This window comes from Anomaloglossus baeobatrachus, chromosome 1 (genome assembly GCF_048569485.1).
Source record: "Anomaloglossus baeobatrachus isolate aAnoBae1 chromosome 1, aAnoBae1.hap1, whole genome shotgun sequence".
Taxonomy (NCBI): Eukaryota; Metazoa; Chordata; class Amphibia; order Anura; family Aromobatidae; genus Anomaloglossus; species Anomaloglossus baeobatrachus.
In genome coordinates this window covers 260,960,096-261,032,184 of record NC_134353.1, presented here as the reverse complement: position 1 = coordinate 261,032,184, position 72,089 = coordinate 260,960,096, and the positions used below count along the sequence as shown (strand labels likewise).

Below are 72,089 nucleotides of genomic sequence, written 5' to 3'. Positions count from 1 at the left end.
CCATGTGCAGAATTATTAGGCAAGTTGTATTTTAGAGAATATTTTTTTACTATTGATCAACAACTGTGTTCTCATTCAACCCAAAAGAATCATAAATATCAAAGCTTAATATCTTTTGAAGTTGAAGTGTTTTTTTTTAGATTTTGGCTATCTTAGGAGGACATCTGTTTGTACAGGTAAATATTACTGTGCAGTTTTATTAGGCAACTTAATAAAAAACAAATATATTCCCATCTCACTTGTTTATTTTCATCAGGTAAACCAATATAACTGCACAAAATTTAGAAATAAACATTTGTGGCATGCAAAAACAAAACCCCAAAAAATTAGTGACCAATATAGCCACCTTTTTTTATGAAGACACTCAACAGCCTACCATCCATAGATTCTGTCAGTTGCTTGATCAGTTTACGATCAACATTGCGTGCAGCAGCCACCACAGCCTCCCAGACACTGTGTACTGTTTTCCCTCCCTGTAAATCTCACATTTTATGAGGGACCACAGGTTCACTATGGGGTCCAGATCAGGTGAACAAGGGAGCCATGTCATTATTTTGTAATCATTTAGACCTTTACTGGCCAGCCACGCTGTGGAGTAGTTGGATGCATGTGATGGAGCATTGTTCTGCATGAAAATCATGTTTCTCTTGAACAATACCGACTTCTTTCTGTACCACTGCTTGAAGAAGTTGTTTTCCAGAAACTGGCAGTAGGTCTGGGAGTTGAGCTTCACTCCATCTTCAACCCGAAAAGTTCCCACAAGTTCATCTTTGATGATACCAGCCCATGCCAGTACCCAACCTTCACCTTGCTGGCGTCTGAGTCGGAGTGGAGCTCTGTGCCCTTTACTGATCCAGCCTCCAGAACATCCATCTGGCATTTGGCAGCTTCACGCTTGATTTTTCTCAATTTATGGACAGTTATTTTGCGCCTTTTTTGCCCAACACACTTCTTGTGACACTGTTGGCTATTTGCCATGAAATGCTTGATTGTTCGGTGATCATGCTTCAAACGTTTGGCAATTTCAAGACTGTTGCATCCCGCTGCAAAAAGAAATCATAGGTTAGGTAGAAAAGTCGGGTTTGATGCTGCGCTAAAAACACGATTCCAAGGAATGTAATGAATTATTTTCTTTATTTTCACAGGTCAACGCGTTTCAAAGGCATCTCCGCCTTCTTCATCAGGACAAAGAACCGAAAAGAATAGCATAACACATGCTGCTACCAGAGGATACATATATACCACTGAAGAAAGAAGCCATGTATACAGGGATGATGTCAGCTGCCCGGTGACTAAGCGTCACGTGGAGCAGACAGGAAGAAGTGAAAAAAGAGAGAAAAAAGAAAAAAAGGGGAAAAAAAGGGAAGAAAAAGTCGAAAAAAGTGTAGTGCACTGGGTTAATATTATTAAAACCCTGGAGAAAAAAACCGTTTAAAAATAAAGGAATGACTATACTCAGTGTGTCGACTATTTAATTAAATTAATGATTGTGAGTGAATGGTATTAAATAATAATAATGATAAAAAAGGGCAGTGCTCTCAGTCCTCTTATTTTTATCTAGAGTTGTGTTCATACAGTGGGAACATAGACGTGTAAATTTATATATATATAAATATATATATATTCATATTTTTCAGTGGGGGTCATTGTTTGACCTCATTGTGTGTGATATTTTATTAATTTATCCATTGTTTTAATCCAACGCGTTTCTTTTAATCCATATGTTTGTATTTATTTTTTTATATATTATTAAGTATAATTGTTGTGATATATGAGTTATCAAGCATTTGCACCCTTGCTTGATCATATGTACGAATGTATGAGAATTCTTTCTCCTACACCACTATAACTTTCTCCTTATGATTTTTCCTCATCCTTTCTAATTTATTCATTTTATACCTGTTGATTTAGAGTTCTCCTCTCATTCTTTTTGCATTTTTCCACCCTCGATAATTTCTCCTTTTCTGATACCATTCAACTTGATTCACTCCGCTCCTGGTGGCTTTATTCTTTGTCCTAGGCACACGCACGCGCAGCAACACTAAAGATTTTTGTTTCACGCTCTGAACTCAGTTCACCTCTATTAGCGGTTCCCTTTGTTTAGCGGAGAGTGCTCGCGCATGCGTAGTGCGTTTTTTTCCCACGCTCCTGACCTTTTTTTTACCTTCACTGTCATATGGCTTCCCTCAATACAGCGAATTTTGCTTACGCACGCGCAATGCTTTTTTCCCACACTACTGACCTTTCTCACCTTCACTTGCCATATATATATTTTTTAATATGGTACCCTTGCATTTTATACAGGGTGGTGCAATTCACGATCGGGCACTGCATGTCTTTTTCGGAAAAGAGACATTTTAAATGATATACTCCTCCTTTTTATCCACAAGAGCACTGCCCTTTTTTTTTATCATTTTTATTATTTAATACCATTCACTCACAATCATTAATTTAATTAAATAGTCGACACACTGAGTATAGTCATTCCTTTATTTTTTAATGTTTTTTTTTCTCCAGGGTTTTAATATATTAACCCAGTGCACTACACTTTTTCCAACTTTTTCTTCCCTTTTTTTCCCTTTTTTCCTTTTTTCTCTCTTTTTTCACTCCTTCCTGTCTGCTCCACGTGACGCTTAGTCACTGGGCAGATGACGTCATCCCTATATACGTGGCTTCTTTCTTCAGTGGTATATATGTATCCTCTGGTAGAAGCATGTGTTATGCTGTTCTTTTCGGTTCTTTGTCCTGATGAAGAAGGCGGAGATGCCTTTGAAATGCGTTGACCTGTGAAAATAAAGAAAAGAATTCATTACATTCCTTGGAATCGTGGTTTTTAGCGTAGCATCAAACCCGACTTTTCTACCTAACCTGTGATTTCTACGGCTACATCAGGGCTGCGGCTGACCACCTTTGCATTCATTTTCCTCTGCCATTAAGGAGTTGTGCCTGTCACAACTACAACAGGTGAGCACCTGTCCTATTTTCTTACATCTGTTTTATTATCAGATAAGACCCTATGTGCGCTTTCTTTCCACAGTTTCTCTGATACTGCATCCCTCTGCAAGACATTTCACAATTTTGGACTTGTCATTACACCACACCCCCCCTCATTACAGAGATGCACGTCACCGGATTTACTTAATTGGTAGTTGGCTCTCAAGCCTATACAGTTTTGGAGTGGGACAACATACAAAAAGTATCATGTGATCAAAATACTCATTTGCCTAATAATTCTGCACACAGTTTTTTGTGATCTTTAGAATTATGATTACTTCTATTTATGATCACTCGGGGAAATCATAGATCCAATAGTGCAGTTCTTTTTTCATACAAATTTAACCCCATCATTTAGAATATCTTTTAACATGTTATCCGTTGTCAGAATACGGAAAAAACATTTATGATATTTATTACTAAATAAAAATCTTTGCTGTATTTATTGGAAAAAGACAGCAACATTTTTTTCAAGAGAATGTGTATCAAATTTGTTCTCTAAATATTGTGTTCTATTTTTCTCATTTATTCGATTCTTTGCTTTGTTTAAAACATCATTAGAATATCCTCTACTCTTGAATCTATTTCCAATAATACGGCATTCATTTTCTAATGCAGCCTCCATAGTACAACATCTCTTTGCCCAAATAAATTCACCATATTATAGGGATATTATTGAACACATACCTTGAATGGCAACTGTCAGAATGTAAAAGTGAATTACCTCCTACAACAGTATGAGCCAACACATAGTCAGTCCCCTATATAAAGTATGAGCCTCCACATAGCCCCCACATATCCATCCTATATTCAGTCTCACACAAATAAAGGGGAAAAAAATACAACACATACTCACCTAACTCCAACTTCTCCAGGACTGCGCTCTGTTCCAATACATTGACTCCACACTGCAGACACAATAAAGTGATGTCATCGTGTCTGCTGTCTCAGTCACACATGGTGATTGGTGGAAGAAGGTGCTGTGAGCTCCATCTTCCACCAACGTATTCACCACTACTGCATCCCGAGGTTGCAGAGAGCAGTAAAATCATGTGGCAGTGTGCAGCAGAGGACAAAGTGTGGCACTGTTTTCAGCCCTTTGGCTGTTTATGTCCATGGGCTGAACTGGAACAGCTACAGAGCCAGATGTGTCCTACGAGAAGCCATACCATCCACATGATGTTAATGTGCTTCCATTACAAAATAGGTACAGTGGAGAAAATATGTATTTGATACACTGCTGATTTTTTTCCCACCTACAAGAAATGGAGAGGTCTGTAATTTTCATCTTAGGTACACTTCAACTGTGACAGACAAAATCCCAACAAAAAAGGCAGAGAATCACATTGTATAAATTTTAAATAATTAATTTTCATTTTATTGCATGAAATAAGTATTTGATACAACAGAAACACAGAACTTAAAATTTGGTACAGAAACCTTTGTTTGCAATTACAGAGGTCAGACATTTCCTGTAGTTCTCAACGAAGTTTGCACACACTGTTAGAGGGATTTTGGCCTACTACTTCATGCAAATCATCTCCAGATCTTCGGAGTTTCGGGGCTGTCGCTGGGCAACATTGAGTTTCAGCATCCTCCAAAGATAATTTATTGGGTTCAGGTCTGGAGACTGGCTAGGCCACTCCAAGACCATGGAATGCTTCTTACAGACTCACTCCATAGTTGCCCTTGCTGTACGTTTTGGGTCATTGTCATGCTGGAAGACCCAGGCATGACCCATTTTCAAAGCTCTCACTGATGGAAGGAGGTTGTTGGCCAAAATCTCGTTATACATGCCCTCATTTATCCTCCCTTCAATATTGTGCAGTCGTCCTGTCCCCTCTGAAGAAAAGAACCCCCAAAGTATAATGTTTTCACCAAAATGCTTCATGGATAGTATGGTGTTCTTGGGGCTGTACTCATCCTTCTTCCTCCAAACATGGTCAGTGGTGCTGATGCCAAAACGTTCTAATTTGGGCTCATCTGAGAACATGACTTTCTCCTATGCCTCCTCTGGTTCATCTAGATGGTCACTGTTGAACTGGCCTGGACATGTGCTGGTATGAGCAGGGGGACCTTACATGCCCTGCAGAATTTTTATCTATGACGACGTAGTGTGTTACTAATGGTAATCTTTGTAAATATGGTCCAAGCTCTCTTAAGGACATTGACCAGGTCCTCCCATGTAGTTTTTGAATAATTACTGACCTTTCTTAGAATCAGCCTCAGCCCAACAGGTGACATCTTGCATGGGGTCCAAGGCCAGGTAAGTTTGACAGTCATCTTTGTTTCTTCCCTTTTCTAATGATCATGCCAACAGTTGTTGCCTTCTCACCACGCTGCTTGCCTTTGCCCTGTAGTCCATCCCAGCCTTTTGCAGGTCTACAATTTTTCCCCTGGTGTCCTTACATAACTCTTTGGTCTTGGCTGTGGTGGAGAGGTTGAAATGTGATTGATTGAGTGTGTGGATACATGTCTTTTATACAGGAAATAAGGTCAAACAGGTGCAATTAATGCAGATGAGTGCAGAATAGGAGAGCTTCTTAAAGAAAAAAAAAATAACAGGTCTGTGAGAGCCAGAATTCTTGCTGGATGGTAGGTGATCAAATACTTATTTCATGCAATACAATGCAAAATAATTATTTAAAATCATACAATGTGATTTTCTGGATTTTGTTTTTGATTCTGTCTGTCATAGTTGAAGTGCACCTACCTTAAACGGTACAGACCTTTATCATTCTTTGTAGGTGGGAAAACATGTATCTATCTAAAATAAGTAAACACAAACATTTAAATACATTTTTTGTTTTTTGTTTTAATAAACTAGGATTTTGATTATAGGTGCTTTTGAAAACTGAGTGATTTTTCATTTGTGTGCTTTTGCTTTCATCTTTCCTTCTTTCAAATGCTATAAATTTAAAAAAAATGTATTAACATAGATATACAAGGGCTTAATTTTTGCAGATCAAGGTTTAGCTTTGAATGACAATATTAATATTTTCATGTAATGTACTGGAAAACAGAAAAAAATTCCAAACGCAGTAAATTTGTCCAAAGATTGCACTTCCTCAACATTGGATGGGTGATTTTTTTTTACTGTGTACATGTTGTGGTAATAATGACTCAATCATAATATTCCATTTCAGTACGATTATTGTCATATCAAGTAATACTTGGCACTCAATACTTGATACGATATATGGGTTTGGAACCTACTTGTGCACCACCCAGCTAAAAGTGCTTTATTAGATTGCACTTGTGCATGTAAAATGCAAGTGGAACTGAGGCGTTAGTAGAACTATTGGGACACCAAACTTGTATTGATTTTTTTCTTTAATTTTATTCACTTAGATAAAGTTTGCAAACAAATGATTTGTGTCCCATTTTACAAGATCCGTAACATTTTTATTTTTCCATTGATTGAGCTATGTCAGTGCATTTTTCACATGGCAAGCTGATGGTTTTATTGAAACCAATTTGGGTTGCATTTTTTAGCGAGCAGATATGACTGGAAATATGCAATTTTGCCATTCTTGCTTGCTATGGCATTTACCAAGAAGGTTAAATAACGTAATCTTTTGATAAATCAAACTTTTATGGATGCAGCTATAACAAATATGTGCTTTTATTTTTCAAGTTTTTTTATTTTTAATAAAGACAAGTGGGGTAATTGAATTTTTCAAAAAAAATCTATCAGCGAGATTTGACACCCCAAACTATTTATATGGACATGTGGATTTGAAACCTCTGTCACTACAGCTCTATTTCCTGCACATCTGTTGATTCCTGCTGTTTCACTGCTGGCTCTTTTGCATGAAGTCACACAGCATAGAGGCTGCCAATGCCTGAAGTGCTGAAAAATTATGAACACACGCAAAGCAAGTAGTTTTGCCATTGCTGTACATATGTAGCATGGGATCACAGCTGATTCTTTTTGTGAGGTAAAGGATTTCCCTGCTGTTTTTAAAAAATGTTTTACCTCAAAAAAATAATTATTTGTGATCCCATGATGTAATGATTGTATACTCCTGTGCCCAGGAGATGTGGTATGATGAGACCATGTTTCTGTATGCTCAGCACAGGAAAAATATAATTTAGTCACATCCAATTGTGATACTTATTGTTATTTCAAGTTCTATTGATTATTATTAACTTTTAATTTAACATTGCATTAAAAACAATGCTTAGTAAAAAAAAAAAAGTAAATACGTCAAATCATTCTAACCTTATAAAGCCTGCGTTATGCTTTTATGATTGCATATCATAGATTCTGACAGTCTGGGATATACTGTAATATATAAGACGAGAAATACATTTTTATTATGCAATGAGTCTATCCTGCAAAGTCATCCAGGAATGTATACACTTCATGTCATTCAACGTCTGCTGACACTGACCTAGAAAATCTGTTTATGCCACTAATGCGTTCCTCATTCTGCTAATGACATTCCCATCTGGCCCACAAAAGTATATGTTCTGCCAGAATTATGTAGCAAAAAGAGAATCCTGTAATTTCTTTCTTCCTGACAATCCTATCTCTAGTAGCCTAGAAAATCAACATGTCCTCATCTATCTAATGTTATGTACATTGATTTACAATTCAAGATAATATTTCTGGCTTGTACAAGCTTCTTGCTAGCTGTTAATATTGACAGATGCATTGTATTATAATCCTTTGGATTTCTTAACAGATTAGAAATTACAGAATATAACCGCTAATGTATATTAAGTATTGTTAAGATATATTAACATATGGGATAATGTACCTATAATTATATATTATTAAGAATCTAAATATTTTAGAACAGTGTCAGATGGGGGTGCTAAGGGACCACCAGCAACATCAACTTTGGGGCTGGATTGGTCAGGTTTACCCTTATTCACAAATTTATATTGTAATAGTACTGGGTAGATTAATTATTAAATAAATGACGAGATGCGGTTTTTGTCTGTATATATTGAATAAAGCTATTGTGCTAACTGCTGGTCATAGGATGATGGCATGGAGCCCACTGCTGCAAAAGGGCCCACCGGGAGAATCACCGGTTCCCCTGTGAGCCAATCCAGTGTATTAGAAGTCACTAATTCATTTTGCTGTATTATAAAGGAGTAGTGTATTTGTACAGGTCATGTCACTCATAGATAGATACCTTGTGATTGACACTCCGGGTGGATTGTGGTGCTAAGTGGTAGCTGTGATACACCAATAATATAGGAATAAGAACAGCACTTCTTAGGTACAGAGAAGAGCATTACATTTATTGATTTGTCAGAATGCCATGTTCAGGGGTACATCACTTTACAAGAAGACTATTCTCTTGGTCCACCAGGACATGTTGTGATCAGTGGCTGACATTTCACTGATGAATAAGTGTGATTTTATTCTCTGCAGTGAGTTTTCTTCATTATGTATCTTACAGGGGACTCCTGATATTCACAATAGTCGGGAAGGTGCATATTTTTCCTCATATCATAGCTCATGCAGGACCTCTTCTCAAAGAGAAAAGAAAACCCTGTCCACTATTAATTTGGTTGGTTCAAGTTCGTAAAAGAGGAAAAAAAAAATCAAAATGTTTGTAAAAACAAATAACTTACCTATTTAAATATTAAAAAGCCTCTTCAGTCTCAAGAACAAAGAGATTTTTTTTTATTTTCTAGTATAAAGCTGGTTGCCAAAGTTACAGGCCACCAGGTCATTTCAGAATGGTTGGTTATGTAGGTAAGAAATAAGAGCCGATTTCACACTATGCTTTAGAGCCTTCTTACACCTCCTGGATCTAGCCAGCTACAGTCTCGCAGAGTTTTTCCATGGGCAAAGCCTCTGCTAGCAGCTTTAAAGGGTGCACAGTTCAAACCAGCTGCGTGACCATGCTACTGGTCCAAACTGTAAATCTTCAGGATCACACTGCCCCCGGCTGCCAAGAGCAAGTAGAGCCATTCATTCCTAAAAGTAAGCATGAGAAAAACCCTCTAACTAGTTCGTGTAAGCTACTGTAAACTTTTTCAAAATGCAAGATCCGAAGTAAGTATTTTGATGTTCTGCAGCAGCTGAGCCATGATTTTACATTATTTCTTACAGCTACCGAACTTTTTTTTTTTTAAAGTAAAAAACAATGCTTGTTAGCTGATCAGTGTATGGCAACGTCCTACATCTTTGAAGTCTTTGACGGAACTATTCTTGAGAAAACGATAGCCAACATGTACTGTATGTATTGCCACCTGTATCTAACAATTGTAATATTCTAATATTAAAATGATGTTTATGCAAATATTTTTTTAACATAATTCAATAATTACCAATAACAAAATATTATAATATTCATATCATGTTAAATATTACCAATATCATCCTAACATTTGATAAAACATCAGATTGCATTCGCACCAGTGTAAAACTATGGGGCAGTGTCCAAGTGGAGACAATAAACAACTCATTTAGGCTATGTTACCACCTAGAAAAAATATTGCCTTTTCTTTGCGACATTTCTGTGTACAGAAAATCAGCATTTAATTGTACAAAAAAAAATTTGGGGAGTTTCATAAAAACTCCTTTTCACTGCGCATTTAAAGATACTGTTGCATCTTTTAGCTTTGATGTATTTTTCTCTTTAGGCTTCTATAGAAAGCCTTAAAAATGCTTGGAAAAATGACAGTTGCATTTTAAGTGCAGAATTAAAAGGATTTTTAAAATACAGCTTCAAATCTGCATTAAAAACGCATGAAATAATTGGGAAAAAGCATAAAAAAGCAGCAAAAGCGCAATAATCAGAGAAGATTTTCATTGCATATTTTGATGTTGACAATTGCAGAAAATTAGGGTATAAAGCAATTAAAATAAACACAGCCAGTACTCTATGTGTCAACAATCACCTTCAAAAAATATTAGAGGTCAAGTTTCAGGTCTATATTCAAGGCAGTGAAATATCATCTCTAACTATTGTTTTACCTAATAGATGCAGATGACGTTTTATTGGACATTGATGCCTAGGATTTTTCTATAATGAATAATAGTACACTAGATTAAAAGATACAACTAATTTTATTTTCTTTTTTAACCTGTGTCTCAATTTTTATATGGTGTAATGTATAGTTTCTTATGTGTTCATATATGACCTGTCCTTAGGGTTTTACCAATATAACAAGTGATGGCATACTATTTGCAATCATTTATTGAATGGTAGAAATCCATCAACATCAATCTTTATCATCCTCAAAATGTAGAGACCACAGCAATGCTTTAGTGATGCAGTTTCTTCTGCACAGACATCTTACCGACCACGTAAAGTGCAGTGATTTGCAGTACAGCCCCTCCAAATAAATGGAGCTGCAGATTTGAGAAACGTCAGCCATCAATATGGACAGGACCACAGGACTATTTAGTTTGGGGGTCTCCTAATTTTCCCCAACAGATGATGCTGTTCATGAAAAGAGGCAAAAGAAGCTTTGACTTGGGATTGGCAGGTGGCCCTGTAGGATTGACTTATGCCTACTCGTATTGGTACGGTGTTTTTCTTGCAATTGATCATAAGATTATGCGATAGTTATGTCTGTATTGCCTCCTTTCATCAGAACCATGCAATTAACCCCTATACATCTTTAATTGGTATCATTCTCAAGCTAAAGAAGATGCAAATACTTTAACTTGTATTTGCCTAATATTGTGTAGATCCTAGTGATGAGCGAGCATTAAAATGCTTGAGTGCTCAATATACAAATCAAGCAGGCCAGACGCTCGGACGTGGTCATCTCGAGTACTGAGCATAGTGGAAGTCAATGGGAAACTCAAGCATTTTTCTGGAAGACTGGGGAGAGAAAGACCAGGCATCAAGCATTTTGAACACTAGCAAGATACTTAATGAAGTATCTTGAGCACCTTAATGCTTGATTGGTGCCAAGAATGCTCTTTCATCAGTAGTAGATCCCTTTTAGTACAGCAGAACTGCAGTCTCATTAAGGCATTAACGTTTTCATCACTGTAAGCTGATAAAGTGTCTTTTCTGTAGGATCATATCAGAGGGGTTATCCTTAGCTCTATACACTCATCATTAAGTCATGAGTGCCCATGTCAGTCATCTGCTCACCGTCCATCCATGGACCAACCTTGGTAGGTAATTACCGCTTCATAGTGGGAACACCCCTTATTATGATGTTGTCACTCAGAGCCATATCCTTTGCCCATCTTTCCTGCTACTAACACATCAACTTCATTTCTGTTTGTTCACTTGCCTCCTAATGGATGCATTGACAGGCAGCACGTGTTACTCCTTTCACCTGTCAGTGATTTTAATGCTATGGTTGATCAATGACCCATAGCAATATAATTACAGTATTATAGGATATCAGGTCATATATTATCACTAGATTTTAAATTACAATCTTGATTTCACTTGTTTCTTTACCAATATGTAATACATCATGATAGGATTCCTTAAACATTAAGCATTGTATATTATAATATACATTTGACTCAAAAGGTTTATTAAATGATCTAGAACCAGATATGGCATGACATTTTTATTTAGTAATTCTCGCACTGCTTGCCCCTGAAAGACTAGCTTCTTAACTTCTTAAGGGTTAAATGCAAGAACAGAACATTGAATATGTGAATATGTTTTTCCAATACCATAATCTTAATTCCAGTGATAATGTAAATACAATGTCCTAAGGATTTTACTATTTACTTTATTACTGTTTTAAAATCAAGTTCATCAGTAAGATAAAATTACTTTGCTCGTCCTCTTGTGATAATTTATTATTATTACGTACTGTATATACTTTAAACAGAAGACAATCAAATATTTTTATTTTTATTTTAGAATAATAAAATATCAATTATATTAGCAGCAATGAATGTCATTTTTAGGATAATCCACTCACGGTGAAACTATAACACCTGTAGATAAAATGTACTTTATTAAATTGTTTTTCTATAGTTTTATTGCCAAATTTGTTTAAATTGTATGAAATGACTACCGTATTATTAAATTCCTTACATTAATATTGATCTAAAATGTATTTGTTGTTACCATTGTTTTTTAGTGTAAATTTAATCCAAAAAAGAACAAGAGCATGAAAATGAGGCATAGACTTGGGCTAATAGCATGTAGTGAAGTTAGGTGGGAGTAAGGTCACGTGCACACATTGTGTATTCGGGGACTTTTTTACCTCAGTATTTGTAGCCAAAACCAGGAGTGGGTAAAGAATACAGAAGTGGTGCCCGTGTCTCCATTATAATTTTCCTCCGATTGTTCCACTCCTGGTTTTGACCACAAATACTGAGGTAAAAACCTCACCAAATACTAGGTTTATGCATAAGCTTTGGGTGAGTTTTTGATGTTTTATCACGTTTTTGTCGTTGCATTTTTTGTCTCTTGTATTATGTTGTGTTTTAAATAAAGTTGAGCTATTTTGATACTTCCTGGTATTTGACTTTTATAAAACTTTATTGATATACTTATGTGAAGAATACATGCATTTTTTATGCATTTCACTAAAAACACATGAGTTTTTTTTACCTGCTTTTTTTCTGCATCTCTTGCAAGTCTATAGGGAAAACCTGAACAGAAAACTCAGCGTACCCACAGAAGAAACTGGCATGTGGATTCAAAGACGCACAACAGTTCAATTTACACAAGTAAAAAAGAATCATAGTGGGCAGGAGATTTCTATATATCCCATCCACTGTGCTGGAAATGTAAGGCCACGTGCACACATTAAGTAATTAGAGAGTTTTTGACAATGAGTATTTTCCCTTCGTAAAAAAAAGGTGCAGCATCTAAGGCCTTGTTCACATGCTAAGTATTTGCAGAGTTTTTTTACCTCAGTATTTGTAGCCAAAACCAGGAGTGGGACAATCAGAGGAAAAGTAGAATAGAAACACGGCTCCACTTCTGTATTTATTACCCACTCCTGGTTTTGGCTTATAAATACTGAGGTAAAAAAACCTCTCTAAATACTCAGCATGTGAACAAGGCCTATGATGCTGCCCTTTTTTTTTACGCAGGGAAAATACTCATTGTCAAAAACTCACCAACAACTTATAATGGGCACACAGCCTTATAGAGGTTTTCTGCTTTCAGGAAATTTGTGTCCTTAGAGGCAGTTTGTTTAAAAAATACAAAAAACCCTGTGTTTTACTCGATCCTCCCTGGGTGTGTGCAGCTGTCACTTGTCTGATGTCTGCAGTACCTTCATGTCGATAGCACTGCAGCCAACCATTGAACCCAGCGGCTTGTTACGTGTACACATCCAGGGCTGCTAAACTTCACATGGCATCTGCACTACAGACAACAGACACTGGGAACAATGGCAAAAACTCAGCGCTGGACCCAGGGAGGGTGATCAAAGCACAGAGTGTGGGGTTTTTTTTTAGAATAAAAGGCCCTTGAGGACACGTTTTTTTGAAAACCCCATTAAAGAAGGCATCATGGGAACAATAAACTATTTTTGTTCCCTTCCTGCCTCCTGTATCTCCTACTTAGGTTTACACCCTGTCCATGAGCTCAAAAGGGCATTAAATATTGTATATAAACAGGTAATGTAAGAACGGCACAAGCCAAATCAGAAAGTATGAAAAATGCACAAAATTAGCAATTTTAAAAATGGGATGTTATAATAGCTGGTATATGTTATTAGATAATATATTGAAGATGCAATGCATAATATGGCTGTAAGTAGATAAAATAGGAGGTGAGCAAAAGAAAGAGTAACGGACAAAAATGGCTAGAAAAATGAATGTAGAGAGAGAGAAAGACAGACAGAGACAGACAGGCGTAGAGATAGATAGATAGATAGATAGATAGATAGATAATAGATAGATAGATAGATTGCTAAAAGAAACAAGAGCAGCACATGAAAAATCAGATATGGGTACAAGGCCTACCAGGCAAATCTTTCAATTGCCCACTACAACATTTCGGTCCAAGCAGAACCTTTCTCAAACCTTTCTGCTTGGACCGAAATGTTGTCAGTTACACTATAGGCCAATAAACGTTTGATTATTGCTATTTTTGGAGAGCTGCCTCCCTTATCTTTTTTCCTAGATAGACAGAGATAGATAATTGATAGATAGAAACAAACAGATGTTACATAGATAGATAATATAGAGATAGATAGATAGATAGATAATATAGAGATAGATAGACACATAGATAAATAATAGAGAGATAGATAGATAGATAGATAGATAGATAGATAGATAATATAGACACAGATACATCGCAAGATATAATTATTACATTTTGAAAAGTAAAATCTAATTTAATTTATAGACACATCTTCATCCATACATTCAAATATATTCTATACTTAAGATAAAAATTAATTTCTTAATGTATGTTTTAATAGAAAAACACTGGCGCTCAAGAAACAGGAGGAGACACTAATAGCTACAAAACAGTGTTTTTATTAAGAAGGTAATAAGTCTCACAGGGGTAAAGCTTCAAGCAGTAGGCAGGGTCTGCGTACCCTGCCAAAAAAGATGGAAAAAGTATTATTAGTACCTGCTGCGCTGAAAGTAATTGTATAGGAGTAGTAAAGGGATAGAGTACTATAGGACTATGAATAATAGTAAAAGGACAATTGTATTATAGTTCTAAGTACCAGGTACTTTACTATTGTTCATAGTCCTATAGTACTCTCTCCCTTTACTACTCTTATACAATTACTTTTAGCGCAGCAGGTAATAATAATATCTTAATGTACATTTGCGTGTGTATATATATATATATACATATATATATATATATATATATATATATATATATATATATAAATATATATATTTATACATATTCTACATATGAAACACATACACATTGTATATGTCAATATATATTTCCTCTTGTACAATGCTCTGGTTGACATAGTAGATGCCCTGTACATTATCCAAATTATGAAGTTCATTGCTTATTTCATACAAATCATTTAGGTCCATTCATGTTCCATATTACGAGGAACATAGGAAACCACATTTCTCATGTCCACAGCTGCAAACAATGAGCACGATGTCCAGACTTATTTATGTAGAAAACAGCTCGCTATCATCACTCTTGAACAATCCATAGGATATGAAAATAAACAGACCAGTGCCATGAAAACACACAATAAAGTAAAAGCTTGGTGACGGTAATGCCTTATTACTGAAGATGACACATATATGTGTAATATACAGAAGTAGCGGAGCTAAGCCTGTCAATCATTTGACAGATGTTATTTTGTCATTTGATAGTTGGCACATCTCAATATCATACTATAGTTTTACATAGGACTGCCAGAAATGTTTCTTCCTTAAAAATGTTCTGGATCATAAGTGCGCATTAGGGCATATGAAGAAAATAAAGACTAGCATGTGCTAATGTTATAGGCTATTATATGAAATACCAATTGGGCTTATTTTCCTATGTTGATGCAGTCCTTAACTACTGTGTGGCAGAATAAAAAAAAATAAAGTTTCCCCACTATCCCTTTAACATAACATCTACTGTGTTTTATTTATTTTTTCATTTTGCAATCTAGTGTCGACATCTAGTGGCAGTTTTGGAACATTGCACTTTATGATATTTCTGTTTCAGCACTGCACTGTATCCCCACCGTTCTGTGCGTAAAAACTCATGTCCATCAATTATTAGATGAGAAATGTAAAATACAGGTCAGTGTATAAGTGATGACACTAATATGTCCATATTGTGTAAACATTTAGAACTCTCCGCACAACAAAGCCACATCCGAAGTCTTTGTTCTTGCATGTTACCCGTCTATTGTTATGTTTCTTTGATCCAATTCAATAAAGCCACATCAGCAATGTCTGCATCCTCAGGCAAAACTTTTTGTTATACTTTTTTTTCAGATGTCAGAGCTCTGGAAAGTGTCCCATTCTCCAGTTTACAGCGAGCAGATTATATTTGCACTTCAAAACATTTCCCTATTGTAACAATTAGTTGAAATTTCCTGCTCTGTAATTCATAAATTGAATTCAGTTGCAGAGGTTTCTTGGGCAGTCGAGGACTTTGTAGAAATCTGTAGCCTATTGTGCAGCTTTTTTCGCTCCATTGTCCTGATATTGTTAGGTAATTATCCAGAAAACCATGTTAGATTTTTTTTTCTAACAATTTACAGAACCATGTGTGAGTAGACCAGCAACTGATTCCTTAGTTGAAAACAGAAATGTCCATCAAGTCCACGAGTTTTCCTATTTACAGAAGGGCAGGACTGATGGGGCGTAGTGATCACCAGTATGGGGGTCCTGATAATCCTGCTCCTACACACCAGTATGGGGGTCCTGATAATCCTGCTCCTACACACCAGTATGGGGTCCTGATTACCTTGCTCCTACTCACCAGTATGGGGGTCCTGATAATCCTGCTCCTACACACCAGTATGGGGTCCTGATTACCTTGCTCCTACTCACCAGTATGGGGGTCCTGATAATCCTGCTCCTACACACCAGTATGGGGGTCCTGATTACCTTGCTCCTACACACCAGTATGGGGGTCCTGATAATCCTCCTCCTACACACCAGTATGGGGGTCCTGATTACCTTGTTCCTACACACCAGTATGGGGGTCCTGATTACCTTGCTCCTACTCACCAGTATGGGGGTCCTGACTACCTTGCTCCTACTCACCAGTATGGGGGTCCTGATTACCTTGCTCCTACTCACCAGTATGGGGGTCCTGATTACCTTGCTCCTACACACCAGTATGGGGTCCTGATTACTTTGCTCCTACTCACCAGTATGGGGGTCCTGATTACCTTGCTCCTACACAACAGTATGGGGGTCCTGATTACCTTGCTCCTACTCACCAGTATGGGGGTCCTGATTACCTTGCTCCTACACACCAGTATGGGGGTCCTGATTACCTTGCTCCTACACACCAGTATGGGGGTCCTGATTACCTTGCTCCTACTTACCAGTATGTCATTCTTAGAAACAGGTATAATAATAATAATTATTATTATTAAAAGAAATCATATAACATAGGAAGACTGAAGAATGGATGTTCTTCTGTATTTTCGTAAATTAATTATACTTTTTATCATTTTTATACATTTTATTTTATTTATTTTTTTAACCCTCCCCTTTTATCCTTGCACCCGCAATATAGAATGCCACTTCATAACTTCTAATTATGTAGCAAATATTATAATTTATTTTTGTGTGATGCCCCTGGACTATCAGGTCGTCACAGGGTACTGCACAAGCTGCCCTTCTGTGCAGTATTCTGACTCCCTCTTGGTTCTGGGTCCCTACTTAAGTGGTGTTGCCTCTACCAGCAAATCAAAATCCTAGAGACACCCTGCACCACACCCACCTGACACACCAGTGGACGGCTTGAGAGGAATAGAGTCGCCCACCTGGGGGGTCAGGGAGGGGAGGTGAGGAAGTGTAGGAGTTGAGGAGAGTCAGTGAGTGGAGAAGGAGGTGGAAAGTAGCCCTCGCGCTGAGAGAAGATCAGAGGAAGTCGGGAGTGGAACTCCCGAAGTAACTGCCTAGATTGCAGACGGTGGTCTGGGCCTAGAGGAGACGGACCCCCGGTCGCAGGGGATTGTGGCGAGGTGCTCGGACCAGTCAGAGGCAGCACCACTTGGGGACGGGATCCGGACGAGCTCCCCTCAGCAGCAGCAGTGCCCAGAGAGTTTGTTTTCCCGGTTGTCGGTGTCTGCTTATAAACTGAGTGAGCACGAGAATGACCCCTTCATCCCCACGGCAGTTCCCCCCTTCACCGAGTCTTGGGGCATCCCCTACGCGTGGAGGGTTCCAACACCTTGCTGCCCCGTTCCATCATCCTTGGGTACTCCCAACAGTAGCGGTGGTACTCCTAATTATCACACACCACGGGTGGAGTCACCAGCCTGTAAATACCCCCCTTTTAATTCGAGTGGCCGCCGCACGACCCCCGGGTCCGGAGACCCTCGAGCCACAATGAACCGTATCCAAGCAGCTCGGTTGCTTCCACGGGGGCGGTACACTTGCATGACTCAAAATATTCATTTATATTTCAGGTAGGTAACCTATTGCAAAACGATTATTACGCCCTTCTGAAATGGATTTTATAGCAAGTATACCAGGTTCATCGGGTCTAAGAAATCTGTTTACTACTGCATGCTGTTTGAATTATGAGATATGGTAATGGAAACCCTTTAAATAAAAAGTTGTTTTCAAAAGATTGTATCTGATATTAAAACAATAAATAAAAATATAATAATAATAATAATAAGAAGAAGAAGAAGAAGAAGAAGAAACAGCTTTTTGACTCTACTTTTCTAAAAAAATATATAGTCAGCCCCAGTCTGTGTTCATGTGGTGGCCATACATTATCTTTCGATTCCTGACATTTCCCATTTACCAGGTATACATTTATTTAAATATCAAGTCTTAATTTTTTGTTCTTATTTCCAGATTACTTTATTTCTACTAAATAATTATACACTCTAAGAATATTGATGGTTTCTTTTGAAAGGATACATTGTACATTTCTATTACTTGGCAACTTAAAGTAGCATGGTCTCCCTGTCTTATACTCCCATACAGTAGGATGCTGATGCCACCTAGTGGTATGTAACAAGACATATGGTGCACACGCTTCCAGGCTAAGTCTATGGAAGAAGTCAGTGTCAGAGAAGTGAAGATGTTATATTGTGAAGCCCTGGAAAGCAAGTCTTCACAGCATGAGACTAATAAAGAGAAAACTCCAGACTGAGTCTGTCTGTCCATAAATCTCTTATTACTAGGTAGGCACTGCTGGCGCTCGTCCACCTGATTTGCTTGTGATTTATTAAGTGTTATGCCATGTATATGAGAATCACATTTACTGTAGTTACATTTACAGGCACTTCTGAATACAAAGCAGCTTCTGCTATGATGGTACATTATATCCTTTCATCTTGACGTGCCTCTTGCTCTGAAGTGTTGTAGCATCTTTTAAGAACTAGGAGGATTCACTTAGCCTTAACTTCTGCCGCTAAACATTTCTTAGCCAATAAACTGGGGGAAATCTGCTCCTACATTAAGTTCCAAATAATATGCGACCACATCAATAACCAAAATTCAATATCCTGTCCAACTATGAAACATGTCTGCACAAGAAGTGGATTGTGCTTAAATAACAAAAGACCACCTCTTTAAGAAGACCGCCCCCACATGCAGACCAGATTGTCATTGACATATTTGCATTTTTAGCATATTTTATGCATGGCAATTTATAGCTTGCGTTTTTGTCATTTGTTGTTTTTTAGAAGATTCATTTTCTAACAAAATCATTTTTATACAAGATTTGCAGGACTTCTTAGGGCCCACATTCTCATGCCCACTATGCTTCTTGTTAATGATGCATAAACTGACCTGAAATGCAGGTTTCCTATCCGCAGCATGTCAATATCTCCTACGGAGACACTTGGGTGTCCTGCGTGTAAGAATGCAGCGGACACAGCGAAAATATGCTGCGTCCAGAATGTCTACTAATCCTGATCATGAGAACGTACCCTTAAAGGGAATCTGTCACCAGGTTTTTCCACTTACTCTGAGAGCAGCATAGTGTAGGGGCAGAGATCCTGATTCCAGTGATGTGTCAGTTACTGGGCTGCTTAGTATAGTTTTGATAAAATCACTGTTTAGCTACTCATCATTAGAGGACTACTTGGCATGCTTCCAGGTAGTCCAGCATATTCATGAGCTCTGTATAACTACTAGATCTGCAGCAGAAAATCACTGATTTTATCCAAATGACAGCAAACAGCCCAGTAAGTGACACATCGCTGGAGTCAGGGTCTCTGCCCCTACATTATGCTGCTTTCAGATGGGGGAGCAAAAGCCTGGTGACAGATTCCCTTTAAAGAAGCTTTATTAAATACTTTTAATTACACCTAATAGTTTTATTTTTTTTTTTGTTAAACTTTCATGTTAGTTTCGCATATACAGTGAGATGGACCTTAATGTAGTATTGAATGTAATACAAACGTTTGACATCCTCTTTAAAATTATATTTAATTTATTTTCTTACTGCTAACCTGACATTTTGGAAACAAAGTTGTTTTTTTTTCAAATAATCTTCAGAAGTCATGCAATGTCACATTTCAATTTTTTCAATATTTCATATTGCTAATTGTATTTTTCATTCCTTATGTATTATAAAGCATTTATGCTTGTTCATATTTCTCTGAATTTGGTGTGCAGCTTTCACTTTATATAGATTGTGTATTTTTTAGCTAGCACCCTAGTGCAATGGTGTTCCAGTAGTCTTTTTGATTGTTATGCAGTTTTTTCTGTCTGAGACCCAGTCCCGCCCTTCTGCCATGTTTGTTCAATTTCCTATATAGCCAGGTCCCATATTTCCCATACATAAGTAGGTTTCAACCGCACATATAGGTAACATTTGGTTAGGTACCCATGCACACAAGCAGGTTTTAACCGCATATAGAGGTAACATTTGGTTAGGGACACCATAAATAAGAGATTACCGTGAAGTGGTTATGGGGCAGTAATGAATTGATCAATACATTAGCTAAATATCTCTTTTTATTTTTTTCAAGTAATACTCAGCAGTTATGCAATGTCATATTTCAATTTTTTCAATTTTTCATATTGCTAATTGTATTTTTCATTCCTTATATATTATAAAGCAGTTATGCTTGTTCATATTTCTCTGAATTTGGTGTGCAGCTTTCACTTTACATAGATTGTGTATTTTTTAGCTAGCACCCTGTTCACATTTGCAGTGGTATTCCAGCAGTCTTTTTGATTGATTTCTATCTTTTTCCTGACATCAGAGCTGATCAGAGGGCAGATTCATTGTAGGCAACAAGTGGAGATGATGTAGGATGACTTGCAGATTATACATTTTATGTCAAAATAAGGGTAGGTGTCATATTGAAAGCAGAAGACACTTTATGGTTATTTAACAGATTCCATTCTTCAATTGACCAATACAATATTTTTAGTGCCTGTAACTACCACACTACACAAAAATAATATCACTATAGGCCAGAAATGAATATTAGCCGCCCTAAATTCTATTTTGCTACACATGGTTCAAAAATCTTGTAACTTTTGTATCCGAGCCATGATAAGTAAGAAGAAGCTGTGCTGGGGCCCAGGAGCCTCAAGTTCCACCCCAAGAACCTTAAATAGATGAATAAGAAGAGTACTAAAACTTTCTCGCATGTTCCATTTTACAGCTCATTTTTCTCTAAGCTATGTAATTCGGCACATAAGTAGCAATTGTCAAGGCTATGCATAACATATAACACAGCTCGTACAGTACATCACCCCTTTTCTGCACAATTGCTCGAGTATTTGACTTAGGTCTGTCACACAAATAAGTCAGCCCATAATCTGTGCGGCTATGGTAACAAAACAATCACAAGTAGAGCGCATTGTAGAAAGGACTGTGTGTCACTTATTAAATTGAATCTGCATAAGCATGTGTGGGTACACTTGAAAAATTATTCACAAGCCTCAATTTCTGAAATGTCATAAACTGACTTGAGTATGTGGCATGTCTAATGTTACAAATAGCAGGCAGCGTTACGTTCTCAGCATTCAATTTCTCCGATAAACCGGACACCCTCGTCTACAAGATATATTTAATCAAGTTAAGTGGTGCTTGTGAGGAAGAAAACACCGTTCATATTACCAAAACAGCGCCGGTTTATGGTGACAATCCTTGAAACTTTTAATCATTATTTTTTCGGGCTTTGTCATCTTCATGGATGTTTTTGAAGGTCACATAACATAGAGAAAGACTGCTAATATGGTTACCAAAGACAAGTAGTAAATCATTTCAATCATATACATGTATGACTAGTATATACTGTATGTATATAGTCTTTTGCCTTGTCCACTAAAGGTTATATACAAATAGATTTCATACTACCATTCGGCTTTTTTTCCATTCCTCATCCTCACTCATATATTATTGTATAACTAGGTCAATTTGTCCATCAGGAATATAAAAAATTGCATTTTTTATAACAAGTATCAGATTTGCATCTCATGTGCTGGTAGGTGCAGATTTTCTGGCACCTTATTCTGACCCCTAAAGTAAGATAAGCTGTAATGATATTACTTTTTCCTGTATTTTTCACTAGTCTTTCTCTGCAGGCTCCATCTCTTATTTTCAGCTCCCTCTGACCTGATGGGTGGAGTTATCTACTTGACTGCACTATTGTAGATGTTTCCTTCCTGTCTTAATCAGCCCCCCCATGCCTTTACCCCTTTCCCATGGATTACACCTGTCCCCCCATTAAACACAGGACACCTGCTTGGATAAATTGGCCAAATCGGCGCTTTATTACACAAATGTACCACCCGCGCTCGGCTGCAGCCGAGCCGCTCGGGTCCGGGCTCGTGTGGGTGGGTGGCTCAAGCGCCTCTGGACCCGGGGGTCACGTCGCTCTGAAAAGGGGTGCTGGTGCTTTTGGATGGGGGGGTAGGTAGGTGCACGGCCGGAGCCATGTTTGAGTTCGTGACGCTACCCACGGGTTGTGGTGAATGGATGGACACCACCGCTGCCGTTAACTAGGCTCCCAGGGACGGTGTTGCGCAGCTTGGTGTTGCCCCCTCCGGGGTTAGCTGGTGATGGTCCCGGGGGCACGAGGGAGGTGCTGAGATGGGGGGATGGATGGATGGGTGCTGGCGTGTCGGTGCGGTGCGGCGCGTTGCGCGGCCCGAGGGCACTGTTGTACTCACTATTACAGACACACTGGAGTCTCTGGTAAACCAACAAGATGGTGGACGGTGCCCGCAGCGGCTGCGTTTTTTCCCCTTTTTCAGGTTTGTGGTTTCCGACTTTCTCCTGCACCTCACTTTTGGTAGAAATGATGACTCCTATGCCTGAGCAACGGTAGTCCGCTCCCTTGCTTTGTGTGTGCTGGTAGAGCCCGTTTGCCCGGAGACGCCGGCCCATGTGATCTCGATGCCTGGGCAGTGGCTTTCTATCCCTATCGTTGAGCTGTTGTCTTCAGTCGGCTCTTGGGTGGGAAAGGACCTAAAGTCCAGACCCCAATCAGTGAATTCGACTCGGTCCAGTGGGTTCTGGGCCAAGTACTGGGTCTGAGTACCCCTCCTGGTGCTCCGGTTTCCAATCGGTTCCCCGGTTCAGTACCGGCTGGCCACTACCCGGTCCCTTACGGTTCCACCGGCTGTAATCCCAGCTCCTGCAGGCGGCCACCACCATCTGCCTCCTTACCACAGTACCAGGGCTACGACCCCGACACCGATCAGTGTTGTCGCTGCAGACCTGAGTCTCAGGCCTGCTGCACTTGAACTTGACTCCACTCCACTTTCAAGACTCTGATTAACTGTTTCCTGTCTCAGGCTCTCTGGACTCCTAGGTGGGCGTGGCCAACTGCCTGGCTCCACCCCCCTGGTGTGACCATTGAAGACAGAGAGGTGACAAGGGTTTTGTAAGTTGGCTGCTTTCACCTTATTAGGGAGGGGGGTGTTTGTGTAAGGGCCTACCTGTGACCACCTGGCTAGTCCAGGGCATCACACAAACAAAATATTAACTACATTTCTTTAAGCAAGACGGGTTCTTGGAGCTTCAAAAATCTGGCGGATGTTCCCATAATATTGATAAACCATCCGGTGTTGCCCCCAACCGCAACCACCAACTCAGGGACACCACTTACCAGAAAACCATTAAACCATTCCCTAACACTGCCTCCAAGAGGGTCCGCCCTGGACAGCCCCAAAGTCTGCCAGATAATTACCACTCAAAAGGAAAAATGTCGGGGGTTACCAACCACCTGATGTATAACCCCCACCATAATTTTACCACCAACTCCAAGAATCCACCTCACTTCCGCCTGCCAAAATGACAAGAACAGTTAAGTGCAACATTATATGACAAACAACCCACACACAAACTCACAAGGCGGGAGGGTGGAACCTTTCCTGGTGGACACACACGCCTTTATGGTAGTCTCCAACCCCCCTTCCTGACCCTATGTACCCACTTCAAACTTAAACCAACCGCCCCCCACTCCTATACCAACCCCCATAAATTTTTGACACCCCCCCAGAGCTCGTGCTTTCCTTTCCTCCCAAAAGACTAACCTCTCATTGCCCTCCAAAGTGAGTAATGGGTCACTTTGCCCATGGCTCTGCTGTGGGATCTGTTCAGTCTGTAAAGTTTCCCTACATAGTACACACAAAGGCCTAAGGATCCCTGGTCTCCTGTCTCTGTGTAGCACACAAACAAAACCACCGGCAGCAGCCTGGAAAACTTTATACAGCATTACTGAGCAGTGTAGCTGTATATCCAGCGCTATGGTTGGATACAAATTTACTAGAAGTTGGCAGCACTCTTTATTTTCTCCATACACTTCTATAGGTAAATGAAAAACGATCCCTCAGTAGGTTGATAGCATGTTTTCTTCTGAGCAAGACAGATTTTAGCATCTTTTTAATGAATTCAGAAGGTAGGGGAAGATGAGTCTCAAAACCGGAAAAAAGAACATTTTTGTTATAAAATAAACTACAAAATCTTTTTACTTGCATGTGTACTTTTTTCCCCTTTAGGGTTAATTATAGGACATAATGGTATTAATTTTGGTTTTCAGAGTTAGACAATTAGAAGTGATGACGTGCATGCATTTGAATGCTTTAGCCAAGCAATGGTTTCTGAAATGATGCTCGTATGTGTGTGACAAGACAGTTGATACCAGTGACTGGCTGCAGTAGTCATATGCATGTACGGCACACCTTATTAATCTAGACCGTCCAGGACCCACATCGCAGCAGTAATGCTAGAGCCGTGGGCGTTTCAACAGATTTTTTTTTTTTTTACTAAGTTGCCAAAAAAGCTGACAGTCTCGTAAATTTGCATAAATACCAATTGTGACAAATTGTGTTACTTTTTCAAGGTCAAAAACTTCCATAATGGAGATAAATTCTCCCAATATGTTTGATATCTTTGTCTTCTACAAGTTTAAAGGTACCGTCACACTAAGCAACATCGCTAGCAACATCGCTGCTGAGGCACAACTTGCTAGCGATGTTGCTGTGTGCGACATCCAGCAACAACCTGGCCCCTGCTGTGAGGTCGTTGGTTGTTGCTGAATGTCCTGGACCATTTTTTAGTTGTTGCTCTCCAGCTGTGAAGCACACATCGCTGTGTGTGACAGCGACAGAGCAACAACTAAATGTGCAGTGTGCAGGGAGCCGGCTTCTGCGGTCGCTGGCAACCATGGTAAACATCGGGTAACCAAGAAGCCCTTTCCTTGGTTACCCGATATTTACCTTCGTTACCAGCATCCGCCGCTCTCAGCTGTTAGTGCCGGCTCTCTGCTCCCTGCACACGTAGCTGGAGTACACATCGGGTAATTAACCCGATGTGTACTGTGGCTAGGAGTCCAGGGAACAGGGAGCCGGCACTGGCAGTGTGAGAGCGGCGGACGCTGGTAACGAAGGTAAATATCGGGTAACCAAGGAAAGGGCTTTGGGGTTACCCGATGTTTACCGTGGTTACCAGTGTCCACAGAAGCTGGCTCCCTGCTGCCCGCACACGTAGCAGAGTACACATCGGATAATTAACCCGATGTGTACTGTGGCTAGGTGTGCAGGGAGTCAGCGCTAAGCGGTGTGCGCTGGTAACCAAGGTAAATATCGGGTTGGTCACCAGATATTTATCTTAGTTACCAAGCGCAGCATGCTTCCACGTGTAGCGACGCTAGAGCGATCCCTGCCAGGTCAGGTTGCTGGTGGGATCACTGGAGCATAGCTTAGTGTGACATCTCACCAGCGACCTCCTAGCAACTTACCAGCGATCCCTATCAGGTTGTATCGTTGTTGGGATCGCTGGTAAGTTGTTTAGTGTGACTGGGCCTTAAGTCACAAACAAATACGTCTTCCACTAATGTCATTTTTTTTATATCATGATTGTGAGACACTGCTTCTGATTCCCTGCCTCGGTCACCAAGTAATAGACATGTTAGAAATTGTGGACTCATGTTGACTAAAGAGAGTTTGTGGCAAAAGTTGGGTTGATATTTGTTGTGTATACTACGCTCAATATCATCCTTTGGACTTCACTGAGAGCCCATTTAACTATCTTAGCGTTGCTAGTGATCATCTCATTTATCTAGGCTTATTGCACTAAATTTACTGTTTGGTTTTCTTCCAGCACTAAAATGTCAAGTCCTGTGTCATGTGTGCAATAGATTTGTGCTCTTAGAGCTGAACAGATCCTCTGAAAGCTGCTCGCAGTTGATCTTTGGATAGAGCTAGAAATAAATAAATCCTTTTTAGAAGATCAATATTCATCCCATTTAATGCCTGATGTGGAACGCGAGGCTTTACCCCGGTAATGCTGATGTGCAGTCAATTGTTGTAATCGGGCATAGTTGCTTTTGCAGCGTTGTAACCTATTGCCATGTCGGAGGAAGAAAATGAATTGAACACAACCTAAAAAAAAATATAGAAAACTATAAGTGAGTGTGATTTACATGTTTAATCCGTGGTCTGTGTTTTACATTATACTGCATCTGTAAGTTGCAAATCAATGAACACATAAGGAAGCCAGGTGGCTCTATTTCCAGAGGAAAGATGTATTTGTTAAAGGTCTTTAAAAGCAATCAAAATCAAATTGAATTCTTTCATGTTATCTATCAGCCTCAAATTGCCATTTAACTCTGCACTTACCAGAATTAGAACAGTGTTTTGTTCAGGTGCCTGCTGCCATTTTTTGGGTCAAAGAATAGGTTAATTAGAAGTCCGCTCTTATACAAGGTGCAACATTAAACAAAGAACAGTTTTAGAAAGTACTAACTTTGGATTTGAAAAAACAGTGAAAAGTATCATCTACTAATGAGAAACTATATTTGGCACTATTCATTACTATTCAATATTAAGGTATTCAGGATATTTATTACTCATCTAGAATTTTGGTATTTGGCTTGTAAGGTTTCAGTCCCCTCTTCACATGTTTGGCACCTGATTTTCAGCTACTAGACATACGGGGATTGCTTTTTAATCAAAGTAATGCTGTAGCTATTTTTGCTACTGATATTACTGTAATTTGCAGGCTCAGTGAAAAAAAATTACGTCTGTCCCCCGGCTATTTGTGATAACCAGTGCAGGTAAAATAAACAGCTGGGGATTGGAATTCTCAGGCTTGAAAGGTTCATGGTTATTGGGCCCTCCTCAGGCTAAAAATAGCAGGCCGCAGCTGCCCAACAAGTAGCGCATCCATTATCCAGCTCATCCTGATTGCCCTGGTGCTGTGGCAAAAATCACAACTGCCATTACGCCCCGGATTAGTAATGGAGAGCTGTCTACGACACCCCCCCCCCCATTACCAACCCTGTAAGTAAAAAGAATTTAAAAAAAAATCCTTTATTTAAAAACAAAACACATTCTTTCACCAATTTATTGACCTCAAAGTCATCCTCGCAGGCCTGACATAATCCACACAATGTCCCACGACGATCCCGCCTGTGCTACATCTGGAGGCCATGGTCAGCGGTGACATTAGAACACGTGACCGCTCAGCACAGCCTCCAGGACATACTAAGGGCAGCTTGGGAACTGCCAGCAGTGACCTCAGGTGAACTCAGTGCCGGACTGTCTGACTGCGTGTCATAGCAGCAGCCCAGTCCAACAGTCTGGCACTGAGTTCACCTGGATTCCTTCTGGTGGTTCTCACAGGACCCTCTATGTTAGCCACCAGCTGTGACCTCAGGTGACGTCAGTGACAGACTTTCTGGCTGCATAAGAACATCAGATTCATTTTTTCATCTTGAACTGTAAAACCCAGCATATTTTCTGCATGTAAAGCTGTATGTGGGAACCTCGCCTTAGGTTAGGTACATACTGAGTTTTTCAATCCCTCAAAGCTATGACATGTTTTTCTAATGGAAACAGTTTTTTTTTGTTTGTTGTTTTTTTGAGCCATCCTTTTAAGAACTTTTTAAAGCATTTCTTATTGTGTTTTGCAGCCTTTTAACTCAAAAGTATCAAGTTTGAAGCAGATTTCATAAGAAACTGCCTTCAATAGTGACATGCGACTTCTTTTTTTTTCCCCTCAACTTTTTTTAAAAAACCTCATAAGACAAAACACTCAAACTACTTGTATAGGTAGCAGGATGGATTTTTCATTTGAATTGGAGTATTCACAGACTGTTTGAAGTGTATCTTTCAGGTGGATTTGGGAGGGGATCCAATTCTAAACCCTCCTCAAAAAAACTCCATGCGTACCTAGCTTTAAAGAAAATCTGTCACTAGAGTTTTGCCACCTAATCTGAGAACAGCATGATGCAACACTCCTATTTCAACATGTGGCACCTAGGGGTACTTCACACACAGCGAGATCGCTACTGAGACCGCTGCTGAGTCACGTTTTTTGTGACCTCATTAGCGATCTCGCTGTGTGTGACACTGAGCAGCGATCTGGCCCCTGCTGTGAGATCGCTGCTCGTTACACACAGCCCTGGTTCGTTTTTTTATTGTTGCTCTCCCGCTGTTAATCACGCATCGCTGTGTGTGACAGCGAGAGAGCAACAATCCTGAATGTGCAGGGAGCAGGAGCCGGCGTCTGACAGCCTGCGGTAAGCTGTAACTAAGGTAAACATCGGGTAACCAAGGTGGTTACCCGATATTTACCTTCGTTACCAGCCTCCACAGCTCTCACGCTGCCAGTGCCGGCTCCTGCTCCCTGCACACGCTAAGTTAAGCGGTGTGAGCTGGTAACTAAGGTAAACATCAGGTAACCATACCCGATGTTTACCTTAGTTACCAGTGTCCACAGCTTCCAGACGCCGGCTCCGTGTAAGCGCAGCGTCGCATGCACGTCACTGCTGGCTGGGGGCTGGTCACTGGTCGCTGGTGAGATCTGCCTGTTTGACAGCTCACCAGCGACCATGTAGCGATGCAGCAGTGATCCTGACCAGGTCAGATCGCTGGTCGGATCGCTGCTGCATCGCTAAAGTGTGAAGGTACCCCTACTTGACTGCTTGCTGTATGTTATGCTATCAGGAAAAGAGCAACCAAGGCCCAGGTCATAAAATAGAACTCAAGTAACACAGGTGCCCGCACCACACTTCATGCAAGATGTATGACTGGCACCAAACTTGGAAAAGCTGCACACTAAAGAAGCACAGCAATCAATGGAGATCAGAAACACCTGAGTGATCCCACCCTTCTCAGAAGCAGCATGGAGAATAACTCAGATCATAACCAGACTGAACTCAGCCACACCTAGGTACCAGAAACAGCAACATACAAAAGATCAGGGCTGTGGAGTCAGTAAGCCAAACCTTCGACTCCGACTCCGACTCCTCAATTTCCCTTGCACCGACTCCGACTCCGACTCCCACATATATTGCTTATAGTTAAGTGAAACGTTTATTGTAGTACATGAACATGTGTATGTGAACATCAGACTTTTAATCATTTTTATGATACAATAATCAAGATATTTAGATAGAACATAAAATATATTTATTGGAATACAACTTTAGAACACCAAAAATTTCAATAAATTGTAAATATGTTATACAATATGCATTATACAGTAGATTACATATATATATATATATATATATGTATATGTAATTTTATATATATATATATATATATATATATATAAAATTACATATACATATTACATTTGTGTTCTAAAGTTGTATTCCAATAAATATATTTTATGTTCTATCTAAATATCTTGATTATTGTATCATAAAAATGATTAAATGTCTGATGTTCACATTGTACTAAAATACATTTTTCACTTAAATATAAGCAATATACTAAATGTTATTTTATTATTTAGTATGTTTTTGTTGAAAACTGTTGTCTGCCACTTACATAGTGTATTACATAGTGTTATATATATATATATATATATATATATATATATATATATATATAACACTATGTAATACACTATGTAAGTGGCAAAAAACAGTTTGCAACGAAAACATAGTAAATAACATTTGTGCAATCTATGAATTTGTTTTAAGAAATAGAATTGCTTCCATCAGAGCCTCCTTTGCAGATGACCTCAAATCCGACCTAATAATTTTAAGGTTAGAGAACAACCTCTCTACAGTAACTTGGGTTGGAGGCAAAGCCGTAACCACATGGGAACATCTCTAACAATTTCCGGGTATAAGGGAATTGCCTCATGCACAGTCAGTTTTGATGAACGGTTGAATTTTTCTATTTCTTTGAGAGCAAGGGAAAAATTAGCTGTACCTGTAGCTGCTCATCCTAACTGCTACCTCACTCAAAGCTTATTTTCCTTTAGTAAGCTGTTGATCATCAAGCAGTATACAATGACTTGGGTCCTCATAAACAGCTGCCAGAAGAGTTTTATTTTCCAATATCTGTGTCTCTCTTCGTTTCATTGAAGCAGAAATGCCATCTGCGATTAAACCTCCTCTTTGGGACAGGCAAAATAGCAAGTTCTTCCACTCCCTTATGAAAATGTCCGGAGTTAAATCCTCAGCTTGTAATTTTTTAGTCACGGTAAATGGGTGATTAAGCAATTCCTTCAATTCAGCCACCTGTGCCCATTGACCTTCATTTAACATTACTTGAGGGTTCACCATATCTATAAGAAACAATTTTAGTTCAAGCAATCGCTCAATCATGAAATAATTGCTGCCCCACCGAGTGGCTTGATCAACAAGTGCCCCTTTCCCATCACGTCTCTTCAAGATGGAATCAATTTTAGGGGTTCTGGCGGCAATAACCAACTTCCTCACTTTTCCAATCAGATTTCCGGCATGTCCACCCAGTTTCACACATCCGGCTTTTCGCCGGTTTGGCGGATGTGGCGCACGCCAGTACAGTGCGATACAGTACAGTTGCAGCGCCACAACTTCCAGGTCACATGAAAGCATGTGACTGTCGTTTGTCGCGCTGCAACTGTACTGTATACACAGTACTGGAGTGCGCCGCATCCGCTAAACCGGCGAAAAGACGGATGTGTGAAACTGGGGTCCCTCTTGCAGACTATCTCTTATTGCCAGCTGCAGTGTATACACAACACAGCGCATGTGATGAATATGAAGTGTTTTGAAGCAGCTTCAACAAGATCATCTAATCCTAAAGTATCATTTTGCTGTTCTTCTGTTGTAAAATCTGTTTGTTCCTCAGTTACATGAACAGCACTGAGGCCTTCCATCTCACACATAATAAATCCTAAATTTTCTTCTAGCTGTTGTTCATTACTCTCATTCATCAGTTTAATTGTACTTATGTTTGAAGCATTGTTCGTTACAATAGCAAAAACCTGTTCTTTTTTGCGTTCCACAAGATTGCGTAATCTTGTGGAACTTTTTCCACTACGGCCTGGAGAAACTGGCTGATGTGATGAGCTTTACTATCTTTTACTGCCAGTGTCTTACTAACAATTTCTTTCTTGTCACAAACATATCGAACATTGATGGCAAAATAATTCAGTGAAATGCAGTGACTCTGGCATCCCTGCAAAGGCAATGGGTTTCAAGATAGGACATTCAGACACAGCGTTTTGTGAGGATCCTCACAAAGAATGAGCAGTCAGTTTGTGTGGCGTTTTTCTAATCTGCTTTTGCTATTGAAAGCATTATTTATGAGCTCAAAAACCTTTCAGCTGATGCTGTTTTTTAAAAAGCTAATCTGCTTTTGCAGCTGAAAAACGTATCCTCAAAAAAGCCCTGCAAAAGATAAAGCAGTGCAGTGTGGAAATCATAGCACTGTAGTTGATAAAATTACTGTTTTATCAGCAGATTACCCCCAGAGGCCTAATAAACCTGCTGCCATGTAGTCCTCCATATTCATAAGCTCTATATTACCCTGCCCCCAAAGCTGATTATGCTATCACATTTCCCCCTGAAGATACCAGTCATTTTAATGTAATGCTTTTTATTTTTGCAATGTTTTTTCTGTAGTAAAAAATGTTAATTTCTCTGTTGTCTGCAATACTAACTACCAGCCCTAAGAGTTCACTGTCATTCTTTTTACTCTTATATAGACTCTTGTTTGGAAAGGACAGGGTTAACACCAAGTCAGCAAGGGAGAGGGAGGAATGATAGAAACCAGTTTGAGTGAGTTCCTGATTCAGGGTGGTTGTTGGCAAGAAGCAAGACATGAGGATACCCTTGGAGGAAGGAGAACAACTTTGGGTGTGTGTAACAAGGACAACGGAGCAAGTGTCAGCACGAAAACTACAGTGGCAGCAGTCCTCTTAACCCTTTAATAACCGCGGGCGGTGAAATGACGTCCTAGTGGTCAAAGGGTTAATCTCCCACTGCTGCCAGCTGCAGCAGAGGGAGATCGTCGCACATCTCAGCTGATTTATACAGCTGAGACGTGTGCCTGCTAGGCACGAGCAGAATCGTTGTGCCGTTTAATCCCTTAAATGGCGCTGTCAATAAGGCTTGAAACACACATCTGTGAAACACGTGCGTGTTTGGTCCGTTTCCGTGTATACTGGAGACACGGCCAAACGTGCACCAATGTTACTATATCTCTGCGGTTACAATTGCGTTTTTGGTTATGTCCGTGAGTCCGTCTCCGTGATGCGTTTTTTGGTCCGTGTCTCACGCCAGCATGTCCGTTTTCTGCACGCAAAACGCAGCACGGACCCAATGAAAGTCAATGGGTCTGTGCGCACGTCCGAGTGACACGGACGCATCTCTGTTTGCTCCCTGTACGTTTTGTGCTTTTTTCATGTGATGTCGGTCTTTTTTCTTTTTCTGTTTCGTTCTCTCCCTCAGTCCGTCGGTCGGTCTCTATGTCTGTCGGTCGGTCTCTCTGTCTTATCTGTCCCTCTAGCTGTCTGTCGGTCAGTTCCCCCCCCTCTCTCATACTTACCGTTCCCCGATCTCCGGCGCGGCGCTGCACGACTGTTATAATAACTCCGGCGGCTTTTACTATTTTGAAAAAGCCGGCCGCCCATTAATCAATCTCGTATTCCCTGCTTTACCCGCCCACCGGCGCCTGTGATTGGTTGCAGTCACACACGCCCACCACGCTGAGTGACAGCTGTCTCACTGCACCCAATCACAGCAGCCGGTGGGCGTGTCTATACTGTGCAGTGAAAAAAATAAATAAATAATTTAAAAAAACGGCGTGCGGTCCCCCCCCATTTTAATACCAGCCAGATAAAGCCATACGGCTGAAGGCTGGTATTCTCAGGATGGGGAGCTTCACGTTATGGTGAGCCCCCATGCTGATCGCGCTACTCATCTCATTAGCTGCGTGGAGGTGACCGGAGCGGCGGTGTCTTCTGCTGCTCCTGTCACCTCCATGCAGCAGAGCTGGAAGCGACGCTGGAGGTCCGTGGATTACGCCGGACATGGAGGGTTTGTCGGGGTTAATAAATTGGTAATGAGGGAATTTGTTTGTGTTTTTTATTTCTAATAAAGGATTTTTTTCGGGTGTGTGTGTTTTTTTACTGTCACTTACAGATTAATCATGGAAGGTGTCTCATAGACGCCTGACATGATTAATCTAGGACTTATTGGCAGCTATGGGCTGCCAATAACTCCTTATTACCCCGATTTGCCAACGCACCAGGGTAAATCGGGAAGAGCCGGGTACAGCCCCAGAACTGTCGCATATAATGTATGCGGCAATTCTGGGCGGCTGCTGACTGATATTGTTAGGGTGGGGGGCTCACCATAACGTGAAGCTCCCCATCCTGAGAATACCAGCCTTCAGCCGTATGGCTTTATCTGGCTGGTATTAAAATGGGGGGGGACCGCACGCCGTTTTTTTTAATTATTTATTTATTTTTTTCACTGCACAGTATAGACACGCTCACCGGCTGCTGTGATTCGGTGCAGTGAGACAGCTGTCACTCAGCGTGGTGGGCGTGTGTGACTGCAACCAATCACAGGCGCCGGTGGGCGGGTAAAGCAGGGAATACGAGATTGTTTAATGAGCGGCCGGCTTTTTCAAATTAGAAAAAGCCGCCGAAGCAGTGTGAACGCCGTGCAGCGCCGGTGATCGGGGAACGGTGAGTATGAGAGAGGGGGGGACACTTCAGTCACTCGGGGGATTAGCGGTCACCGGTGAATCCTTCACAGGTGACCGCTAATCAGTACACGGCACACAGACAGAGCCGCAGCATGACTATGAAGTCGGGTGAAGTTCACCCGAGTTCATTCTCATCCCGCTACTCTGTCTTCCGACATGTAGTAACGACATTTTGCATCACACACGTACATTTCACACGGACAACACATACACATGTCAGTTATTTCACTCACGCACACACGGACATTCCACACGCACATACGGCTAGCATACGGGATACACACGCAGGCCACACATACCATAAAAACGGACCTAAAAAACGGAAAACGGACCCGAAAAACGGCCCGTTTTACACGGACGTGGTTTTCACGGATGTGTGGCGGAGGCCTAAGTGAGAGTGCCATTTTAATCACGAGCGCAGTGAAAGTTTACATATCGCTGATACTGGAAGTCACGTGGTGTGATCACTTGACTTCTGGTGGTTGTCATGGTAGCAGAGGGTCATGTGATGACTCCTGTAGCTCACATGACTTACTGTTTCAGCTGGGTGAGACAGAAAATGAGCATATCTGCTGTTCACAACTGTGTAGCTGTGATCAGCAAGTATGGCAGAGAGATGAGATTTCTGATCCATATAGTCCCCTAGGGGGACCTAGTAAAATAAAACAAAATTTTAAAAAATTAAAAAAAACCCCTAAAAGTTCAAATCACCCCCCATTTGCCCCATTGAAAATTAAAGGGTTAAAAAAATAAAAAATATACACATATTTGGTATCGCCGCATTCAGAAATGCCCGATCTATCAAAATATAAAATCAATTAATCTGTTCGGTAAATGGTGTAGTGAAAAAAAAAATTCCAAACGCCAAAATTACGTTTTTTTGGTCACCACAGATTTTGCGCTAATGGCAATAACAGGCGATCAAAAAATAGTACCATTAAAACGTCAGCCTGAGACGCAAAAAATAAGTCATCATTGAGCCATAGATACCGAAAAATGAGAACGCTACGGGTCACGGAATATGGCGTAAAACATACGCCACTTTCTTCGGACAAACTTCTGATTTTTTTTAACCCGTTAGATACAAGTAAACCTATACATGTTTGGTGTTTACGAACTCGCACCAAGGCATCTTACCCACATATCATTTTACCATATAGTGAACACAGTGAATAAAATATCTCAAAAACCATAGTGCTATCGCACTTTTTTTTGCATTTTTTCCACATTTTGAATTTTTTTGCTGTTTTTCAGTACACTATATGATAAAATTCATGGTTTCATTTAAAAGTACAGCTCGTTCCACAAAAAACGAGCCCTCACATGACCATATTGACTGAAAAATAAAAAACTTACGTCTTTCGGAAGAAGAATGGCGAGAAAAAAAACGTGCAGTGCAAAATCGGCCGGTCGTGAAGGGGTTAAGCAGGTGAGTGGGGGTACTCTGGCACTGCAATAGTTGTAATGCAGCAGTAGTGTACTGGACTCTGTGGAGCAGCCTTGATGAGAAGGTGGATTCAGTCAGATCAGTGGTGTGTTTATTAGGGTGGTAGCTAGCAAGAGCTCCCCTACGTTAGTTTTATTAAAGAATGGAGTCACTGTTATTGCATACTGTTCATCTGAAATGTTCACGAATATTGTACCTCTGTCCGTAGCCACAAGGCATTGGCATCTGTATTACACAGAAGAAAACTACTAGTACAATACCTGCTACTTGTACAAAAGTTTATTCTTCAGTAATAAGGACTCTGATTTTACAAACTTGTCTGGCTTCTTTATCTTGGGAATTAAAGGGTCTGGTGCCACTTAAGCACGGCAGGGCTGGAGCTGAAGGTGTCCACAGCAGCGACAGTACCACCACATGGACACACCAAGGAACCCCATATTTTTGTAGCATACCCTTGGATGTGGACCCTGATTTCATCCCTTAATCAAGCTGCTGTCTGATAGTGTAGCAAAAACTTGATGACGGTTTCCCTTTAAGGTTTATTTTGCTCTTTTCACTAATGTTTTAATTAGCTGTATTCACTGATTATATTTTTGCTTTAATGAAAAATTAACATCTTAGGGTATATTCACACAGAGTTTAAAAATCTGCTACGTAAGTATGTAGAAAGACACTGGCCTGAGCCTGTGATGAGACAGAAGATGTATTATTAATAGAGATGAGCGAACCGGTCCCGGTTCGGCTCGAAGCCGGTTCGCCGAACGGGGGTCCCGTTCGAGTTCGGCTCGTCGAACGTTCGGCGAACCGAACTCGAACGTATAGGCTAGAATGGGAGGCAATCACAAACACATAAAAATGCATTATAAATGTACACAAACAGTTAATAAACATTGCCATAACACTTACTGGTCCCCGCGATCCCTTCTGCACTCTGTCTCCTGCCGCTATTCCATCCGATGATCGCTTAATCCTCCCGGTGACCTGCACTGCCAGCAGAGATGCAGGACCTATCGTGACGTCAAAATAGCCATGTGACCAGTCACGTGGCTATTATCTCATTGGCTACAGACTGGTCACATGACTATGACACGTCATGTAGGACCTGCGAGTGCATCTCTCCGGTACACGGTGCACATATGTGTATCGCCGTGTACCGGCGACATGCTCTAGCACACGGTCGACTCCCCGTTCCGTTAGGGACCGGCTGACACAGCCGGTCATTAACGGAGATCACCGTTGCCATAGCAACGGAGCTAACCGCGGCTCCGAGAGCACCGTTGCTATGGTAACGCGTCAGTCAGCGTTACCGCTGTTACCGCTGACAGCCAGCACTGATCACTCACGGAGTGAAGGCTGCACGCTGCTTCCCGATTGTAGTGAGGATTGTAGTGAGGATGAGGTTCCCCAGCCCCAAGTGATGAGCTGGGTAAACTCATCCTCACTACAATCGTCACTACTACTACACTAGAAAGAAAGAAGACAGAAGAGCAGGATCGTGGAGGGCTGACAGGGGGTAATAAAGATGGAGTCTCTAATGTGTCTGTGTATTTTTTTCTATTAAAGTATTTTTTCTCTGTGTGGTGTTTTTTTTAACCCTTTATTGGAGATTCTTAATGGCCGGGTCAAACGTGCCTGACATTAAGAATCTCTGGCTTAATACTGGCTAGTAAAACAAAGCCAGTATTAACTCATGATTACCCAACAAGCCACCCGGCTCCAGGGCTGTTGGAAGAGTTGGATACAGCGCCAGATGATGGCGCTTCTATGAGAGCGCCATTTTCTGGGACGGCTGCGGACTGAAATCCGCAGTAGAGGCGCCCAGAAACCTCGGGCTAACCTGTGCTGCGGATTCCAATCCCCAGCTGCCTAGTTGTACCCGGCTGGACACAAAAATGGGGCGAAGCCCACGTCATTTGTTTTTTAATTATTTCATGAAATAAGTGAAATAATTAAAAAAAACGGGCTTCCCTATATTTTTGGTTCCCAGCCGGGTACAAATAGGCAACTGGGGGTTGGAGGCAGCCCGTGGCTGCCTGCTGTACCTGGCTAGCATACAAAAATATGGCAAAGCCCACGTCATTTTTTTGGCGGGCAAAAAAATTCTGCATACAGTCCTGGATGGAGTATGCTGAGCCTTGTAGTTCTGCAGCTGCTGTCTGCTCTTCTCCATACAGATAGACAGCAGCTGCAGAACTACAAGGCTCAGCATACTCCATCCAGGACTGTATGCAGAAGTTTTTTGCCCCCTGAAAAAATTATGTGGGCTTCGCCATATTTTTCTATGCTAGCCAGGTACAGCAGGCAGGTACGGCTGCCCCCAACCCCCAGTTGCCTATTTGTACCCGGCTGGGAACCAAAAATAAAGTGAAGCCCTTTTTTTATTATTTCATGAATTTCATGAAATAATTAGAAAACAAATGACGTAGGCTTCGCCCCATTTTTGTGTCCAGCCAGGTACAACTGGGCAGCTGGGGATTGGAATCCGCAGCACAGGTTGGCCTGAGCTTTCTGGGCCCCACTGCTGCGAATTGCAGTCTGCAGCCGCCTCAGAAAATGGCATTTTCATAGAAGCGCCATATTCTAGCGCTGTATCCAACTCTTCCAGCACCTGCCTGCTATACCTGGCTAGCATACAAAAATATGGCGAAGCTCACGTCCTTTTTTTGTAGTTTTTTGGCAAAAAAAATAAAAAATGCTTCCCTGGATTTTCCATTGCCAGTGAAGGTAACACCAAGCAGTGGGGGTTAGCAGCCAGTAGCTGCTTGGATTACCCTTAGCTAGCAATACAAAAAATGCAGCGGGAGCCCATATATATTTTTTTTAATTATTTATTTAAATAACTAAAAATAAAATGGGCTTCCCTGTATTTTGATTGCTGGACATCACAGTGCTGTAAAAATAAATCTTTAAAAAAATGACGTAGCGCTCCGCGGTATTTTTGATTCTCAGCGCAGATAAAGCAGACAGCTATGGGTTGCCACCCCCATCTGCCTGCCGTTACCTTGGTTGGCAATCAAAATACAGGGAAGCCCATTAATTTTTTCTATTTAAAAAATAGTTAAAAAAAAATGACGTTGGGTCCCCCCATTTTTGATAGCCAGCTAGGGTAAAGCAGACGGCTGTAGCCTGAAAACCACAGCTGGCAGCTTTACCGTGGTTGGGGATCCAATGTGGAGGTCCCCTCAGGCTCTTTTTTATAATTATTTTATAAATATTAATAATTACACAATAAAAGTAGGGTCCCCCCCAAATTGGATCACCAGCCAAGGTAAAGCGGACAGCTGTGGTCTGGTATTCTCAGGGTGGAAAGGTCCATAGTTATTGGGCCTTCACAGCCTAAAAATAGCAGGCCGCAGGCACCCCAGACGTGGCGCATCCACTAGATGCGCCAATCCTGGCGCTTCACCCCAGCTCATCCCGTGCCCTGGTGCAGTGGCAAACAGGGTAATAAATCGGGTTGATACTAGCTGTAAAGTCACCTGAGATCAAGCCCAGCAGTTTGTGATGTCATGGCGTCTATTAGATACCCAACATCATAAACTGTCAGTACTAACAAAAAAAAAATCGACAAAAGAAATTTATTTGAAAAAACAGTCCCCAAAACATTTCCTCTTTCACCAATTTATTGTAAGAAAAAAAATAAAGGGGTCCCACGACGACTCTGGACCGTCTAGAATATGGGGGGGAGACACTCAGGGAACGTATCCCCCATTTTCTAGGAGTGCGGACCCTTCATGTGAGGAGTGTGGGTGCAATGAATCTGCACTCACTCTCCCCGGGTCCACAGCAGCAGAGTCCATGTCGTAATGGTTGCTACCAAAGCTGCAATGCCCTGCTCATGAGGTAAGGGCATGCCTAATCAGGAGAACTACTGTAGAGGAAGCTCTGCTCACTGGTATATAGGTGCTCAGAGGTAATAATAGATAAAATTAGTGAGTAACCTCGGCACTCTAAATCTCCCATACTAAGTCAGTAAGTCACAACGGATAGTAATGAAAAATCACTCTTTATTGGTCCGTATTAAGAAAAATTTTTTTTTCATAAGCATATATGTTTTTGTCCAAAACAAGTTACAAATGACGTTTCGGCCTGAGCCTTCGTCAGATTGGACTTATCTGCATGTAATCATGAAAAATGACAATAATCAGTATCACATAAGAGTGAGAGAACAATAACATAAACTCGAACAATGTAGAGGTACAATTGGGATGCAGCAAAAAAATTGCAACACAGCAAGAAATGAAACACATGATACAAATGTCATAATACAGTACAAGGACAATATAGTAATGACAAATATGGGGTCAGAGTAGACTTAGACAGCTCTGGTACGAAAGAGATGTCAATCATAAAGTAACATGTGCAGTAGGTGTAGAGCTACAGTATGCATGGCAGAGCTAATGGGTAGACCGACCATAGAAAAAGAACGGAGAAAAAGTGGAGAAAAAGTGGAGAAAAAGTGGAGAAAAAGTGGAGAATAAGTGGAGAAAAAGTGGAGAATAAGAGGAGAAAAAAGTGGAGAAAAAGTGGAGAAAAAGTGGAGAAAAAAATGGAGAAAAAGTGGAGAAAAAGTGGAGAAAAAGTGGAGAAAAAGTGGAGAATAAGAGGAGAAAAAAGTGGAGAAAAAGTGGAGAAAAAGTGGAGAAAAAGTGGAGCATAAGAGGAGAAAAAGTGGAGAAAAAGTGGAGAAAAAAGTGGAGAAAAAGTGGAGAAAAAGTGGAGAAAAAGTGGAGAAAAAGTGGAGCATAAGAGGAGAAAAAGTGGAGAAAAAAGTGGAGAAAAAGTGGAGAAAAAGTGGAGAAAAAGTGAAGCATAAGAGGAGAAAAAGTGGAGAAAAAGTGGAGAAAAAAGTTGAGAAAAAGTGGAGAAAAAGTGGAGAAAAAGTGGAGATTAAGAGGAGAAAAAGTGGAGCGTAAGAGGAGAAAAAGTGGAGAAAAAGTGGAGAAAAAGTGGAGAAAAAGTGGAGCATAAGAGGAGAAAAAGTGGAGAAAAAGTGGAGAAAAAGTGGAGATTAAGAGGAGAAAAAGTGGAGAAAAAGTGGAGCATAAGAGGAGAAAAAGTGGAGAAAAAAGTGGAGAAAAAGTGGAGAAAAAGTGGAGAAAAAGTGGAGAAAAAGTGGAAAATAAGTGGAGAAAAAGTGGAGAAAAAGTGGAGAAAAAGTGGAGAAAAAGTGGAGATTAAGAGGAGAAAAAGTGGAGAAAAAGTGGAGCATAAGAGGAGAAAAAGTGGAGAAAAAAGTGGAGAAAAAGTGGAGAAAAAGTGGAGCATAAGAGGAGAAAAAGTGGAGAAAAAAGTGGAGAAAAAGTGGAGCACCCTTTGGTACCTTTCATGTGGCACTAAGGGGTGCTTATCTTTGTATTTAGCCAAAAAAATGAAAAAAAAATGTCGTAGGGTTCCCCCTAGTTTTGTAGCCAGCTAGGGTAAAGCAGACGGCTGCAGCCTGCAGACCACAGCTGGCAACCTCACCTTGGCTGGTAATCCAAAACTGAGGGCACCCCACGCTGTTATTTTAAATTAAATAAATAATTTAAAAAAAAAACACGTAGGGGTCCCCCAAAATTGGATCACCAGCCAAGGTAAAGCAGACAGCTGGGGCCTGATATTCTCAGACTAGGGAGGTCCATGGTTATTGGAATCTCCCCAGCCTAAAAATAGCAGGCCGCAGCCGCCCCAGAAGTGGCGCATCCATTAGATGCGCCAATCCTGGTGCTTCGCCCCAGCTCATCCCGCGCCCTGGTGCGGTGGCAAACGGGGTAATATATGGGGTTAATACCAGATGTGTAATGTCATCTGGCATCAAGCCCTGGGGTTGGTGAGGTCAGGCGTCTATCAGATACCCGACATCACCAACCCAGTCAGTAATAAAAGAAAATAGACGACAAACACATTTTTATTTGAAAAAACACTCCCCAAAACATTCCCTCTTTAACCAATTTATTAGATTGAAAAACAAATCCAGGTCTGGTGTAATCCAAGGGGTTGCCATGACGATCCACACTGTCCCAGTCAATGAAGAGAAGGATGTTCCCCATTGGCTGGGAGAGCAGTGCAGTGACCTGAGCTAACATCAATGGGTCAGCCCAGGACACTGCAGGGCATGACAAGTGCTGCTGTCAGCGAGGTACATTACCTGCGCTGATCTCCAGCACTGCCGACAGCCCCTGTCACTGAGTTCAATCACCGGCGCCTTCCCGTCAAGTATCGCGAGAGGTCCGTGACGTCACCGCTAGTCAGTCTCGGGTCGGAAGCGAGAGGTGATGTGACAAGCGGCGGCCATGGAGGACAGTGACAGCGCTGAGGTCGGGATGGCGAGACTTCATCACCGCAGGTAAGCCGAGCGGGGGGGGGGTTTGTGTTTGTGTTTGTGTGTGTGTGTGTGTGTGTATGTATGTATGTGTACATGCCGCGGGCAGGAGGGGGCTGAGCGAGCTGAGCGGGAAAGTGTGGGCTTCCTGCACGTAACTAAGATAAACATCGGGTTACTAACCAAAGCGTTTTGCTTGGATACCCGATGTTTATCTTGGTTACCAGCTTCTGGCAAGCTGCCAGCGATGGCTCCTGCACACTGTAGCTGTAAAAAGCCCTGCTTTTTGCTGCTAGAACCGTTCTCGAACGTTTCTAGAACTATCGAGCTTTTGCAAAAAGCTCGAGTTCTAGTTCGATCTCGAACAGCCCCAAAAATCACTCGAGCTTAGAACTGGAGAACCTCGAACCGCGAACCGCGCTCAACTCTAATTATTAATTAAGATGTATTAATTAATTATTAATTAAGATGTATTATTAAAGCCAACTTCCCCTTTACAAATGTAACATAAACCTTTACTCTATGTACAATACTGCATATTTCCTAATAATTTGGGATGAACAGACTCTTTGAAGTTCGGGCTCACTGGGTTCAGCTGGACTTTAGTTAAAAGTTCAGTTCGAGATCCAGTCTTGACCCGAACTTCACCCCGAACTCCGAACCCCTTATAAGTAGACATGGGCGAACCTGAGGTTCGGTGTTTGTACCAAACACAGACTGTCAAAAAAAAGCAGTTCAGGTTTGGAGTTCGGGTGCTTTACATAGGCAAACCACTTACGCAGGCATCACTTTGCTCGGGTATGCTCAGTGCTTAGCCCAGTGCGAGTCGTTTGCAGTGTTTGAAAGTCTCACACTGTGGGTAAGAACAGTGTGATCGGATGTAGTGTGTACAGAAAAAAAATAATAGTAATGGGAAAAACCCTGCCCACCCTCCCCCGAAAGTGATCTGTTTATGGCTGGCTGTATGTGGATGGAGACTCGAACTGCCCAATTAGTGACTTCCATTGAGGTTCAGGTAAAGTCCGGGTCCCAAACCGAACTTTATCTAAAGTCTGGCTGAATCCTTCAACTGAACTTCCACAAGTCTCCTCATCTCTAGTTATAAGTCAATGGGACTTCTTTGCTGTATAATAGCTTTCAAATGGTCATAGTAAGGGTTAGGTGGCTTCAAAAGGTATCAAAAAAGGGAAAACTGCCCTGAAAAAAAAAGTGGATAGGGAATAAGTAAATAAAAAAATGACATGAGGGCCTCCCTATTTTTGATAACCAGTGCAGGTAAACCAGACAGCTAGGGCTGCAACCCTCAGCTGTCTGCTTTACCTTGGCTGGTTATCCAAAATAGGGGAAATTCTACTCCAATTTTTTTTAAATTATTTAAATAAATACTCCATTACTCCATTGGATTCCTTTAGAATGTCGAGAATTTATTTTTAATGAACAAGGGAGTGTGGGGAGTCTTTATTCCCTAATTGGATCATGTCAGAATTTTGAGGATTTCTTTTTAAATTAATTGATGAACAAGGGAGTTTTGGGGGAGTCATTATTCAAATAAACTATATGTTTCCTGTGTGTGTAGTTATTTTAATTCTACACTTGCCAGGTTAGTAATCAGGGTGTCTGTTCGACAATCCATCCATTACTAATGCAGTTGATATTAACCCCAAAAGTAATACCTTGATTGCCACTGCACCAAGGCAATAGGGAAAAGCTTTGCAAAGTGCCAGAATTGGTGCATATAATGGATATGCCACTTCTGGGGTGGCTGCGAGATTCTATTTTTACGCTGGGAAGGGCCAAATAATCATGGTCTTTCTTAACCTAAAAATAGCAACCCCAGTTGTCTGCTTTACCTTGGATGACTATCAAAAATAGGCGGGACCCAACACAATTTTTTTAAACTATTTTTGATAACCGACAACATAAAGCAGACAGCTGAGGGCTGCAGCCCCCATCTGTCTGATTTACCTGGTCTGGTTATCAGAAATAAGTGGGAGCCAATGTCATTATTGTTTTGTTTGTTTTTTTTAATGTTCACAGCCAGGTATATACATCTTCCCCACACAATAAAGCTTGTTGATTGGCTGTGCTGTAGCCTTTCAACAAACATTATTAGCATATGAACAGCACCCAAACTCCCATCTCAGACACAGACTTATTTTAAAAGTCTATGTCCGAGTTAGAGCCTTGGATACTCGGTGTCTGGTATGAACCCCAAATTTTACCATATGGATTTATTCATTCCTACTAATGATAAACTGACAAAAGTGATGCCATGGCTTCATCATTAGTGGTGCGAGGTTATGCCAAAATAAAAAATACTGCTAAATTTGTGTATTTTTGTTTCCTTAACTTTATATAACAATAAAATTAGTACTAAATGAGTCAATTATGTTTTTAAACTCAAGATTACTGTAGCAAAAAAAGTGATTGAGGAGCTTATAATCGCCAAAGTGAATACTGACTACTGGGCCCAGTCATGAATGTGTATAGACACCTCTACCTTCAAACCAGTCAAACAGACAGTTCCCCAAAAGTCTCTAACAAGACAGTGAACCATTACTCTGAAAATTGTAGAATTAACACATGTGGAATTAAATACTTAACAAAAAAGTAAAAAAGGCCACTTTTGACTTTTAGGATTTCTACTTCCAATAGGTGGCGCTAGAGTTTGTCTCCTTTCCTGGAGAGACAGTTTGAATAATTCCCAGAGGGGCATTGCAGCTATAAGTCCCCTTACCACTGACAGCCAGACTGGTTTGTCAGGTCTCCATAAGGAGAATAGTCTTCCCCCGTGGTCTCACATTAGCTTCTCATAAGCCAGATCAGTTACCCATATTTTGCACTGATGAGGGGCAATCACCCCGAAGCACCGTGTCTGCAAATTGGGATTCTGATCTGGCATATATCCTAAGTCATATAAAAAGGCTTGTCAGAAGGCCACTTTTGACTTTTAGGATTGCTACTTCCAATAGGTGGCGCTAGAGTTTGTCTCCTTTCCTGGAGAGACAATTTGAATAATTCCCAGAGGGGCATTGCAGCTCTAAGTCCCCTTACCACTGATAGCCAGACTGGTTTATCAGGTCTCCATAAGGAAAATAGTCTTCCCCCGTGGTTGCACACTCTTGGCATTCTCTTGATGAGCTTCAAGAGGTAGTCACCGGAAATGGTCTTCCAACAGTCCCGAAGGAGTTCCCATAGATGCTTAGCACTTGTTGGTCTTTTGCCTTCACTCTGCAGTCCAGCTCACCCCAAACCATCTTGATTGGGTCTGGTATCTGTGGAGGCCAGGTCACCTGGCGTAGCACCCCATCGCTCTCCTTCCTAGTCAAATAGCCCTTACACAGCCTGGAGGTGTGTTTGGGGTCATTGTCCTGTTGAAAAATAAATGATGGTGTAACTAAACGCAAACTGGATGGAATAGCATGTCGCTGCAAGATGCTGTGGTAGCCATGCTGGTTCAGTATGCCTTCAATTTTGAATAAATCCCTAACAGTGTCACCAGCAAAGCACCCCCACACCACCAAACCTCCTCCTCCATGCTTCACAGTGGGAACCAGGCATGTAGAGTCCATCCAGTCACCTTTTCTGGGTCGCACAAAGACACGATGGTTGGATCCAAAGATCTCAAATTTGGACTCATCAGACCAAAGCACAGATTTCCACTCTTACATTCCTTGTGTTCTTTAGCCAAGCAAGTCTCTTCTGCTTGTTGCCTATCCTTAGCAGTGGTTTCCTAGCAGATATTTTACCATGAAGGCTTGCTGCACAAAGTCTCCTCTTAACAGTGGTTCTAGAGATGTGTCTGCTGCTAGAACTCTGTGTGTCATTGACCTGGTCTCTAATCTGAGCTGCTGTTAACCTGCGATTTCTGAGGCTGGTGACTCTGATAAATTTATCTTCCGCAGCAGAGGTGACTCTTGGTCTTCCTTTCCTGGGGCGGTCCTCATGTGAGCCAGTTTCTTTGTAGCATTTGATGGTTTTTGCCTCTGCACTTGGGGACACTTTCAAAGGTTTCCCAATTTTTCAGATTGCTTCCCTTCATTTCTTAAAGTAATGATGGCCACTCATTTTTCTTTACTTAGCTGCTTTTTTCTTGCCATAATACAAATTCTAACAGTCTATTCAGTAGGACTATCAGCTGTGTATCCATGGTCCCCGGGGGGTTTGGGTCATGTAGTGGAGGCCGGGCCAGAGTTAGGGACGAGGTGGTGCCATGGCGGTAAAGCCATGGGGGTGCATGTGGTGTCAGGCCGGTGGTCACAGTTCAGGGTGGGGGATGCAATTTTAGGTCATTGAGGATTGGTTATGGGTGCTGATGATCGCGGCTTGCGCAAGCAGGGGAGACGGAGCATTTATTTGAAGGTTCATTGGTCAGGTTTTATGAGGAATCTTAATCTGCATGGTAGTTCATATTGGTTGGATTACGCTGGCCGAGGTAAATAGGCAAAGGGGTCCCGCAGTTCGGAGTGTGCGGGGAGTTTTCGGGGGATTTTGTGAGTGATGAGTGTGAGGGCAGGGCTCCGGTATGGCATTAGGGTTGCTGTGGATAAGTGGTGTGTCAGGGTGTGCCTGAGTGGCCATCAGAGGGAGCCAGTGATGTGGCTGGGTCCCTGTTGAGGAGGAGACAGGGTTACTTAAAAGTTTTTTAGTACTACGGGGTGGTACTGGCTTATAAGTAGGATGGTATGGAAAGGAATGAGGTGGATTCCTGTACGTTGTTTTGGGTACCGAGTCGTGGTATCAGAGTTGATTGATACATGGTGATGGCCTTGTTATGGGGTGGCCATGGTGTCGTGGCCCGTATTGAAGAGCGATTTAAAAAAAAAAAAAAAGAATGAATAAATTGGGATACGGGTAGGTTCGAAGAGATTTGTAGGTGGCATGTGCGGTCACCAAGGATGGTGGTAGTGCGGTGTAGTAACGTGAGCTGATAACGTTGGCTGGTGCATATGGGAGGCTCAGAGCTTAAGTTGATGGATGGAAGGGTTTAACGGTTGGTTTCGGCTTGCAGGTTAGAGAAGCAAGCTTTGGATGTGTGGGGGGTCCAGGCCACGCAAGGTGTCATGTGGCCTGTCCTGTGGCGGGGGTAGGTCTGGTCCAGAGGCGGTATAACGGATAATGTTATTTGATTGGAGAGTTACTTGTAGGATATAGTGGCTCCGGTTACAGGGATCTTGCAGGCATGAGGTCCTGCAAGGTTGGAGTATTGATCCGTAGGTGATTAATACCTCATCTCCGTCCTGGTGTGTGTTGCGGCCAGGGATCATGTTTTGGTGGTGGAAGGTGGTTTCTAGACCGGGCCTACCCAGGGTTACGTATTATATTACGTACTGTATTATTATGGTATTACCTATTGTTAAATGTTGGGGACGCCCGTTGGACAGCGCCCCCTTGTGTTAGTGTGTAAACAATAGGCAATAAAGGGCTGCTGTGGCCAATTCAACCAAGTCATAAGCAGTGTCGGTGTGTTAATTATACAAGGTAGGGGTAATTGGGAGTAATACAGGAATCAACGACAAATCCCACCTGGAACTGTCATGTGCACACACAATAACTGATGTACAATTACAGTAGTTTGCAGTAAGGGAGATCTTTGATGAAAACAAGTGATCACCGATCCACAGGTTAGGTAGGTGATCAGTAGAGATGTTCGAGGTTCGAGGTTCGCCAATTTCATGTTCGATTCATTTTGGGGGGTGTTTGAGTCGTTCGACGAACTCGAACGATTTGCTAAAAGTTTGGTAGTTCGAGTTACGTTCGAGAACGGTTCGATCACCAAAAAGCGTACCTAGTTACTAGCTGGCTTTTCACTGTGATAGTCTGAGTCACTGTGAATTATGATATTATCAAAATTCAGCGTATAGTCTGTGGGGGGGGACGGGGTTTAGATCAGTGCTGCTGCTGAGTGCTGAAAGAATGGCGATCGCCATTTTTTTTTTTCCTAACTGTGCGTACAGTGGAGCGGGCCAGGCTGTCAGCAAATCCCAGACACACACACAGCAAAATGAATTTTTGCCAGACAAGAAAGGGCATGTGTCATAGGCTGTACATGTTACATGTCCTTGCCTTATAAGACACGGCCATTTTCACCATCGCCGCCATTATCTCTCTGCTGCGGGTTGGTGACAGTCACCTCTCCCGCTGCTGCTGCTGTGTGCGCTATAGACATACAGTGCAATCTACACAGCGCTTTAGGGATTAGGGACTACTTGTAATTTCAGCCCTTTTCAGGGCTGCATTACAGCCGATCATAGCCATTGTTGCTAGGCAGGTCCGCCGTGCCAACGCTGTGCAGGGTTTTATATAACAGCATCTGGCTACATCAGCTCAGGGAATTCCTTGGTGCATTTTTTCATTGGCAGGGATAGAAAGTGAGGCTTCCTTTGCTGTCCAGCTACCAACAGCACCTGTGCATTCTACACACCTGCCAATTTTTGCTACGCAATTTTCACTGCAAACAGTGCTGACACTTAGTGGCATACTAAAAGTGTCTGGGATACTAAGTTAGTGTTCCTTTGCTGTCCAGCTACCTAAAGCACGTGTGCATTCTACACACCTGTCCATTTTTGCTATGCAATTTTCACTGCAAACAGTGCTGACACTTAGTGGCATACTAAAAGTGTCTGGGATACTAAGTTAGTGTTCCTTTTCTTTCCAGCTACCTACAACACGTGTGCATTCTACACACCTGTCCATTTTTGCTACGCAATTTTCACTGCAAACAGTGCTGACATTTAGTGGCATACTAAAAGTGTCTGGGATACTAACTTAGTGTTCCTTTACTGTCCAGCTACCTACAGCACCTGTGCATTCTACACACCTGACTAGTGTCTGAGATACTAAGTTACTGTTCCTTTGCTGTCCAGCTACGTACAGCACATGTGCATTCTACACGCCTGCCCATTTTTGCTATGCAATTTTCATTGCCAAAGGTGCTGCCATTGTTAGGGCCATACTTTCATAGTCTGGGATAGTCAGTGTTGGTTCTTCAGCTGTCAATAAAGCTAGACCACCTCTGCATTGTACACCACCTCTCCATTTTTGCTATGACATTTTAAGTGTCCAATCTGGTCACAAACAAAATGAGTGTCAAAAGGACAGATGCTGGTGGAAAGGGGAACAGGCAATTTGGAAAGGTAAAAATAGTTTGTGTCCGTGGGGTAGGTGGTAAAGCTACAGTAACATCTGCTGAAGAAAGGCCATCTTCCAGCAAAAGTAAGATGTCTACTACTTTCCGTGGAGAATCTGAGGTGATCCCTTTTTTACGGAACCGAACAACTCTAACAAAGGTAGATGATGCATAAAAAAAGAACATGCTTGAATGGATCTCAAGTGCTCCAACAGGTGGCCTCTCCTCCACCTCAACTTCAACATCCAAAACACAATAGTCCTTTGAGTTGTCACCCCAATCGCACTTGCTTTCTACCAGCTCTCAAGTCTCCACCCGCCCTGCACAGTATGGGGTAACAGAGATGGGTGAGGCTATAGTCTATAGCCTGAGAATCAGAGTTCTGCTCCCAAGCTACAGTGAGTACAGACCAGGAAATGATCTGCAGTGATGCCCAGAAGCTTTGTGAGTCAGATTCAGGCCTGATTACCAAGTTTCTGAGAATAATGTAGAACCTCATTCCCAAACTGTAACTCCTCTTGGTGGAGACAATGAGCAACATACTGATGACGGTGATACTCAGATACCTGATTGGAATGACAACTTAACTATTCAGTCAGGGCAGAAAGAGGTTAGGTCTGAGGACAAGGGGAGTGCAAACACACCGGTTGATGATGATGTTGTAGATCCAACTTACTGTCAACCCACAGTCCGGCACTCAAGGAGGTCAGCAGAGGCGGTGGAGGAGGATGCGACTGATGACGAGGTTATCTTGCTCTTTCCTGGACAGAGTCGGAGTACTGGAAGCACATAAACAACTGCATCCTCAGCCACAACTCTGCCTCTGAGCACAAGTCGGGGTGGCTCTGCAGGTCGCATGGGCTCTAATATTTGCCTTGCCTGGTACTTTTTTGACCTTGCAAAGGATCACCTAACTCATGTGATCTGTAAAATGTGTTGCCAATCTGTAAGTAGAGGCCAAAAACTCACTAGTTTGACTACTTCGTCCATGAACCAGCACATGAATAACAAGCATAACTCCCGGTGGGAAGCTCACTGTGCTACAATGCGGCTTAGCGGAGCGGGCCAACTACCGTCTGCCCCTTCAAGTGCATCTGTGCGCTCTTCATCCTCTATGACTGTGGGGACAGCTGTCACACATGTTTTTCAACGCAGACCTTCCACCTCTTTAACCGCAACAGGCAGTTTGATTGGCAGGTTGTCAGTTGTTTTGGAAAGGGAAACAGGTGCTGATGTAGAGCTCTCTCAGACATCGAGAGAATCAACTTTGGATGAAGGCAACATCATGTTCCACCTGCACTTTCCTCACAGACCAGTAGTTTTCCAGGTACACCCTACTCCACACCGTCTCCACACAGCAGCTAGATCTCGATCCCTCAGATGTGGACAATTAAAAGACCATTTCCTCCTGGCCATGACAAAGCTAAGAGGTTGACTTTCACCCTCTGCAAGCTGTTGGTTACATAAATGCTACCTTTCCACCTGGTGGACACAGAGGATTTTCGAGACCTTATGTCCGTCGCTGTACTCCAGTACCAGATGCCCAGTCGCCACTACTTCTCCAAGAAAAGCGTGCGCGCTACACCAGCATGTCGCACAGAACATCACCGCTTCCTTGAGAAACTCTGTGTGTGACATGGGGCAGTTCACCACTGATACTTGGACCAGTAAGCATGGACAGGGGCGTTACATGTCGCTGACTGGGCACTGGGTAACTATGGTGAGAGATGGAGAAAGGTCTGCTGTACAAGTCTTGCCGTCCCCATGAGTTGTGCGTCAATCTTCCGTATGTCGAAGTTCCTCCACTGCTTCTGCCTCCTCAACCTCATCTGGGTCCTCTACCTCCGCCCAAAGCCTGTCTGGTCAGGCCACCCGCATTGTAACTGCGCACAAGGAATCCCGCACACCTCCTTACTATGCTGGCAGCAGAGTTCAACGGCATCAGGCGGTCTTTACGTTAAAATGTCTGGATAATAAGAGTTACACAGCTGAGGAGTTGTGGTCAGCTCTGGAGAGCGAGATTAGTAAATGGTTGTCTCCACTCAACCTGCAGCCAGGGAAGGCCATGTGCAACAATGCAGCAAACCTGGGTGCGGCCCTTCGCTGGGGCAAGGTGACATATGTGCCTTGTATGGCTCACGTGTTGAACCTTGTTGTCCAGCAATTTTAAACCCACTATCCTGGCCTAGATGGGCTTCTGCACAGAGCACGGTCACTCTCTGCTCACTTCCGCCGTTCAACCGGCACAGCTGACCGACTTGCATCGCTCCAGAAGTCTTTCGGCCTGCCGGTTCACCGCCTGAAATGTGATGTGTTGACACGCTGGAATTCGACTCTCCACATGTTGCAGCGACTGTGGCAGCACCGCCGAGCCCTGGTGCAATACGTTATGACGTATAGCCTGGGCCAACGAGATGCAGAGTTGGGGCAGATCACGCTGCTGGAGTGGTCTCAGATCAAGGATCTATGCACCCTTCTGCACAGTTTCGACATGGCGACGAATATGTTTAGCGCTGACAATGCCATTATCAGCATGACAATTCCAGTCATTTACATGCTGGAGCACACTCTAAACACTATTCGGAGTCAGGGGGTGGGACAAGAGGAAGGGAAGGAAGTACAGGAGGATTCATATGCGGAAGGAATACCAACATCTACAAGGTCCAGACGTTCAGCATCACCAAGGCGACAGGCATGGGACGGTGGGGAAGAGGGATTAACAAGGGCGCATGGTGCCAGCCAAACTGTTGAGGAAGGTGCAGGAGACCAGGAAGAAATGGAGGACGAACTGTCGATGGTCATGGAAGAGTCAGCAGATGAGGGAGATCTTGGTCAAATTTCGGTTGAACGAGGTTGGGGGGAGATGTCAGAGGAAGGAAGCACGGTTATCACCTCGCCACCACAAACACAGCAAGGACTTGGTCCGCATGGATGCGCAAGACACATGAGCGTCTTCTTGCTGCACTACCTACAACATGACCCTCTGATTGTCCGAATTAAAAGTAATGATGACTAATGACCAATGATGACTACTGGGTTGCCACACTATTAGATCCCCGGTACAAGTCCAAATTTGGCGAAATAATTCCAGCCATAGAAACGGACGCACGTATGCAGGAGTATCAGCAGAAGCTGTTACTCAATCTTAGCTCGGCTTTTCCACCAAACACCAGTGGTGCACGGAGTGAATCTCCTAGTTGTAACTTGCCAAGCATGGGACTTTTTCGTGATTATCAGTCAAACCGTACCAGCAACACCATATCTGGTGCTTGTAACAGCAATTTTATGGAATCTTTTCATAATTTTTTTAGAGCATCCAATGCAAGGCCACAAGAGACAAGAAGTCTGACACATAGTGAACAGCTGGGGAGGATGATACAGGAGTATCTCCAAATGAACATCGATGCCATGACATGCAACTAGAGCCTTGCTCATTTTGGGCTTCCAATCTTGAAAAATGGCCTGAGCTCACCACTTACGCCTTGGAGATCTTGTCGTGTCCCGCAGCCAGCGTTGTCTCTGAACGTGTCTTCAGTGCTGCTGGGTGTGTGCTGACAGATAAGCGCACGCATCTGTCCAGTGACAATGTGGACAGACTAACATTCATCAAGATGAACAAGTCATGGATTCGCAAATACTTTACTACCCCTGTGTCATCCTGGGGAGAGGAAAGGCTAGCGTATTTTGAAAGGGGCTTGATGCAAATCTACCTGTCCAGTTTGTAACTGGGGGACAACTGTTGCCACTGAAGTGGTGTGTGTGGCCCAATTTTTGGAAAAAAAGGACACTCTGCTTGGATTCCCCTTGCTGTGTTTTTTAAAATGAACCAAGATGAACAAGTCATGGTTCAGCAGGGACTTTGCTACCTACCCCGGTGTCATCCTAGGGACAGTTAAGGCTGGCGTATTTTTGAATGTGCTTTATGCAAATCAACATGTTCAGTTTGCAACTGGGGCACACGTGATGCCACTGAAGTGGTGTGTGTGGCCCAATTTTTGGAAAAAAGGGAGACTCTGCTTGGAGTCCCATTGCTGTGTTTTACATGATTTTAGAAGGGCATGACATGCCTATATCTGTGTCTCCTCCTCTTTTTACTCGTCCAGCTCTTTTGTTTTCGCATGAGTATATGTCCTTGTCACTTTCCCATGTGTTTCTGGTGTCTTGGGAATTGTTTACTATATACGGATAAGGCTGCACATCAAACTTAGATAATAGTATAATGCCTCAAGCATATGGACAAATATTGGAATATACAATGAAAAATGCTACTTGCTAATTTGAACATGTGAATAATGAATTGCATACCTGCCATGAATATTAGGAAAAAGGAGATATTTAGCAATCGCATTGATCAATGTATTCAGTTATTGGGAATTGTTTGTCACCTTTTGGACACCTTAGAAGGTGTTTTCTATGTGTTTGTGTTTGCCTGCCATTGTTTTCAATGGGGTTCGAGTTGGTTCATCGAACGGTTCGTCGAACGTTCGTCAAACGGAGCCTCCATTCGACGAACCAAACCGAACTCGAACGCTAGGAGGGTGGCTCATCTCTAGTGATCAGTTATTGAATGAATGGATCAGGGGACGAGTCAGACATTAGCTTCACTTTCAAGGGGATAAAAGTTGCACAATAGGTGCTGGTCCCAGCAATCAGTCCCCAGAGATGAATAAGTTATCACTTATCCTTAGGCAACGTTCACACGTTCAGTATTTGGTCAGTATGTTACCTCAGTATTTCTAAGCCAAAACTAGGAGTGGGCTAAACTGCAGACGTGTTTCTATTAGACTTTTCCTCTGATTTTATCACTCCTGGTTTTGGCCACAAATAGTGAGGTAAAATACCGACCAAATACTCAACATGTGCACATGGCCTTAGAATAGGTGATTACTTAGCATATTTGCTACAGTGTAATAGTCACAGGACAGGGAGGGGATAAACATTCAAGTATTTAATCTCGACTGGAAATAATCTTCCCTTTATTGTTAGAGAGAAAAAATATCCTCCAGACACAACCCAATCCACTATACCAAGACCAATAATACCACATACAAGGGAGAAATACTACCACACCGTGACCAATAACATATTACCACCACATAGTAACTGAATACAACCACATACAAGAGAGGAATACCGCCACCCCATAATCAGAGCACATAATGACTAAATATTACCACATACAAGGGAGAAATAGCTTAACACTATGACCAGACCCCCTTAAATGACCAAATAATATCACATACAACAGAGAAATACCACCACACTGTGGCTAGACTACATATTACCCCCATTGCCCGAATAATACTACAATAATGATCATGAATAAAAACCACGATACTAATAACATTAATATTATTATCAGTGCCATTATACACAGGAGCTCTGTTTATACTGTCAGTGTACAGGTAATACAGTGATCACCAGTGACATTATACACACGAGCTGTGTATACAGTGTATAGTGTGTGTGTACATGTAATACACTGACTTACCAGTGATGTCTCTAGCTGTAGTTATTCATCTTTGCTTTTCCTCTTCATCCGGCACTGACCGCCATCACTTCTTGCTGCCATGATGCGACTCAGCAGAAAATAACACAGTCACCTATAGCCGATCCCTGCCAGAGCACATTCCTCACTTTTCCCCCAATTTCTACACCATGGGTGGCACAGCACTGGGTTGGTGGCACACAGTACTAGGGGCGTACACAGCGGCAGGAGGCTCACAGCAGCGGGAGGCTCACAGCAGCGGGAGGCTCATAGCAGGGGGGAGGCTCGCCTTAGGGGAGGCTCACTGCAAGAAGAGGCTCACTGCAAGGGGAGACTCACTACAGGGGTAGGCTCACTGCAGGGAAGGCTCACTGGAGGGGGAGGCTCACTACAGGGGGATGCTCACTGCAGGGGGAGGCAGGAGGCTCACTGCAGGGGGAATCTTACAGCAGGGAGAGGCAGGAGGCTCACTGCAGATGGAGGCTCACAGCAGGGGGAGGCTCACAGCAGGGGAGGCTCACAGCAGGTGGAGGCTCACAGCAGGGGGTGGCTCACAGCCGGCAGAGGCAGGAGGCTCACTCCAGGAGGAAGCTCACACCAGGGGGAGGCAGGAGGCTCACTGCAGGGGGAGGCTCCCTACAGGGGGAGGCTGGAGGCTCACTGCAGGGGGAGGCTGACAGCAAGGGGGAGGCTGATTGCAAGGGGAGGCTCACTGCAGGGCGAGACTCACTGCAGGGGGAGGCAGAAGTGCTTACCTGGTGCCTGCGCATCCTTTTCTTCTGTGCGGCCCCGGTGATGACGGATGTCGGTGCAGAGCTGAGGAACTCCTCTGTCTCAGTCCTGGCACCACACCATTCAAATGTACGAGCTCCTGAAAGGCGTGAGTACATTTGAATATGAGAGGCGCAGTCTGCAGTTCCTGCGCTCACCTCATATTGTGCAGGCCTGTTGACTCCCGCACTGAAAAGACCTGTGGTGAGTCACATGACTGTAATGTCATCACAGGTCCTGCTATAACAATGGAAACTTCAGAGATCGCACAGATTATTCTGTGCAATCACTGCAGATTAACATGGAAAGGCTGGGGGCCTATCAGAGCATGGGGGCCCAGTCTGCCCGCTAAACACCCCTGCCCAGCCAGCGGTAACAAGCCCCCGGTACCCCGCACAATATAAAGCATAGGGGCCCACTGGAGACCGGGGGCCCCCTGGGGCTCCTTTGGGGCCCACCGGATGATTCTCCGGTGCATCGCTGGGCCAGTCCGACGCTGGTTCTAGGAATGTACTGTGAAATTCATAATCTCATAATAAGAACCTGATTTTTTGCAGGATGAGTTGTAGTTTTGAACAATATCATTCAAGTCACCTTGTAATGTACTGAAAAAAATTATAAGTGGGATGGAATGGTGAAAAAAATATAATTCCACAATCGTTTTATGGGGTTTGTTTTTATGGTGATCAATGTAGAAAAAGTGACCTGGAAACATTATTCTTCAGGTTAATATGATTACAGTTATTTTAACCTTAGATTTGTTATTATTATTATTATTATTATTATTATTATTATTATTATTTTACTGGTATAAAAGAATTCTGAAGTTTGTAAAAAAATAATGTGTTGATTTTTTTAACCATTTTTTGAGACCCGTAATTTTTTTTATTTTTCCATAATGGAACAGTGTAAAGGGGGCTTTACACGGTAGCGATATCGGTAGCAATTGCTAGTGATATCGAGGATGTAAGTACCCGCCCCCGTCGCGCATGCGATTGTTTGTGATCGCTGCTGTAGCGAACATTATCGCTACGGCAGCGTCACACGCACTTACCTGGTCGGCGGCGTCGCTGTGACTGCCAAACAATCCCTCCTTCAAGGGGGAGGGACGTTCGGCATCACAGCGACGTCACGGCAACGTCACTAAGCGGCCGGCCAATCAAAGCGGAGGGGCGGAGATGAGAGGGACGTAACATCCCTCCCACCTTCTTCCTTCCGCATTGGGGCCGGCGGCAGGTAAGGAGACGTTCCTCGCTCCTGCGGTGTCACACACAGGGATGTGTGCTGCCGCATGAGCGATGAACCACCTGGATAAACAACCCTTACCGATTTTTGAGTTTGGGACGACCTCTTCATGGTGAACGATTTTCACCATTTTTGAGGTCGCTTAAGGTCGCTGGTCAGTGTCACACGCTGCGATATCGTTAATGACGCCGGATGTGCGTCACTAACAACGTGACCCCGACGATAAAACATTAACGATATCGTAGTGTGTAAATGTGACGCCCTGGCAAAGCCAGGTTGTCACAGAAAGAGTTAATCCTCCTTGGTAACCTGATCCCACACCGGTGCAGCAGCACAAACCACATCCCCCAGTGTAAGAGAAAAACAGAGCAGAGGGGAGGGGCTGGAGCAGAGTGTGTGGAGAGACAGACTGAAGAGGAGTCTGGAGTTGTAGCTCCCAGGCTGATAGAGAAGCGTGCTCCGAAAGGGCCGGGACAGGCTGTTAGTGAGGAAGGGGCCAGAGGTAGCTGGGGCAGGGTAGTGGCCCACCGGTACCTAGGGTAACCCGGATCACTGCAGGGGAGTGGATTCCCCGTTCCCGGCTGAGGAGAAAGAGGAAGAGAGTGGAGAGAGAGGTACCTGGCTGCAGGGAAAGAACAACAGGAGCTGCTGCACCATGTGTGGGACACTAACACCCCCCGTACCGAAGGCTGCGGACACTGGCAAAACCTAGTTTACCAGTGACTCTGTGTGAAATACTTGTGAGTACGCCCGTGCCCTCGGGCACCGCAACGCAGCACTGCGCCCTGCTCTCTGCTTATCCCCGAACAGGCCCCGGGACCAACTGCCCCTACCCACGGAGGGGTTAACAACCTAAGCTGCATCCCAACACCGTTCCCGGGAGTCCCGCACCTTCATCGCAGCGGTGGTGTCCACCATCACCACAACCCGTGGGTGGCGTCACGGATAATCTCCCTTATCAAATCCCCTTTTACTGTGGAGCCTGGGATCACAGACCGGGTCACGCCACCGTGATACCCACAGAAGTGACCCCGTGGCCCGGATCTGAGTACCCCCTGGTCCCCGGGCGACACATTTGGAGTCACGAACAGGATCGAACCCATCCAGTTATCTGGAGAAAGTGCGCCTTGTTCTGGACTGTCAGCGGTGCTCCACTGCAAAAATTTTCAAAGTCGCCATCTTTGCCGCCATTTTGGGCGCGAAAATCTCCCGCCCAGCGCCTTCTTCCCCAAGCAGTGGGCGCGAAAAAGAGGCTCCGCCCCCTGAGAACGCGGGCGGAAGTGAACGCAACGGAGGTGGCACCCAATTGGAAGTCTGCCCCAGATGTGGCGCCAGCCGCTCCCAGGTACCCCGTCATGGCTGTGGAGCAGCCGGAGTGCACCTGCAGAGAGGAGGAGCAGGCCAGTGAGAGATGGAGCCCTCGGCAGTTAGCGAGGCCGGTTGTAGCCGGCGCCGAGGGCATCCAAGTGGGCCTGGCTTCTGAGCAGGAGGCAGAGCACGGAACCCGTGCCCCGTTCTGGGAGTGGCGGCAGCGGCAGTGGTAGCAGAGCATGGACGGCTACCTATAAGTTTAAAGTTGACTGTTTTAAGGACTGTCACCCCTGTTCAGCGTCCTCAAGTTCAGGAGGAGGCCATCCGCACAGCAGGTGGGGGTGGCAGAACAGTTTAGAGTTTAAGAAAACGTATCTCCTGATGTGGGAAGATGTATGATTGTAATGTGTTGATTTTTCCTTTTTCCAGTTTCAATAAATGTTGGTGCCCAGACAGCCCGAGGACGGGCTGTGTTTTACCAAGGGGGTGTGTGACGCCCTGGCAAAGCCAGGTTGTCACAGAAAGAGTTAATCCTCCTTGGTAACCTGATCCCACACCGGTGCAGCAGGACAAACCACATCCCCCAGTGTAAGAGAAAAACAGAGCAGAGGGGAGGGGCTGGAGCAGAGTGTGTGGAGAGACAGACTGAAGAGGAGTCTGGAGTTGTAGCTCCCAGGCTGATAGAGGAGCGTGCTCCGAAAGGGCCGGGACAGGCTGTTAGTGAGGAAGGGGCCAGAGGTAGCTGGGGCAGGGTAATGGCCCGCCGGTACCTAGGGTGACCCGGATCACTGCAGAGGAGTGGATTCCCCGTTCCCGGCTGAGGAGAAAGAGGAAGAGAGTGGAGAGAGAGGCACCTGGCTGCAGGGAAAGAACAACAGGAGCTGCTGCACCGTGTGTGGGACACTAACACCCCCCGTACCGAAGGCTGCGGACACCGGCAATTCCTAGTTTACCAGTGACTCTGTGTGAAATACTTGTGAGTATGACCGTGCCCTCGGGCACCGCACCGCAGCACTGCGCCCTGCTCCCTGCTTATCCCCGAACGGGCCCCGGGACCAACTGCCCCTACCCACGGAGGGGTTAACATCCTAAGCTGCATCCCAACACCGTTCCCGGGAGTCCCGTACCTTCATCGCAGTGGTGGTGTCCACCATCACCACAACCCGTGGGTGGCGTCACGGACAATCTCCCTTATCAAATCCCCTTTTACTGTGGAGCCTGGGATCACAGACCGGGTCACGCCACCGTGATACCCACAGAAGTGACCCCGTGGCCCGGATCTGAGTACCCCCTGGCCCCCGGGCGACACATAAAGCCCCCTTAAGTGTTTGTTTTTTGAGAGGTGAGCTCTGGATTTTATTGGTTCTAATTGGACTACACAAGACTTTTTGTTTTGTACCACATTTTTGTGGTAAGCACGTATAGTGACTAAAAAACAGCAATTATAGGTTTCAATTTTTTTCTTTATGTTATTACCATTTTAGTTAAATGACTTCATATTTTGATATATCAGATATTTACAAACGTGGTGATACAGTTATATTTAGCTTTTCTTATTTGTAAATTTTCGGATGGAGAAAAAGTGAGTGCTTTAAACTTTTATTTTTTTTTTTTTTTTTAACTCTTCTTAATTACGGTACTTTTCACTGTATTTCTTAGTCCCTTAGTGGACTTCAACTTGCAATAATTTGATTGCTTGTACCATTTATTGCAATGCTTCAATCTTGCGCTATGTAGTATATATCATAGACTCCTATGAAGACTAGGTTGTGGTTAGGCTTTACAGGTCAACAAAGATGCCAGCGAAAGGCGTCTTCAGTTTGACACCAGATGCCATGTTAATTGGTAACTCAAACTCCATGATCTTCCTCGCGCATAAGTGCCAATAATAGCAATTTAAATACTGATATTGACATCAGCATTTAAATGGTTAAACAACAGCAAATTAATCTACTGTACCTCTGAATGCTGCTGTTAAAGACCAATACCAACCGTATAAAACAGCTATCACCTGCTGTGTATGGAATAGATTCAGCTCCTGTGTCAGCTCCATACACCCTGCACGCAACTCGTAATAAAAATATATGTTAGGCTGGGTTCACTTGTCCTGTAGTCATCTGCTATCATGGATTCGTCAGAGATTCATTAGTAAAAAAGTTGTGCAAACACAACTTGCTTGTCAGTTGTTAAATAACGGATGTCTGCTGGATCCATTTTTAAACATAAGAGTCTATGGAGGATGGACCTGATAATAGATTGCTATTTAGCCATCCATTGTATTTGCATTTGTAATGGATCCGTTGTTTTTTTACCTGATTTTTTACAAATGGAAGATAAATAGCAATCCATTAATGGATCCATCCTAAAAAGATGCCAATGTTAAAAAAATGGATGAAGCAGAAATCAGTTTCCCAATGGATCTCTGAAGGATCTGTTCTAATGGATGGCAGCAGGACATGTGAACATAGCCTACCAGGTCACTTAAGGGTTAAATGCGTTTGTGCAAACTGCCCCACTTTCTCTGAACAGCTCTACTATAATGAAGCAAGTTTGTTCCTATGTTTGTACTGCTGCTATGTTAATTCTTAGAAAAATTACCAAACAATATTTTGTCTTTAGGAAGTATTAGCTTACAAGCTTAGTTGGTATGAGCCTCCAGCCTAATATGTGTGCACTGGAGGTTAAGAGCCTCCCCCTCTATATAAACATTAAGCACTGCTTTAGATTTTGCGCTGGAATGTAATTTTCTCTGTCTGTTCTTTGCTTTTTCTCCATATTCAGTATGGATGGTGTAAACGCTCGTGTCTGTCTAGGCCTCTGCATTGTGTAACAATAGCAAGAAGCGGTGACTGTGCGGATGGCTTGGAAGCACTTCTGTCTTCTGGATAGAATAAACGTTAAAAATGTGTCTGGCATTTCTGAATGATAGAGTGAAAACATTGGAAATTGTTAGGCAATATGAAGGCTTTCTGAAAATGATTTGGAAACTCTAGTTCTCTGCATTCACAATTATCACTTTCCAGTCATTAGTTACGTATTGCTAATTTTTCACTCTATACAATTGTTATGTGATATGGAGAAGCATAAAGCAATGAGAATTTGACTTCAATTGATAATTAACTTAAATGGTTGAGGAGTGAAACAAATAGATTTTTTTTTATTTACTGGGTTAGTTATGGGGGTGTCTGAGAGATGGCTCTCCATTACTAAAATGAGGGCTTGATCCCAGCTGACACTATACAGCTGACATCAACCCAATCTACCATTACTCCAATTGCCAACGCACCATTGCAATCGGCAAGAGTCGAGGTGAAGCACTAGGATTGGCGCATCGAATGTGATGCGCCATTTCTGGGGCAGCTGCACACTGGTACTTTTAGACTGATAAGGGCCCATTATATATGGACCTTCCCAGCCTAACAAAATCAGCCCACAGCTGTCTGGTTTACCTTTGCTGGTTATAAAAACTAGTGGAGATGCCATGTTGTTTTATAAATTATTTATTTATGAGCATAAACAAAACTAGACAGGATGCAAGTTTATATGTATGGGGGTTGTTGTGACATAATATAGCTTCAGGATATCTATCTATTCTATTTATCTTTTCAAGCTATCTATCTAATGTCTATCATCTAGCTAACTATATCTTTCTGTTATTTTTTTCCTTTGATATGTATGTGTAAAAATCAGACAGCATATGGATGGCCCGTGTGCCGTCATACTTTTTTCTTGCACCCATTGACTTGAATTGGTGAGTTTTGAGTCATATATGCCACCAAATGAAAATCGCTGTAATTTGTTTCCTCAGCCCAATTACAGGTGAGGGAAAACTCACAGATGAACACTGCCTCATTGAATAACATCGGTGTGAGTACAATGCGATGTTTTCTCGCATTGCACTCGCTGAGTTTAAACATAAGTAGTAGCGGGGCCTAGGGCAAAATATAGCAGCAGGTTACGATATAGGTGTGACATGTTAAGTTGTCAAATTGGACAAACACTGTTTAATCTCTACATTTTTTTTTATTTTGTTTTACCTTTTTTTCAACAAAATTAAAACCCCTTCCCAAAATGTCATAAGTAACACTAAGTAGGTACATTTCCAAAAAGACAGCACCTGCAGCAGGGTGATTTATTAGTGTGGCATGGACAGATGTAAAATATGACTAGACAAAGAGATGTGCTAAAATAAATTATTTCTGATGGACACTTTTTGAAGTAGACAGTCACAGTTTTTTATTTTTAAAAACAATGATTCCTATTTCAAAAACAGGATTGCATAAGAAATGCAAAAACTCAAAACAGTTGCTTGTGACAAGCAAACACATCAGGTCAGACTGACAGTCATTTAGAATTTTCTTTTTATTCCAAAAACATTAGGCTCCCTTGCTTCTGCTTTCCAGTGCACTAACCTCTTCATGACACATGACGTACTGGGTACGTCATGGATCATGTCAGGTTAATCCCTGCCGGCTGCCGCAAGCAGCCGGCAGCGATCTCTGCACATGTCAGCTGATTTGAACATCTGACATGTGCGGCTATCAGGCACAAGTCGATTCGCTACCCACTCGTGCCTGTTAACCCCTTATAGTTCACTGTGAAAATGTGATAGCGCGCTGTACATGCCGGCCATGGTAAACATTCAATTACTTGGCACCATCGGAAGTCACGTGATGTGATCAAGTGGATCCGATGGTTGTTATGGTAGCACAGGGTCAGCTTACAGCCAGCAGAGGGCTGTGTGTGAGAGGAGAGCAGCTTTTCTGCAAATCAGAGCGATGCTGCTCTGATCTACAGAAAAGAATGAGCAATCAGACTGATGATCTGTATAGTTCCTAAGGGGAACTAGTAAAATAAAAAAAATTAAAAAAAAAAAATTAAAATGAAAAAAAAGTTCAAATTACCCCCATTCGCCCCATTGAAAATTAAAGGGTTAAAAAAATAGAAAATGTACACACATTTGGTATCACCGCGTTCAGAAATGCCTGATCTATCAAAATATAAAATCAATTAATCCGATCGGTAAACGGCATAGCAGCAAAAATAATCCAAGCGCCAAAATTACATTTTTTGGTTGCCACATATTTTGTGCAAGATGTGATAGCAGGCGATCAAAACGTAGCATCTATGAAAAAATGGTTCCGTTAAAAATGCCAGCTCGAGATGCAAAAAATAAGCCATCACAGAACACCATATCCTGACAAATGAGAACGCTATGGATCTTGGAAAATGGCGCATTAAGTGCGCCATTTTTAGAGATAAACTTCTGATATTTTTTTTAATCTCTTAGATAAAAGTAAACCTATACATGTTTGGTGTCACAAACTCATACCGACCTGAGGCATCACACTGACACATCAGTTTTTCCATATAGTGAACACAGTGAATAAAATATCCCAAATACAATCATGCAGTTGCACTTTTTTTGCAATTTTTTTGCACTTGGAATTTTTTTGCCATTTTCCAGTAAGCTATATGATAAAACTAATAGTTTCATTCAAAAGGCGCACACCTGTCTAAGTAAGACCTCACAGCTCACAGTGCATGTCAGACCAAATGAGAATCAAGCAGTCAAACGAACTGCCCAAGGAGTTCAGAGACAGATTTGTGGCAAGGCACAGATCTGGCCAAGGTTACAAAAGAATTTCTGCAGTACTCAAGGTTCCTAACAGCACAGTGGCGTCCATAATCCTTAAATGGAAGGAGTTTGGGTCTACCAGAACTCTTCCTAGACCTGGCCATCCAGCCAAACTGAGCAATCATAGGAGATAAGCCTTGGTGAGAGAGGTAAAGAAGAACCCCAAGATGACTGTGGCTGAGCTCCAGAGATGCAGTAGGAAGATGGGAGCAATTTCCACAAAGTCAAATATCACTGCAGCCTTCCACCAGTCAGGCCATTGGGGCAGAGTGGCCCAACGGAAGCCTCTCCTCAGTGCAAGACATATGAAAGCCTGCATAGAGTTTGCAAAAAAACACATGAAAGACTCCCAGACTATGAGAAATAAGATTCTCTGGTCTGATGAGATGAAGATAGAACTTTTTGGTGATAATTCTAAGCTGTATGTGTGGAGAAAACCAGGCACTGCTCATCCCCTGCCCAATACAATCACAACAGTGAAACATGGTGGTGGCAGCATCGTGCTATGGGGGTGTTTTTCAGCTGCAGGGATAGGACGACTGGTTGCAATTGCAGGAAAGATGTATGTGGCCAAGTACAGAGATATCCTAGAAGAAAACCTCTTGCAGAGTGCTCTGGACCTTTGACTTGGCCACAGGTTTACCTTCCAACAAGAGAATGACCCTAAGCACACAGCTAAAATAACAAAGGAGTGGCTTCAGAACAACTCTGTGACCATTCTTGACTGGCCCAGCCAGAGCCCTGATCTAAACCCAATTGGGCATCAGGAAAGACCTGAAAATAGCTGTCCACCAACAATCACGATCCAACCTGATGGAACTGGAGACGATTTGCAAGGAAGAATGACAGAGGATCCCCAAATCCAGGTGTGACAAACTTTTTACATCATTCCTAAGAAGACTTATGGCTGTAGTAGTTCAAAAGGAGGGTGCTTCTACTCAATACTGAGCAAAGGGTCTGAATACTTATGACCATGTGATATTTCAGGTTTTCTTGTTTAATAAATTTGCAAAAATTTCTACATTTCTGTTTTTTTCTGTCAAGATGGAGTGCAGAGTGTACATTAATGAGAAAAAAATGAACTTTTTTAACTTTACCAAATAGCTGCAATGAAACAAAGAGTGAAAAATTTAAAGGGGTTTGAATAATTTCCATACCCACTGTATGTGCACTAGCTCCTACATATTATTATTATTATTATTATTATTATTAGTGCACTAGCTCCTATGTGTTAGAAATATATGTGCACTAGTTCCCATGTGTTATCATATGTGCAGTAGTTCCTACATGTTAGTATTATACGTGCATTACACTGTGTGCAGAATTATTAGGCAAATGAATATTTTGATCACATGATAATTTTTATACATGTTGTCCTACTCCAAGCTGTAGAGGCTTGAGGGCCAACTAACAATTAAGTAAATCAGGTGATGTGCATCTCTATAATGAGGAGGGATGTGGTCTAATGACATCAACACCCTATATAAGGTGTGCTTTATTATTAGGCAACTTCGGTTCCTTTGGCAAAATGGTCAGAAGAGAGATTTGACGGGCTCTGAAAAGTCCAAAATTGTGAGATGTCTTGCAGAGGTATGCAGCAGTCTTGAAACTACCAAACTTTTGAAGCGTGATCACCGAACAATCAAGCATTTCATGGCAAATAGCCAACAGGGTCGCAAGAAGCGTATTGGGCAAAAAAGGCGCAAAATAACTGCCCATGAATTGAGGAAAATCAAGCGTGAAGCTGCTAAGATACCGTTTGCCACCAGTTTGGCCATATTTCAGAGCTGCAACATTACTGGAGTATCAGAAAGCACAAGGTGTGCCATACTCAGGGACATGGCCAAGGTAAGGAAAGCTGAAAAACTACCACCTTTGAACAAGATACATCATATAAAACATCAAGACTGGGCCAAGAAATATCCTAAGACTGATTTTTCAAAAGTTTATTGGACTGATGAAATGACAGTGATTTTTGATGGGCCAGATGGATGGGCCAGAGGCTGGATTAGTAACGGGCAGAGAGCTCCCCTCCGACTTAGAAGACAGCAAGGTGGAGGTGGGGTACTGGTATGGGCTGGTATAATCAAAGATGAACTTGTGGGACCTTTTCGGGTTGAGGATGGAGTGAAGCTCAACTCCCAGACCTACTGCCAGTTTCTGGAAGACAACTTCTGGAGAAGTTGGTATCGTTCAAGAAAAACATGATTTTCATGCAGGACAATGCTCCATCACATGCATCCAACTACTCCACAGTGTGGCTGGCCAGTAAAGGTCAAAAGATGAGAAAATAATGACATGGCCCCCTTGTTCACCTGATTTGAACCCCATAGAGAACCTGTGGTCCCTATTAAAATGTAAGATCTACAGGGAGGGAAAACAGTACACCTCTCGGAACAGTGTCTGTGAGGCTGTGGTGGCTGCTGCACGCAATGTTGATTGTAAACAGATCAAGCAACTGACAGAATCTATGGATGGTAGGCTGTTGAGTGTCATGAAGAAAGGTGGCTATATTTTTCACTAATTTTTTGGGGTTTTGTTTTTGCATGTCAGAAATTTTTATTTTTACATTTTGTGCAGTTATATTGGTTTACCTGGTGAAAATAAACAAGTGAAATGGGAATATATTTGTTTTTTAAGTTGCCTAATAATTCTGCACAGTAATAGTTACCTGCACAAACAGATATCCTCCTAAGATAGCCAAATCTAAAAACAACCCACTCCAACTTCCAAAAATATTAAGCTTTGATATTTATGAGACTTTTGGGTTGATTGAGAACATAGTTGTTGATCAATCATAAAAAAATCCTATAAAATACAACTTGCCTATTAATTCTGCACACGGTGTAGTTCCCATGTGTTCTCATATGTGCAGTAGCTCCTACATATTATTAATATATGTGCACCAGCTCCTACATGTTTGTATTATACGAGCACTAGTTCCTACATGTTATCATATGTGCACTAGCTCCTACAAGTTACTATTATACGTGCACTAGTTCCCATGTGTTATCATATGTGCAGTAGCTCCTACATGTTAGTATTATACGTGCACTAGTTCCCATGTGTTATCATATGTGCAGTAGCTCCTACATATTATTATATGTGCACTAGCTCCTACATGTTCGTATTATACGTGCACTAGTTCCTGCGTGATCCTTTTTTATGTGCATTGCTCAGTATAGTCTTGATTTACAAGCCACTCCAAATATTAAAACATTTGTATGCATTGCAGATTAACAAAGCCATTCCCCTTTGCTCTCTGGAGTCTCCTATGAAAGTATTTCATGGTTAAACTGAAAAATTCTTTTGTGTCAGACCTTAAGAGAAATGTGTCTTCTTCTATGACATAACAAAGCAGCACATGGAACTTGTTTTGTGTCATTCCTTTTCCATTGTGTGCTCCGAGACATCGTTCTCATCTGCAGCACCTTTATCTAAAATGAGAATAGATTATTGCCAAAAATGCAGAATATAATATTATGTAAACTAACACGTAAAATCCTCCATCATTGTCATAAAAGCGGGAATTTCCTAGTCATTAAGAGCTCAGGACTAATCCTCGAAAATATTATGTTGTTCATTTAAAAAACAAGTCGGAATCTTCAACGATTCAAAAAAGTCTTTTGAAGTTTACCCAAGATGGCAAAAGTTTTAGCATTCTTGAAAAAAAAAGACTATTTTGTCAGTTTTGTTTAGCTTTGGGAAGTTTTCACAGCGCATAGGCGGGTACAGACAGGAAATACAGGCCGTCAGGGTAGGCCAAATCCAGGGTGGATTAGGTTGTCTATACGGCTGCTATATGATCCTGCTCACTCACTTTCTTTGCTGTGTGGCAAATGTCTCTGAAGATTCTGCATCTTTAAGGGAAACAAGTAAACCCAGAAAACAAAAAGACAAAGACGTTCCATCCTAAGGAGACATTTATAGCCGGCGGTCAAAGGGAGAGATACTCGTTGCTCAACACTTACTTGCCACACACTTAAAAGGGTTAAGATTCCTGCAAAGACATTATACTATACAAATGTAGACTTATTTTTACAACCTGGTTTGAAGAAACAGTAAAGGGATTTCGGTAATCTTTTGAGTGCTGAAGCTTCTCCTATCTGTTGTTGGGCTGTTGTTTCAGTCTGTCACATGCAGGATTTTTTTTACTAAATTGGTTACAGGAAGCACATTATCATCTATTATCTACGTGCAGCCATGTGGATCTCATTTTACTACTGCTATTCTACTGCTTGCGCCTTTATTAATAAAAATAAATAAGTTGCAGTTTAAAAACATGGAAAAGTCTATATTGCATGAAAATGAAAGAGCAAGCTCAAAAGGCTGTGAATATGTAATACCATAAAAGCTTAGATTCAGGTAGGTGAAACCACATTCGTTCTCCAAGAAATCCTTTCCATAACATGCACCAAAGCTCATGTGGATTTTTTTTCCCCTCAGAAAATCTGCATTTACCTTTTTTATAGAGATTGGGGGGTGTGGGGGGGATTCTCACAACAGAATATATACTGTATGTCGGAAATTTGCATCAATGTAACCTTTACTTTTTAAGGGGTTGACCACTGCCTTGACAGCCACCTTTTAATTGATGTAGCTCCCCTTTTAAAATTAAAGTCACATACTCCCCTTCCACACCTGTGACGTTAGTTACATTGTTAGGCAACATGAGCCGTGCAGCCGATCAACAGCAGCTATTAGGCTATGTGCTCACGTTGCGTTCTGTCCCTGCAAAAATTTCTGCAGCGATTTTAAGAGCACACGTGCGCTTCAAATCGCTACAGAAGCACTGCATACTGAAAAGCCGATTTCATGCACGCTGGATGCAGCCTCTCCCATAGACAGAGCGGGGGGCTACATCAAAAAGTGACATGTTGCTTTTAGAACGCAGCGATTTGGCACCATGCAAATTGCTGCATTCTAAAACGCAACGTGAGCATGGATAATGCACAATCTTCATAGATTGTGCTGGGGTCGCAGGACGCATGCAGTTACGCTGCGGTGCAGAACACAGGCTAACTGCATGCAATGCGCACACGTGGGCACAAAGCCTAAGGCTGCTGCGTTTTCACTTCTTCCACTTGTCCAAGGTTTATCTAACGAAAGTACGTGTGGAGGAGCCTAATAGATTGCGCTGATTGGTTGCAGAGCTCATGTGACATAACAATGTCACACGAACCTCTGGAGACCAGGCACTGACGTCACGGAAAAGGCTTCCCTGCAGAAGGCAAGTTTATTATTTTTATATTACAGGGTGGAATATTTTGTTTACAAAGGAGTATCCCAGGTAGTAGATAACCTGTTTAAACAGATACCTCTGGTGTACATAAGAATGGACTTTTATGGTCTCTATACTCCAAATATCATGGGACAATTGTATTCCAAAAAAAAAGAAAAATCACAGGAAGGATAAAAGATAATTTCATTGAGGCCTTTTAATGGAGTTTTCCCACAAAGTTCATTTTAAAGTTAATTTTTATCAATAGAGCTTGGAATAAATAGTTCCACAATTGGATGTTTAAAAAAATTTTCCTGTGCAGAGATAATCTTATATATGTGCCTCTGGTATGTACTGTGTAATGGCCGTGTCTGACCGTACAGGAACATGGCCTGATCATACCACATCTCCTGGGCAAGGAAGGATAAGTATAAAGCCAATACAGCAAGGGATCACAGTTGATTCTTTTTGTGAGGTAAAACATTTCCCTGCCTGTGTTTAAAAAATGCTTTACCTCAAAGAAAGAATAATTTTAAATCCCAAGCTGTAATGTCTGTATACTTTTTTTACTTGCTTACCATCCCAGGAGCTGGGGTATGATCAGACCATATCACTGTACAGTCAGACACGGCCATTACACAGTACACAATTCCAGAGAAATATTAATTCTTTGGTAAAGTATGAGCCTAAAAGATGCAAAAACACCCCCTTACAACTAATAAATTACATCAGTAGTGAAGATCTACAGGGGCCTCCAAGCGGTTAGCTTTCTAAGCATGGCTACCTGCGTAGTAACCAAACTGTACTTGTCCTGAGTTACCCAAATATCTGTATACAAAATAAATCTGTGTATAGAATGTTAGAGACTAAGTTACTATAATATTTGATAGAAGGTGAGATGGGTGCTTTTAGTTTATTTGTAAATTAATATGAAATTATCAGTACTATCATGCTAGAACAGGGGTGGGAATTGAATTTTCCCAACAGAATACACGAGAGACAAAGACTGTTGTAGAAGGCTGAACCAACATGCTGAACTTAATTCTGCTCATTTTTATTTATATTCGTTTATATCACTTAATATGAAACAGAAATGGGTATGCTGATTCACTGCTACTATTAATATATGTGACAATGGGACTTAATGTAAGATCAGTAACTTCTAATCAAAACCATATACTTTACTGCTTTTTCTGAAGTTTAAAAAAAAAAAAAAACAGCCCTTGTACCTTAACACAATATGATGCCCCCACAGTCACCACAAACAGTATGATGTCCTCACACAGCCCCTTAAACAGTATGAGGTCACCCACTTAGTATGATGTCCCCCACACAGTATGATGACCCTACATAGTTCCCCACAAATTATGAATTTTCCACAAAGCACATTAAACAATATCAGGAGCAGAATGATCACGATTGCAGAGATCTTGACCGGACCTGTGCTGGAGGTGGCCCGGCAACTTAAGCCGCTACTTAAACTAGATGTGTGATGGAGGATGCACATTCAGGTGAAGTGTATTATGGTGCAGAGACCTTTTGGGTCCTTGCACCGCAATAGCCGCCTCCTGCCAATCAGAGGCCGGCAATTGATGTCGGCATACCAGGAATTAGCATCACATGGCAGTGATGTCATGCATTGCCATAGCAGGAATCCCATGCCTCTGTACTGGCTACAAAGAAGGACGTCGAATTCATAGAAATGGAGTAATGGGTTTTTTGTTTGTTTTTTAATGTGTTAGAGAACGTGGGATATATACCAGAATGGGCCCTTAATGGGAAACCAAGATGGGCCCAGGATAGGATAGGATATATACTAGGATGGTGAACATACATTCAAGGATGGGGGAAATACAGTACATGCAAGGAAGGGGCCCAGGATAGGGGACATTTATGCCAGGATGGGGGACATATACATATAGATAGAGTACCAGATATATACTAGGATGGGATATATATATATATATATATATATATATATATATATATATATATGTGTGTGGGTGAATGGGGGTATATATATCAGGATGGGAGACATATATACTAGGAAGGGGCTCAGGATGGAGAGCATATATAACATAATGGGCGATATATACCAGGATGGGTGCATATATACTAGGAAGGGGCCCAGGATGGAGTGCATATATAACATAATCGGAGATATATACCAGAATGGGTGCATATTTACCTGGAAGGGCCCAGAATGAGTAATGTATACTTGGCAGGGGCCTAGGATGGGAGATATTAGTACAGGATGGAGGACATTACCCCATAAAGAAGGGGAAGGGGACAACACGTATGTCTTTATAGGATTTAGAACACCACATGGTCCCATATATCTGACCAACATTCAGGGTGGCCGGTCCTAATGTTGCACTGAGGCCCATCGGACTCTAGTTACAGTATTGAACAGTTTGATATTCTTTATGCAGTGTATTGATGCTCCACACAGCTGGCACAATGTAGCGACATCATTGCACCTGCTGCACTCTCACACACACAGGCTCAAAAGTGGAATAGGGAATTGATGTCTATCTGTTTCATCGATATAGCGTTGATATCTGCAAACTAATAAATAATACACCAGTCAAATTGAGACACACTTTATAACACAGATTGGTGGCATACTGTCCTGTCGTAAACTTTAGTTTTTTTCATTACACACTGGTCTAACAGAGATTAAAAACTTTTTTAATAATCCAATAGAATTTTCCACCATGTTGTAAATATATGTAATACCATTGAATATGTGATATTAACATGAAGTATGCAGTGTACAGTATATTCAGTATTTGAGGATTTGTATTTCAACCTATTGCACTGATTTTCTTCCAATTAGTCAAGGCAATGTAGAAACAGAAGAGGGAGCCCCAACCTGACATAAGAAGAATTAACATTTCTTAATCCCAAAACCTTAGTGCTGCCCTCCTTTGGTGGTTCAGTGGGACAGCAAGTAACCACATATCGCTTATCAGGAATGCTTTCTTTTCTCAACAATCCAGAAATAGTTTTCTCCCTCCTGTTAAGTAGAGTTATTGGTGTGAGGTCTGCTATTCTGTGTGAAGCTCTAACTACTATATTTTCATCTGTAGAATAATGTGGCCACTATCACCTACTACAAATATAAATCATATATGAGAAAATATGGGATAGATAAAAAAAAATATGAAAATATTAAAAAATATAAATTTATTTATTTAATAACTTATATGTGAGTAGAAATACAGATTAGATTAAGAGCATAGGTATTGCACAGGGGAAGGTGCGTCAGACCAAGTAAACAGAGACAGTACAATGTATGTGCAAGATAAAAATGTATAGAAACGTCTACTATTAAACCAATGAATGCCTTAAAGAGAAAAAAGGAAGGGGAAGCCTACAGCATCCACGGAAGGTACAAGTGAGTAGATTAAAAAAAGTCTTTAGTGAAAATTCATAAAAAACAGTTATGGAGCTAGATGTGAACCACCAACATGCAGACAGTGGAGTAAAATCCTACACGTTTTGGTGAAAAGATGCCTTATTTATTTATTTATGAATATCATATATCCATGAATAAGATGTCTTTTCGCCA

The 72,089-nt window shown here is 42.1% G+C and overlaps 1 pseudogene; it reads right to left on the bottom strand.

The window, feature by feature from the left end:
• Window positions 1-26,314: 26,314 nt before the first annotated feature.
• Window positions 26,315-45,812, bottom strand: LOC142296524 (uncharacterized; annotated as a pseudogene).
• Between the last annotated feature and the right edge of the window lie 26,277 nt (window positions 45,813-72,089).